The 72089-nt window shown below is 38.7% G+C and overlaps 1 protein-coding gene across 1 annotated transcript; it reads left to right on the top strand.

Moving 5' to 3' along the window:
- Window positions 1–20612: 20612 nt before the first annotated feature.
- Window positions 20613–65280, top strand: CMC1 (C-X9-C motif containing 1; the record flags this gene model as incomplete). The annotated part of the gene is made up of 4 exons (XM_081996484.1): window positions 20613–20835; window positions 32516–32608; window positions 63701–63791; window positions 65166–65280. 4 exons carry the CDS (start codon window positions 20613–20615, stop codon window positions 65278–65280), a joined length of 522 nt encoding a protein of 173 aa, XP_081852610.1.
- Between the last annotated feature and the right edge of the window lie 6809 nt (window positions 65281–72089).

Raw genomic sequence — 72089 nt, 5'->3', positions numbered from 1 at the left:
CAGTAAAATCTCTAAAATTGCAAAGTGCTGTTTGAAAACATTAAGGCAACAGAATTTCTCAGCAAAGCAGCAGTTAAGCAAACAAATACACAGTGAAAACAACATAGTTTTCACTATTTTTTTCCAGAAAACAGATGGATTTATTTGTTTTGCTGCTTTTAAAAAAAAAGTTAGCCTCAAAGCAGACTGCAACCAGAAAGTATTTCAAAGTATATGGCTTCCTATATCTCAAAGCTAAAGCCATATCAGGCCATCCTAACTGTAAGCATATTTGCACTGTGACAAGAACAGTGTACAAAGCATAATGGAACTTCTGCTATGACTGCAATATAAATAACTTTTGTATTAACCTGGATAAATGTTAAAGACTAAAGAGAGAATATTTTACATATATACAATGTAGAAAAGTGAAAAATTACATATTTGAGATAGGACTACAATTAGACATTCTTGCAGATCCACTGCTGCTTCCACAAGTGTTGGCAAGGTCTCTTGAGTTAGACAGGTAATGAATCTATTACAGATTATACACATATTCTACGAGTTTCATGTATTTACATGCATATTTTGGAGGAATCATTCTGACTACTGTGGCTGACTTCCTAAGCAAAGATGACTACTGTTTCCATTTGAACTGCAGGATATGCAGCAAGAAAAGAAATATTTTGATTAGAAAAGTGACCAATACTGAATCCATTACTTAGCTTCTTAAAAACTGGACCATGCTGCTCATTTTTATCTGTCTCGCTTCCATTTCTAGCTTCGGAATCTTGTAATGTATTTCTCTAATGGGTGCATACAGCATGAATCATCATACATTTTCTCCCAATATTCTACTGCATGCTGGTGAGGATCAATCCTCGTCTTAGTCTTCTTTTTCTGATAAGCTAAATATATTAAGGTATTTATAACTATCACTATAAAACAGACATTGTAAATGTCAAATGTGCATAGGACATTTAAAATTCCTTTCCAATTCTTAACATTAAAAAACACTGACAACAGAAATGGACACAAAACTATTCTGATTCTCCACCACACTTCCTTTTTGCTCCCTTCCTACCTTCGACCTGGCTTCCTGGTTTTTTTTCTCAGCAACGCCACAAGCAATGCCATGAACAAAAATGATGATATCCCTGTAATAACTCAGTATTTCTCTGTGTATACACATTATCCGCCTACTAGAATGGCTAACAGTGTTGCAGTGAATAGTTACATTCAAGAATTGTGGTAGATATCCAGCTAGTATATTTTAAAATTCATAATTAGGGCTAGAAGATTTAACCAAATGCACTTAAAAATACTTGGAAGGTCTTGCCCTTAGCTATTAGTCTTATTTTCAGTGCAATCAGGGAAATACAACTAAAGAAAATCCTTCCGTCCCAGACACCTGATAATATGTTAATATATTAAATCTATTGCTTGTGAACTTTTATTTTATTTAATTTCTGCCTGGAAATACTTTTACCAGACATAAGGCAGGAGAAGATTTCCCAGAAATCAGCTCAAATCTGATTAGAGGTCAAAATTTCCCCACAGATATTCATGCACAGTCTGGCTGTACAATGTATGCCTCATTCCGAAACAAAACTTTTTAGAAGATATTCGACCTCTTAATATGCTTTGACCTAAAAATTCAGAAACAACACTTGTGAATCAGTACGAGTATTATGAAGAGTTTCAAAATGGGCAGTAATTCTTAAAATCATATTGGTAAAAGCTTTTGAATAAACCATATTTTTAAAGTAATATTTGGTATCTTGGATACCACTATTTACATGACACAGATCAGTTTCAGATAAGGAAAAGCTCAAATGAAGAAGGAAAACAAGGAGGAAGAGAGAACTACTCTTCACTGACCAAATCACTTTCTCTTCATTTGCAGGAAAAGGGTAGTGAAAGTTTGAGCGCTGCAGGGGACTAGATAGGTAAAACGTTGTTTTCAACTTTTCTCATTGCTCTCCCAGGGCACAGCGCTCCTGGCTTCAAGGCAACATTAGCAGCGTTCAATCACAAGCCCAGCAAGAACACCCATTAGCTACACTCAAGGCAGTATTATTGAACCCTTTCTCTAAGTTCTACCTCAGTTTAAAATTATAGTTCTGATTACTTATCAAACAAAACATTTCCACTCCAGGAGTCCTGCCAGGAAGCCTGGAGAGGTCCTGCACGGAAGCACGGTACTTCCACACAGGTAGCCCGTATACTGAGGCTCCCTCTTCAGCTTTGTATCCTGACAGCTATGGCCCTGGGCTGCCTTGAGATTTGCCTCAAGTACTTCTCTACCATCTAGCTGCTCTTTAGCAGCTCTTCACCCCAACACTAGACAACAGCATCACACTGAACCTCTTCAGCAAGGTGCCATGAACAGGTCTTGGGATAATGGTCCATCTTTACACACTTGCAGAAAATGCTTCAGAGAAATCCTGAACCCTAAAATTACGATTTTCCCCTGATCTACCTGAACCCCAACTTTAGCCAAATTTAATGACAAGAAGTTCCCAAACAATTATTAAGCAAGTATTAAATTTAGACTTTTAGTTCAAGAATGGAAGCCCTGAACTCCAACTTATATCCTAAGCCTGGCTGCTCAGCTATTAAGACTCTAATCTTTGTATCTATAACCTCTATCTATTTTATATTTTGCTGTTAGTTTTGGGACACAAAAGCAAATACCTGAAGTGCTCCAGGACAGTACAGATAATTGCACCAGTGGTAACTATGGTCATATTTATATAGTGAAGACCATCTCTCACAACGTGTGCTTTTTAAACTGGAGGCTACATCCACCACCAGCAAGGCCAGAAACTGCTGAACTGAAATAAAGTAACAAGTACATTTATACAAAATTTGCTTTTATGGAATACAATATGAAACATAGGCTTAAGTATCCTCTTTGAATAACCTGAGACCCATTACTTTAATTTATTAGGCATTTGGAATTGCACAAAGGAAAAAAAAAAAAAGAAAGAGAAAAAAGAAAAAAAGGAGGTGATACTTCTTTCTGAGCTAACATAAAGTAAAGTTGTTAACGTCTAATTTTGAACTTTACCTTTGTGCGTTAGCAGATCTGAAGACAAAGCTTGACAAACAGGAGTATTTATCCAGACAAAAATAGCCACTCGGCTGTGCTTTAGTGCCATTTGCTGTCACACCAGCATGACAGCACTAAGTGTTTAGTTCAAATAAGTGGTTCCACGTCCTCTGATAATACAACATGGTTCCAGCATTCTGTTCAGTACAATTTCAGCTCCATCAGGGGTGGCACAAGACAGCTCAGTATTCCCAGAGATTTTCAAACTGTGGTGCATGTGTTCTATTATGCACTCAACCCGTCTGGTCCATTTGGACTGGATTCACCAGGGAATACAATTAGCTGGCCACTTTATTTACACAACCCAGCCTGCCAATTTGTCTGGAGCTTCAGTTATTTTTATTTTTCTCTTTCTTGCAGCTTCAAATTATGTCTGATGTCGTAACTATCTGTAGCACAGATTCGTCTTCCACCGGGCATTGGTGTGTAAGGCAACCAACTGTTGGGGACTCATCTTGGGACAGTTAGGATCTTCAAATTAGAAGTAGTAGTTATTTCCTCAACAAACTCAAGTACTTTGTTCTTTTAAATGAACCACTAGGTAAGACTTCTTCCTAATGTGCTGCCAAACAAATAATGGAGAATATGAAGGAACAGTAACAGAAGAGCAAACACATAGCAACAAATTCTGTTCCTTACTGCATGACTAATCAGTGGTCCCCAAGCAGGGCACTGTTGTTGTACTGAAGACTGGAATTTGACACAGGTTATTCAGTATTTTAGGAAAACAGGCAAATATTCAAAAAATGAGATATGAAATGATCTTATCCACAGGGCACAGAGCTTATGTAATTTCAGTAAGCCTCACAGAACCACCATTGTCACTACATTTTGGGTATACTTCCCAAAGTTCAGATAGCACGTACAACACAAATATTTCACATCAAGAAATAGGACCAGACATAACTAGATAAATAAAAAAAGTTACTCTCATTCAAATGCAAACACTGAAATGGTAAACCTATGGTATTGTGTGCTTATTCAAATTAGGAGTTCCATATCTTACTGATTTTATGATGCCAAATATTATTTTCTGCCAATGTCTTCACTATTCTTTTCTTCCTCTTTCTCTGCCTCTCTCTTCCTGTACCAAAGTAAAATCTCTCAGCCTCCTACATTTTTATCTTGAGGCAACACAAACCCAAAATGCTACGTACAATTAAAAGGAAACTTAGTAAGAAGAAAAATTGTGCCACCTTTCATCAGACACAGGTTTTTCCTGTACCGCTACTCAATACAAATAGCCTGTCTTACTTACAATTTTCCTAATTATCCTAATTATCTTTTTTTGCAAAAGCATGATACTTCTGGACAAGCCCGTAAAATATGTCCTAAGCTACCCTATTGCCAAAAGCTTTTTCCACAAGCTTTGATAATCAGCTTCATGTAACTTATTCATTTTTGTAACAATTTATAATTAAGCTTTGATAGGAAGCCCAGATACTTTGGCCATTTAACTGTAAAGAATTCAAATTACTAAAAATTAAAGTTATAATATACATTGCAAATGCAAAATAACTGATGAGATTACGTAACATCTCTCATAACTCTGAATGTTTCCATCACTTTAAATCTTTCAGTGAGTAATAATGAGTCAAACTGAAACTATCACTAACACAGGGTTAAACTAGAAAAAATATTAGTGCATTTATGCTGATAGACAGCCACAGTCTAAACTCACCAAACCGCATGAGATGTTCACTCTCCTTACCAATGCAGCATGTTCTTATTTACATTAAGAGGCTTGAGAGCAAAACCCAGACCTTTATCTGAGTACTTATGTCAAGTGTCCCTTATTTCTCAGGCCAGTCCACCATCCCCTGGAATTTTTTCCCCAAGCACTGCAGGTTACTAGCCCTCCTCTTAGGGAAGCAGAAAGTCCTAAACCCATTTCTCTCCATTCTGTAACTTCATATTGCTATTTGTTTGGTGGACTGACATAGCAATTACAACAAATACTCCTATTGTTCTTGATGCATGTTGGGTTTAGAGCATCTGTGAAGCTACAGGAGGAAAGGGGGACACACATTGTTGGGACAAATGTAGTGGTTTCCTGGTCATTCTGGCAGAGCGCACTGAGGTGCTGAACTGTGAAGGGGAGATCTTAAAAGCACCGACAACGTGCCATAGTCAAGCAACACATCCCTTTAATACTAGTTTTTGCTACTTCATCAATACACTGGCTTTGGCATGTTCTAGAGTTTTGATTAATTGCTGGAAAATGTTACAAATCCAGTGGGGGATACTAGATTTGGGTTTCAGAGGGGTTTTTGCAAAACAAAGTAAACATATCATTGCTTTCACAAAATAAGGCACTTCAGATATAACAGGAGCACTTCCAGGAGACCTTTAACAGTCTACAAAAACAACTGAATGCTAATGCTTGGCTCAGGACAGCATTTGTCTTTGCTTTCCCCTCCAAATGAGTAGAAGGCCTGATACACTGCCTTGCTGGAGTGGGATGGGTGGAAAAATGTGTGCTCCCACATCAAAAACCAGAACTGTCTGGTCATTGTAATTGTTGCTGGGGTATAGGTTCCACATGATTTCTTCAAAGTGGTTGGTAGTAGCCCTTTTAGTTATTCCAAGAGCTGTGTGACATCCTGGTGAACCTGTAAGTCATTTATTGTGCCGCTTTGTTCCTTGCTGAATATGCCTCCTCTATTCCCATCTCTCTTGTACTCTAGACTCACAATTTTAAGAAGATGACATAGGGCCATTTTTATTTCCTGCTGAAGGATGACAATCCCTTGGCAAATATGGAACAAGTGCGTCAGAAACATGACATAAAAAATGGGCAGCTATGGTTAAAAGACAATATAGCTTAAAAGCAAACTATGTTAAAAAACTTCACAGAATGTTCCAATTCAGATTTTTCAGAAAACTCTGAAATAGTCATAGAATGGTTTGGGTTGGAATGGACCTTACAAGATTATCTAGTTCCAACCCCCTTCCATGTGCAGGGACACCTTCCACTAGACCAGGTTGCTCAAAGTCTCATCCAGCCTGGCCTTGAACACTTCCAGTGATGGGGCATCCACAACTTCTCTGGCAACCTTTCCCACTGTCTCACCACCCTCATAATGAAGAAGTTCTTCCTTAGATCTAATCTAAACCTAGCCTCTTTCAGATTAAAGCTGTATCTGCCCTTAAGCCACTTGCCTCAGGACAGCTGCACAGATCAAGCACAGTGAGTGTTTAGGGACACTTTTCAACCCTGTGACTGTGAAAAGTAGACAACTGGGTACTGTAAGTCACAGGCATGAAGCAAATAAAGTTTGACCCTGCTTAAGAGGGAATGAAAGAATCCAAAGATGACAGCTGCTAAAGGCAGGCAGAGTTTAACCTGCTGTTGGACTTTTTAAAGCAATGATGTTGCCAAAGCTCCTTCCCACGCAGTCTAGAAAGGTGCCTTAATATGACAAAAGAATCAATTCAACCACATAAAGATGGCTTACAGAGTACCTGATTGGTAACTTTATCCCATTTCTACTGGAAAAAGTGAACTCTGGGACAAGGTAAACTGATAGAGCACAAGTGGACCAAGTTTGCTCCTATAGTCCAAAACCAGCCAATTCAAAGCCAAGCTCAGTAAGTCAGTAAGAATGTGTCCATTTCTCTCTCCATACCTGAATGTAATTGTTGAAGTAGTTTCTCTTCTGCCTGAACTTCAGATTGGAAATTCAACACACGGCACCTCATATGCAGACTTCAGACAAAAACCTTGTCAGATGAATGCCCAGTTCCTAAATTGCTCACAAGGATTTCTTTTTTTAATTTAAACTTACAGGTATTAGGTTTACTTTTTCCTGTTCAATACACTAATTTATGCTTAGAAGAAACAGTACGTGCCTGTCCCACCAAATGCATGCGCACATTTGGAAATGTTTGGGGTTGCTTAGGGTATTCTTAGTTTTGCTTATGTTTCCAAGGACAGAAGGTTAATTTAAGAAGTTATTTGAAAGGCAGTTATCTGGTTGCATGGTTTCTGCTGCAGCCTCCAGACAGTGGAAGTGAAGGGGCGGGGGGGAAAGAGTGTAATTAATAAACATAACCACTTTATTCTGTGGTTTGTATTCCTAAATTTCATGGGAAGGTTTGAGCAGTTTTAAGGGATCTGAATCTTCCAAGATCCTCTCCTCAAAGAGACTGCTGTTGGTCTGCACTTCTGAATGCTGCAAAATATCCAGTGCTACTTTACAGGGAGAAGACATTTTTCCCAGACAAAATGGCATTCAGTTTTATAAGCTTTTTCAATAAATTTTCCTGGTAATGTTAAAATAGCAACAGTTTTAATATGAAAAATATAAGATCTTTCCTTTCAAATGTGGGCCAGCATTAATTTTAACATTTACAATAAGATCTGGATAGAAATTCATGCTTCTCTAGCTAAAAGTTTCACAACATTTGTTAAAGTTTTCTGTATTTCAGACAGATTATCTAAATCTTAAATAAAACACCATTTAATTCCTACACACCTTAACAGTTTTACATATTTCTCCATGGACATTTCTATCATCATTCATCATAATTTTTGCAAGAAAATAACTCACCCTCTCTCAACATCAATTTTTTTCTCTAAGATGAGTAACACTAATATTAACATTCCAGGAATGAGCCTAACTGTTATAAAAAAGGAAAAGAAAAACTAAGTCCTTTGATGAGTTTTTGCTGGAAATGCCAGAAGAAAAAAAAAAACAAACAAAGCAATTATACAAATGAACTTTCTAAATATGTTTGAACAATGTTGAGGTTTGTTAGTTGACAACAGGAGAGCGTTTCTTATTCTCTGGTAATTTTAATGGTAGAATGACCTAGGTGTGCCCCCATACAACCCAAATACAAGATTCTTCATCACCAATACCAACACAAGAAGAGACCTAAAACTTGACATTGACACATGCAATATCTGGTAGTCAGAAATCAATAAGAGCAGTGACCTGCTTTCAAATGAAAAGCAGGAAGAATCTCTCCCAAAGGCCCAAATGTCTATATGGTCTTCCGACTAACCACCAAAATACAAGAAAAAGCTTCATATGTGACTATGGAATGGACAGAAGTAAAAAACCCACTTGTTTTAAGCAAGTATCATTCATGTTTATATACACTACAGTTTGTTGGTTTTTTTTTTACTGCAGAAGTTGGAAGAGGTCTGAAGTAAATAGAGGAGAGGGAAACGGAATGAGAAAGTGCTAAGAAGAGTTTATGGCAAAACCACCCTGCCAAAGCAGCACAGCACTTAGAGAATTACAATAGTCTTCTGACTGATAGTGTGTGAAAAGCTAGGAGGTATTTCTGATGTACGTCATACACAGTAAAAACTGAAGCGAGACCACAAAGCTCTTTCTCTTTTCTGAAATAGAGTATGAACTTAGGTCTGCAGAAATGGAACTGGTCTGTACATGTCGTCTTCTTGTGACGGTCTTGCAGATGCTTCCTAGAAAAACTGTTTTTTTACAGCAGCACAGCTTCTAACTCCAATGAGTTAGAAGTATGTTAGTGCTTGCTACTATCCTGTCATTGCAGACTCCAGCCCCTCCCTGAGTCCGACTGAACGCACCTCTTTAAAAAAACAACTACTCTGACAATATGTTCATTCTTTCTCAGGGTTTATTGTTAATTTCCAGAGCCTACTTGCTGTTGTTAACTGTAAGGAATATACTATAGTCAAACAGTGCCTGCAATGAAAAACTACCTTTTTCCCCGCCTCTGCTCGCTCTCTATTTCAGCAGCAGATTTTCTCCCTCATTAATGCAAGTAACTGTTGTGGAGGATTTTTTCTTCACAATAATACCAAAAGCATCTCTTGGTTTCCAGTATGATTGTTACAAACCAACAGTGATTCTGACTCCATATTTGACATTAGCTTTGCTCTTTAAAGCAAATTTGATAGTTTCTCAGCAGTAGCATCACATTTCTTTAATTCTTATTGACAGGTAGGTCAGTAGCCAGTGACTTTTTTTTTAATGACTGTATTCTTTTGTTCTCTTTGCAGTACCCACAAGGACTTGAATGACAGAAAGTTCATTTTTCTCCGAATGAACATCTGATTAGAGTAGCCCATGCTTTTACCCCCCTTTGGGAGACATGCTGTCAGCCAGCAAAGCCATGGTGGTCGTGGTAACTGTCACTGCATATCCAACAGCTGCTCCATCACACATTCCCTAACCTGGCAAGAACTGCGCTGCTGAGATTCTGCCGCTTTCCCCCACCCTGGCTCTGTGCTGCCATAGCCCCGTACCTCCAGCAGGCAGGCTGGCGAGCAGCTCCCGCTGCAGCTGCTTCTCACCCTCCTCTTGTTGGTTCCCCACCAGCAGGAGGTCTCCCTATGGTGCTTTCTATGGCCTCAACCCTGGAGACTGAGTGTCACCTCTGTCGAGGAACCAGAGCTCCTCAGCTGGAAGCCTGCAGGGGCCTGACCTGGTTGGTACATTTGCAGATGGTGGTACACTGTGGGGTTTTTGTTATACCAATGGAATGAAATTATGATGAAAAAATTATGCTGAAGTGGACATTTTGATTTCTTTAGGTTCAAACCAGAACATGGCTTGATGGATAGAAAGTCAATAAAATGGCCAACGTATGTTCCCCTGATATCAAAAGAATTACATCTGTGCAGTTGCCACTTTCTGGCTGAGCATTAGCTCAGGCAGAACTTGGGCTATGTCAGACAATTCAGTGCAAGCTCCATTCAATAGATGGATGTCCTAATCGTCATCCAGACAGTCATTTTAGTTTAATGTTAAAATGTTCAAAATGATCTTTTAATTATACGAAGCTAGGTACCGTATTATTTTCTTTGGAACAATCCTTTACATTTCTATCTTTGTTGAAGACAAAGATAATGGAGCTTAAATGGAGCTTAATGGAGCTTAAGCCGCCATTGCAACTGGTTACACATTCCTAGCGGTAATTTGCTTGCACTTATACCCGATGGTCCCAGTTAGGATTATATTCTAAGTCTCTTACATACGAGTATCTCCATCTTCCACAATGAAATCTATAACTGAAATCAATGTGAGACATTCATAAACACCATACTATTCTAGAAGCTTAAAGATATAGCAAACTGCTTCAATTTTTTTTAATTAACATATAGTCCTGCTTGTGTAAACCATACATGAGCTTAAAAAAATTAAATTCAAAATTTGCCCTAATTTTTTGACTAACAAGACTTAATTTCAAATCAATTCAAAGAGTATGAGAGCTGAATTACAAAGGTTTTTTTTTAATTTCAGTTACAGTATTAATAGCTAACATCACTGCTGTAAAAGTGCAAATAAATTTCAGTACTTCAAAATGTCCATGCGCATGCAGTATTTTTAATGACTTGAGATTACAGGTTATGGATTGCTTTTTATGTAAAACGCAAGTTAACGTGTAAATGGCTAAGCAAGAAGCAGATGAATATGAAGGGACTACAACAGTGCATCTGCAGAAACTCCAGTTAAGCCACACACCTGCTTTGCATAATACATCTGTCAATACTCACCAACCAAACCTTTATATTGAAAAAAGTACACAAAAACTTTCATGGACAACAAAGCATGGCAAGAAATAAAATTAATATGACAAATTTGGAGATGAACTGTGGTACAAACTGAATTATATTAATGAACTGGAAGATACTGGATGACAGCATAACTGGCTTACCAATGGGTTCGAAATTGGAACCATAAAAAGAATACCATTTGCCAGAGATTTGCAATGTACTGCTGCTTCTCCCACTAAAATTGACAAAAACTGATCCTTCTTATTATTACTATTATTATGCATTACAAAGGGCCAAGCTGTCAAACTTGTAATACAGAGCAAAACAATAATAAATGTTTTTCTATGCATGAAATAGCAATGGCAGAAATGATATAACATTAACTATACTTACAGTATATATTTCTGGAATGAAAAATCAAGAAGCATATCAAGACAGTGTAAGAAGCACTTCTTAAGAACCCAATAAAAACATACTAAAAAAAATAAAATAATGATTCTCTAAAGGTGCTATGATTTCTCCAGCTAACTTGGCTGTCTCTATTTTGCTAAGATTTCCCAGCTGAGGAAATAAATACAAAGCTATGCAAAATTCCACATCTTAAAATCTTCTTTTCTAAACAGGTAGAAAGGGCCCTCAGAACAAACAGGATGGTTATTTCTATAGATGCTAGCAACAGTCTATAGCACAGCTAAGTGAAAAAGACTTATTCTAAAATTAAAAATGCAGTGACTTTTTAGAACACAAGGGGTTAAAATCTTCCTGTAACTCAGAATCTGCTGTTCCATATCAGACAATGATGAAATTCAAACTTCAGCTTCCCCTTTCTACAGCTTGTCTCGACATGGGAATTGATTCATCACAGTCTGCAATCAACTTTTTAGTACTTAACTGAATACAAATTATGAAGGAGATTTACATGTTTGTGTCATAGAACACAATGCTCAGGAAAAAAAAGTTGATTTATTCTCTGCAGTGGATTTAGTTACATTTCCAAATTCCCATTCAAAGTAAAACACAGCAAGATTGGAAGGATGAGGGTTTTAATTGTTTTCTATACTTTTCTACTTCTCTATGCTAATTTCTATAATTGTTAATTTTTAAAATAATAATTTTTTATTTGTTTCAAGCATGTTGACTTAGAGAAGCATCAAATTTGCTCTCCCATAATTTTGTTGTAGAAGTTCTGGGAAATCTGAGAGACGTTATGAACCTTACTGAAAGTTCAGAGCACTGACTATTCTTTTCTCTAAAATGTGAATTAGTCAGTGAAATTAAATAAAAGGTGTTATAAAAAGTGGGGTAAAAAACCTCCAAGAAACAATGAATGCAAAATAGCCTGCCCAAAAATCCCTGCTTTTCTGAGTTGATTAACACTTAGCCCTAGTTATGTAAAAACATGACAGAAAGTTAAACCTTAGTTACTCTTTCTTTTACATATCACTGTTCAATCATGTCTTCTTTGGTGCTATGCTCCTTCCTAATTTGATAGGATAGGTAGGAAAGAGAATTAAATACCTGTATATATAATACATACACTACATTCCACATATATTACATAAGTATAATGATAACAGATATGCAGTAGATGTGTTTGTACCAAATATGACATTTGCAATGTCTTCTTGTTCTCTTTGCCCTTATTCAATTCTGCCCATTAGGTCGTTTCAGTTGTTTATACAATGAGATTTTTGGAACAGATATGCAGATAATGCCTGAAGAAACAGACCATAGTCCCTGATACCAATGTTAACAATGCAGAAAGATCAGACTAATGCTGGAGATGACAGGTAAATAATATAAACATTTATGTAAAGTCCATAATTCCAAATTGCAGCTTGTTAGGAAAAGTGGAGAAATATAGGACATACCTTAAACACTTATTTAACTGGAGAACAAAGAGATTAACTATGAAATCCTGAATCATAGTTTCTATATTCAACTCCCAGTTTTAGCTTGCCCTAATTTAAAATTGTTAACACTGTCACTGAAATTTCAGAACTGTCTAGCACTTCCAAGATCTTATCAGATTTGTTTTAGTAACTTTGCCAAGGGTTTCCATTGAGTATCCATTTTTCTGTCTAGCTTCATTACAGTACATATCCTCATATACTTTTCAGTTGTGAATAAAGGTTGAACAGGTGTTGTAAAGCAAAGGAGATGGTTAATTAAATGCTTTTCAGCAAAGAATTTGAATGTAGAAGTCATCAGGCTCTTATGACCTTCTAAACACAGCTGGAATCAATGGGATAAATCTTCTGAGTTTTCATTTGGATTCTGTGTATTACAACATGTCACATTAATCAGTCTGAAAAATATGTAAGGATTCTACAGGTGATACTATGGTTTGCCACATCAACAGCAACTAATGCTTGCTGCACCCCCACCGACCAGCCATGAGAACCGGAGCTGCACAAAATCTGTATTACTTAAGGATGTAAATACCCCAGTAAGGTAGATAATTAGGAACACACCAGAATCATATTGTGAGGAAATACATGTCGAGAGCTGAGTTTTCAAATCAGATCTCCCTTCCCTGCATTCAGTGCTCCCTTAACACTGAAATGAATGTCAGTAGATGAAAGTACAGCAGCTATAAAACCATACTCAGCAACACAAAAAAGAATGAGAAAGGGAGATGGGGATAGAAATCACATTTGTTGCCAGCTACAATGAGAATTTATTTCTTAGCTCAAAAATAGGTGATGTAGTAATTTCACTGCCTTCAACAATAAGGCTCCTGTACTTAAAACCAGAAAGAAGCATGTAAGACCTTTTTCCCCTTACTGAACTTCAGGTTATGGAGTTTTATGACTGCTAGTACTACTTCTTGATAACATTCATATCTCAGTAACTAAAACCACAGAATCAGTGCTGGTCAGTTGAGGCTCCTTAGCAGAGTAGTGTTAACTTCAAAGTCAGGTTGAATTTTCCAGACTGGTGAATATGGAGAAACCAAGTGTTCAGCATTATTATTGTTGCATCAGTCTTACACACCCAAAAACTAAAGGGAGGGGAAAAGCTTCTATGAAAAAAAAAACATGTGTTGATCATATCTGTCATGGTAGAAAAAGCACCTTCCTCTACTCACATCCTGTTTATCGGTCTTTAAGTGTCAAGTTTGAATTTGAAACAAGTGTAGTGAATATATTTAATTATTGTATGTTTTAAGGAACATAAATCCCAGTATCTCAGATTGCTTTTTATACTTTATGGAGGAGACAACCACAGACTTCTCAACAATGTAAACTAAGGAGGTATGCAAACATCATAGATAATTATATAACACTATCCTACTGTAAATTTGGGTACAGATAAGTATGATGATTTACCATAAGATAAATATTGAGAGTTTGATGCATGCAAGAAGCAGCCATCTGCTGATAGAAAGATTTTTTTAGACAGTATCAGGATCACATTTGGCAATGACATTTTTTTCTCATTCATTTCTGCATCCTTCTCTACATACATTAATAAGTAGCTTTTGTTTCATCACCTTTGTCTCATGCCCTGATGACTCAGACTGTAACATTTCCAATGATACCAATCCAAATGCAAAAGTATGGATTGTACTTAGGCCTAATTTCCTGAACTACGAGTAGTGTTACAATCTCATGTCATCTCAATTGACTTTAAATTGAAGAGCTTGATCTTCAGATCTCTACCACTGGTATTCTTGCACAAAGTCAGACAAACTGCTCAAGCTCTTTGTACTGTTGTTTCCCTATCTATAAGGCTTTTTGAGGTTAAGAGATGAAAAAAGCAACTACTGCAGTTGAACTTCAAGGCAGAATGGTGATCCTACATTACAGGGTGCTGTGTCCTACAAGAAGCAAGTATTTCGAGAACTAAAGAAACAGACAATGATTCTTAGGAGAATCAATCAGCAGTTAAGAGGATTTGTGTCTCTAAGCAGGGATTTACTACATAAAAAGACTACGTACAAACCAGACTAGTGCTCAAACAAGACTGACTGCATAGTGTGTTTCAGTTAATGGCCTAACTCTTGTTTCTTTTTCTATACTTGTAATAACTCCTGACACCAAGGATGGAGCTGTAACACCTGTCTACATTAAGGAATGGACTGGAAAGTACCTTAGAACTTCAGAGCCTGCTCCATAAAGACATTCTCTACTGTGGCATAAAAACCCCTAACAAATTAAAACTAGACCAGGGAGTGATTAGGAAGTGTCCAGGCTAGTACTAATGGAAGGACAGCAGGATGGCTCTAGTATCAGCTCACACGCCCAGAGGACTGCACCACGCAGTGGTCACTGTAGCCTAAGAGCCACGTTGAACATTGAACCATTTCCTTTTAAACATTTATCATCAGGGATTAGCCCTTCTCTGCATGGCATTTAAAAAAATGGGAAAGGATGAAGCAGAATGGCTAAGTAGCTTTTTAAAGAAAAACATACAGAAAAATTGTGACTGCATGCAGAGCCAGAAGGAGGGAAAACGAAAATCCAAAGCTTTGGTAATGGCTGAAATAAGTTTCCAAATAAAACCTTCAATGCAAGTGAGAGTCACCTTAAAATTGTTGCTGAATATATTCATTCACAATGACAAGAAACACTCTGACCATAGCCTGAAAATTGTTCTTGTAAGAAGGGTAAATCAAACAAAGTTTATAGACTGGTTTGTTTTGGTGGTGGACCTTCCCTTCCTTTTCCATTACTGAACTACTATTATTTGGAATTCTTGATGCTGGTCAAATCATCTACATCTAGTATATAGTTTATAATTTTGAGGTACACCTGAATCCACTGAGACAAATGAGGAAGTTTTAAGGAAAGAAAAGCCAGTTAAAAGCTTGTGCTGCTGTGCATGGACTTTGGAAAAGAAAGGGAACTGAAGTATTTTTCACTCTGCCCATCAGATCTAGCAGTGACTGGCAAAAGTAATTATTATTTGATGCAATTTTTCTAGTTGAGCAGATGGCCAGTTCCCTCGACACTACTTCAGTGACTTCTTGCTAGAAAGACAACAAACAAATTATGGTAGTCACCATGATCGGATGCTTCCAACTCCCCTGAAACATGAGTGGAAAGGCCTGGCCCACAAAGGGAAAGGTTTCATTCTTGGTGAAGTGGTAAGAGATAGGCCACAGGACTCGACATAGGCACTGCCACCATGGAGTTTGTCACCTAGCAATACACCAGCTGCAGTTCTACAGGAAGAGGGAAGCCAAGGCTACACAGTGCTAGTGTTTGCACTGTGAACAATACTGCAAAAGTCTCACATCAGGTATGTGAGACTTGACAGGCTGCAGGTTCAGAGGTCTGCAGGCTACTAGTATCTACTCATTGGAACAAGCAGAATTATAGATTAGTAAGATAGGACAGAAACAGTTCAACACGTCTAGTGTTTCCTCTTCCTACAACAGCAGATTCTGCTGTAAAGACCTCCGATCCTTAAACCTTTAGAAAACAGACATATGGATGGGTTTAATTTTACATGGGGGAATAACTATAAAATGTTGCAACTTGCACAACAGAAAGACACTACAAACTCCTCCTCCATCTTTTTTTTTTCCCCCCCTCTTCTGGAAGACATGTCTCCAGCCAGTGAAAATCTCAGATGCCAACTGCAAATAAGGCCCTGAACAACTTTATAGTGGCTTCTGTAAAAGTATGCTCCTTATAGAAGACAAGGAAATGTTTCTTTGATGTTAAATGTTAATTCTCATTTAAAGTTCCCCCACACCTCTCACCTGTGAGTGAATATATTTCACAAGGGTAAGCTTAGCAAAGAATCACAACCTTTTACTGGAAGTTGTATTTCATGAAACAAGATTAAAAATGTCAACAGCGAACATATTGAAGAGGCACCATTTGAAAATGCTTCTTTGAACTCATTTGACCAAGGCTATTGTTTGGAGTTTAAAGAAAAAAATCACACCTGTGTGCAGACAGATAGGCTCTCCTTATCTGGTAAGAACAAGGTGCGGAGACTTGTGCGATAGATAATTAATCTCTATTGCTATCTATAGTTTCATTGTTAACACTGTCTTGGTTGAAGTGTGAAAATATGTTCACACTTTTGAAAATGGGCAATTAACTAATCGAATGACAATATGAATCTTAGAAACACAGAAATTACTGCAATCCAACACTACTTATGACTAAGTTTTTATTTTTAATTTTATAAGAAAAACATGATCTCAAGCATCCTTCAAGAGTATAAGGGAGGCTACCAGATTTTCCCCACTGTAATTATCAGTGCAGAAAATTGTGACCACCATCACTGGTCTATTTTCACTAGAGCACCCAACATTTTACCCTCGGAATTAATTGCAGAGAAATTTTTTCTTGTGTAGCCAAGTTCCAAGAGACTGTGACAGATGACATAAGCAGCACTGAATAACCAGGGGCAGATACTATTAAGCAGTGGCCACTGTCCCATTAAGACCCTGTTAAGTAACAGTTGTGTGTATCAAGTACTACCGGTCTTACATCAATGCCCCAGGAGATGTCCAAATTAAGCAAGTTTTCTGGATAAGTATGCCAGTTAAACGAAGCATACAGTATTAACTTGTATCGAAGTGCTACAGAGCATAAGCCCCACACATTTCAGCATAACTTCACAGGGCTGCAGAACTTGTGCAAGATTCATATTAAAAAAGATTTTACTAAACACAAATTACATACCGCAGATGTCACTTCAAAACTCTCTCCTGGGATAAGATACAAGTTAGACCTCATGTTTAAGGGAGACCCACTTTGCACTTCTTTTTCTATCTTTTTTTTTCTTTTTTTAATGAAACCATCCCTTTATACCCTTGATGCTTCTACAGGTGGAGTTCACACAATAGGCACTTCCACATGAATGAAGGAAATCTATCTTTTCTCTCTATACAGTCTGATGATCTAATTTACATCTAGACTGCATATAAAAGCATGCAGAACATGTATTTACAAAGTGTTTAGCTTTTTTATCTCTACTACTAAAATTCTTGCTATGGCTCTTACACTTCACATTTCTAACACGGTAACCTCCTCCTTTCTGGTCATGAAAATTGTTTGGCTTACATTCATTCAAACTGCTATAAGAAAATAGTATTCTTGTGTCACTGAGTCGACCACTGTACCGCCTCCTGGGATCATTGCACTGACTCCAGAGTCAGACACAAGCTATTTATTTCAATTTAAAGCCCCTTGTGGACAGTTTCTGTCTTACTGCCTTTCTTACGTCATTCCTGCTCCACATAATGCCAGTCTCATTCAATTATCTGTCAAGATAACACTTTCTCTGATACTTTCTCATTTCCAATACTTTCTAATAGCCCCAAACAACGTAAGACTATTATCAGATCCACATCTGCATATTCTCTCACTCAAAAACTATTTCTGCCCCTCAACAACAAAATTTTTCTATTTTTTTCCTTTGCATTTGTTTTTATTTTCCCAAGCTGTCTCTTACTCCCTTGCAGTTCTCAGCATTCTTCATTCTTGTCTGTCAGACATGAAAATAAGACTTGCAGAAAAATCCCGTTTCTGCTTTCCAAGCCTGTTTGTTACTGGAAGAAGCAGCAGTAGAGGACAACTTCCCCGAGTTAGAGAGTTGTTGTATTTTTCTTTTTGTATTTACTGTCCTGATCAAAAACCAGAAATACTACTTCAAAGCAAAGTTCTGTCTAGCCTAGTATCCTGTCCCTGAAAACAAACAAATTAACACAACAATACACAGAGCTAACAATTTAAGTTCAAAGATCTTCATCTTAAATAAATCTTCGCAGTTCTGATTCTTCACAGGACATACATAAGTAAGAGTAGCCAAGAGTTTAAAAACAGCAAAAATACTAACTTTTTTTTTTTTCTTTAATCCAACTTACTGTTCTAAGCATACGTTCTCCTTTTTGGTTCTCATGCTGAAAGCTCTTTTTTGTATCATGTGTTTTCTCTCTGCATATATATAATAACAACTCTTTGCAGATTGGCTGGTATCTTTTTTTTTTTTTTTTAAACACACTTAATTCATTGCAGAAGTGGCATAGTCCAAAACTCCTTAATAAAACAAATATAAATAAATTGGTATGTTGCATTTTCACAGCCCCGTCCACTTAAAATTCTCAAATCAGTGTATAAACATTTACTGAAGTGGTATAGTTTAAAGTTACAGAAAACAACTCTAATATCCACATTTTACTCTAAGGAATGAGATCAAACTTGTGGATTTAAAAAAAAACATAAAGACACTTAATGGTCTATAACAGAAATGCTCTAGATCAGTAAGGCCAAAAGCATTCGTGTGGAAGATTTTGTCTACATCACGCTCTACTAATTTCTGTGAATGTATCAGCATGAAGATCTTGGCTCTTAGTGTGGCCTCAAGTTGAAACAATCCATTTTCAAATAAAAGGACTGAATTTTCATATGGGGAAAATAATGCCAATCTGGGAAAAAACTGTGGACTTGAAACTCATGCCTTTAATGAAAATTAGTCTTAAGAGTAAATAACATGGTAATGGTGATCAAAATTTCTTCCTACTGATTTTTGTATCTCTGCTTTGATCACCATTGGACTAGACTAGAAAGTTTAGTTGGTGTTTAGGGAAGACTCCTGGACTTCTCACTTCCCTGAGAATGTAATGTTTAAAGCTCACCTTTCCACTGAACAGGATGTATCAATGCAGGATAACAGAAGACATGCTATATTCAGAAGAGTTTTTGCAGCCTCGTGTCAGAGGCTACCGCATAAACTGACTGATTTTCCACATCACCTGTCAGTCTAAAATGTTAACGATAGGAAATAGGCTCTTTGAAATTCTGGATTGTATTTGTTAAATGAAGTCCTGAGCTCTTACTATATCTCCTTGTTTTTCACCTCTCTTTATTTCTGTGGAATCATGTTATCAAGTTTTTAAATGTATGGTAGTTTCTCACAGTTTTTTTATTCCATGTTTTGTTTCTGGAAGTGGTCAGCCTTGCCTCATTCCACTAACAACTAAAGAAAGACTGGTCAGTTAAATATACTACAGGCCCATAAAGAATAGATACCACCAGAATTACTCCTTTGCCGTTAAACTATACTTCACTTATGTCTCAACGCCTACTTACATAGACAGACCAAAATGACATGCAGATAAAACAGTAATTTTTAACAGCAGCAAACCCAAAAGGCACTTTGTATTCTTTCTATAGACCTGCAAATTCGTATAAAAGTTTTTCATGAGCAAGCACAGTTCTTCAAATTTTATCTTAAAACTTTGTTAAAAATTCTTCAAATTTTAGCTTAAAACCAGGCAGCTAGTAGCCCGCATTCATTCCTCTACAGCATATCAAAACCATGTTTGACCTTTTTATTGCTAGCATTTATCATGCAATGTTTTACATGGCAAGGTCCTTCTCTTACATATACAATGCTTGAAAAAAACAACAGGATGTTGACACAACATAAAATGGAGGTACTTGAAATCCTTTATGCTGAAATGCACAAATAGAGGTTAAAAAAAAAAGTACACTGTACATAACTGAGGTATGGAGTCACCCAACTGTACATTTTGCTAGGCTGGCCACAATGCCAACAGGAATTGCCCTAGTAAGTATTTTGCCCGAGTTTCCGATGGGACACTAAATTTCCCAGTTCCTCCATCACCTGAACGTGCTCCCAGAGGCTGTTCACAGAGACAAGAGAAAAGAGTCTCTTGCCCATACACTGGGAAGCCCTTTTTAAAAGGCACAGCCAAACTCATCGATAGAAGTGGCCACCCTTTGTAATTCTCGTCTTCCACTTCAAGCCCTTAGTGCAGAAGCGACGGACACCCCAAGGACCGCCTCGGCCGGAGGCTGCAACACCGCGGCCTGCAGGCCTGTCAGGGGCCGCACCCACACAGCAGCTCGCCTGCGGCTCCCGCGCCAGCTGGTGTTCTCTGTACCCGGACCTGCAGGAGCCCCTCAGTGACTTCCAGAGACTGAGCCCACCCACGTCCCCCAGCCCAATTCACCGCACCTCACGCAGACGGCGGGAGCGCGGCCAGAAGGCGGCGGCCGCTGCCGCCCCCCCGCCCAATCCACGCAACAGCGCATGCGCCCAGGCTCCCGCGCCCACTGCTCGCGGCGCAGCGCCGGCTTCCAACGCCTTTTGCCTTGCGCACGCCCGCTCCCGGTTTCTGGCCGGTGCAGGGAAGAGGGGGTGGGGTTCGTCTGCGCCGCGCCTGCGCGGCAAGGGGCGGGGCCTGGCTGCGCAGCTGTGCGCGGCTGCCGCCATAGCGTGGAGCCGCAGATGGAGCCTCCCCCTGGCGCCGCAGGTAGGGGCGGCCGCCGCCCGCGCGGGCGGGTGGCGCGCGGTGGTTCGCACGTGCAAGCGAGGGGGAAGGGAGCGGCGGCGGAGCAGCAGCCCCCCCTCCGTCCCTCGCTGCCGCCTCGGCCCGCCGGTGCCGCCGCCGCCGCCGCCGCCCGCCTCGCCAGAGCTTCCTGTGGGAAATCCCTGCCTCTTTCCGCTGCCCCCTCGCACCCCGCGGCGAGGAGACTGGGTCGTGCTGCGTTGCCGGCGGGTACCGGCAAGGGCCACCCTGAGGGGTTCGGCCTGCCCTCCGCCATCCTCGGCGGGCCCGCAGCGAGCTCCCGGCGTCCTCCGCTGCCGCGTCCTACCGCCCTCTTCCAGCCGCGGCCGTGACATCCAACGGCAAGATGCGGGGCGCGGCGCCCGGTCTCGCCTCAGCGGCGGCGCATGCCGCTCCGCGGCGTCGAGGTGCCGGCGGGCCTCGCTGCCGCCCGGCCCGCCGTAGTCTCCCTGCCTGGGAAACGAACGTAAAGGCAAAATACCAAGGTTATGTGGTCCTCGGCTTCGTGTTCCCATGGTCTGGTCCCAACAGGTACAGCCACATATCCGTAGAAGTGAATTTATGCCCATGTGCTTACACCCATATAGTATTCATTCATCTGCCCTGTTCCTGAGGGCAGGTACCTGCAGCTGCGTCTCTTGGTGTTCAAAGGCCATTCCCTGTCAGAACGAGTCCGGCAGCCAGGTCTTGGTATGCTTCAGCTAATGCACGGTGTCGAGGCACCTGTAGTTGCTGGTGAGCTGTTGTGGTTGTGCACCTTGGTCTGTGTGGCCTGTGGCTGCTTCTTCAAAAGCTGAAGGATGCAGGCCAAGACCAAGCTCTCAATTTCTGATAGAAACCTATCTGGGCCTGGCTTTCCAGGCCCTAGAAACAAGGTATTCCATCTGGTTTTGTTAATAGTATCATCTAAGCATTGATCTGTCCCTAAATTAACAGGAAAAATCTTACAACACTTACCACTGCATTTCAAGTGGTGGTTCATCTACAGCATAATTTTGCTTCCCAGTTGACCTTTGGAAAAAGTCTAGTTATTACACTAGCTCAGTTCAAGCTGTTGTGCCTTTAGAGTACAGCAAAAAAAGATGGCTCCAGACACTGAAGTTCCTTAGCGTTCTGCTTCCTTATTTAGGTCTACAATGACATTATGTGTCCCTCCTAATCCGTGTTGTAGTTGTATGTTAGCTGTGGTAGGACTACTGAGGATGTACTTTGGGTACATGCTATGTGACACTAATACTGAGATTTATCTGCTGAGCAGTGGCGTTGCTTACTGACACCTCTCTAAATCTGCTGCCTTGTTAGCCCGTGTCTTTTACTTACTCGTTCCGCCCCCCCCCCGCCGCACCCTGTGCCCCAGTCCCTGGCTGTTACAGCTCTGTTGAAAACCTCAGAACGTGAACTAAAAGCAGAGATGTCTAAGAGGTTGTAGAGAAACTGGAACAATAGCTGCAAGAGGTGTGAGCTGCCCTGTTCATATCAGTAAGGTGTTAACTCAGATACTCCGGTGCGGTAGTTTTTAACGTCATCATTGTTATCTGCTTCTTGGCTTACATATGATAAAAAAGGGGGAGAACCACAGTTTAGTAAATTGTTAACCGTGATGGCTGCTTCATTTTATGGTCACAAAAGACACAAATACTCTCATGGCTTTGCAGGCAGTAGGGAGTGAATATCAAGGAGTCCTCTGAAGTTCAGAATGTAGAACCTGTGAATTATGTTGTGATTTGTGTGGGATGAGCCTTTTGACAGCCACAGTTTGGGAAGGAACTGTAGCTGTGTCATTAGGTGATTGCATCCAGTAAATAAATTGGTAGATAAATCTGTTGACAGAATTTTATGTTACGGTATTTTGTTCTGTCTTTCTTCAGAATGAATGTGCTGCAGCCCAGCACTGAAGTTAATTTTTCTATGCAGCACCTCCAAAACTCTGTAGGGTGTTGTTTTAAGTAGTAGAGGTCATGGGTCATTAGAAAGCTTATTTTCTTTTTAATGTGCACTTGGTTATAGCTGTCATTTTCAGATGGTGATGTCTGAATCCCTACTCAAAGATTCACAAATGTGTAAGGAGAAAAGTAGGGTTATTGACAGTTGCTTAGATATACAATACAGGTTTTGGTACCTATCCTGGACATTTTTTGGGCTCTTAAAGGCAGAGGTCTTGAAGACTGATTTCATAATTTTCTTAAGCTACAGTCTGTTTCTTCTGTCATGTGGAAATCTAGGTTATTAAATATGGCAGCATTATATCAACGTAAGGAGAGAACTGGGCTTGCAGAATGTTTGTGTCTTGTTTCAAAGTGGCATGGGCAGTAAGATGGAGCTAGAAGAATATATTGAAAGGAATGAAAGTATAGCTTCAAAAGATAGAAAGGAAAAAATTATGCAAGATAATGCATTGTTGAATTTAAAGGGCAAAAATATACAAGTAAAAGGAAGAATAGTTTCAGCTTTTAATTAAACTTCTTTTAGATAATATTTCTGATTAAGAACATAAGTTACGACCATCAAGAAGGGAGTTGAATGAGAATGACCTTTTTGATATTCCTAGTGTCTTTGACCTGTGTTGGGAACATGAAGGGAGGAGATAAATTGTGATTTCCTGAAGTTGTTTGACACCGCATTTTAAAGAACTGTTCTGGGAAAAGAGCTAAAAAATGAAAAATATATTGGGATGCTCCAGTGAGTTTTATAGTACTGAATGGCTTGAAAGGATTCTTTGGAGTTTAAAATCCAGATTAACATCTGCAGTCCTTGTGTTGGTGTAACTAAAAGCCTTTCAGCCTTCTCTTTTGTGTCAGAACACCTCATGCTCTGCAACTTTTGAAAACCCTAGTGTGTTTTGATTATATCTGTGATGTTAGTTTATAAGATCTTCATTCATTTGTATTATATATACTGTCCATTAAATACATAGGTACAGAAATCAAAGGAAGGCATTATTTTTTCTTGTCTCTTTATCCTTACTTTCAGTTAAAAAAAAAAAAAAGAGAAGCAGGAAGAATGGTATTTGCTCCTGTTGTTCAAAAGCCGTGCTTTTAATTTGTGTGTGGTGTTTCTTATTTGGAATGAAAAGTGTAAATTTTATCTTGAAAGGTGTGGTTAAAGAGCTAAATATTCAAGCCATCAGGGAGTTTGGACAGATTTTTTCAAATTAAACTTTTATTTATGATTTAAATTGTTTTTCTTTATGCCTTATTACACAATTCTGAAAATTAGCAAAGAGGAGTATGTAATGCTGTAGCCACCGATTAGCATTACTGGGCATGGTGGAAAATCTTAGGTGGCTAGTATCTCCTTAGGTGTTAACTGGGGGGTTTCATTGGTTGTTAGATTTTCCTGCATCCCTTTGTCCTCCAGATGGTGGGTACTTTACTCTTTTTATGTAGTTTTTAGCTGTTACTCATCTCTCTACTCCAATTTTTGTGCAGTTCTTGAGGTCATGGCTTAGTTCTATCTTACGTGGTCTGTTTGGTTTATATACTTCAAATAGTTGGTGATTTTTGCAGGACCTTTCTCTATTTCTTACTCCAGGTGGAAGTAAGCAGTAAATTCTTGGACAACATTCACTGATAGTTAGAAAAGGCATAGAAGAAATAGGGATTGTACACTTGGGACCAGTGTACAAGGTGCTGAGAAGTTTGGGCTTCGCTTAAAACGTGTGGAACCCTTTGTGTAGGAACCTAAGTGTATCTGTGCTGTTACTATATTTTTGCCATCCCAGAAAAAAACAAAAATGTGTATTCGGTTGCTGAAATATTGCTGCATGGTGTCTTTGTTTAAGTGACAAAAAGTTGTGTTGAGGATTTTACATCAGTTACCGAGTGAAGCATTTGGAAGCTTTACGAAGTGGAATTAAGGCTGTCTGTGCTATTTTAGTTCTTGGCTGGTCCACAGCTGAGTTGTTACTGACTTTGTGTTTTATGCATTTTGCTGGAATCCTCATCTACAGTTGTCAGAAGGGACTTGAGGTGGGGTGAGATGTTCCCCTTTTAGGTAGCTCATACCCTGGGCTTTCCTAACTGGCAGGTCTGTCATGCTTGAGCAATAGTTCAGGTTAGGTGTTAAGGAACCTGCATTATTTTCAGTAGTAAATATTAAACTCTGATCTATAATTAATTCTTTGGGCCCTGTAACTGACTTTGCTGTGTGATCAAGGGTGTAAAAAAATCTCCTTGTGTCAAAAATCTTCACAAGCAACTTCAGGCTTGACTTTACTTATTACTCACTATGTGTATGAGGATTTGCAGTCCACATGTAGTTAACAAATAAGTGTGCTTTGTCAGTTCTGCTTTTACTTTTCTTTCTAGATATTACAGACTTGCTGTACAAAAGCCATTGTTCAGTTTTAGCGAACAGGCTTGTCGGTATTCTTGTAATCCAGTACTGCCATATTGCAAGAACACGAGCCCCAAAGCAAAATGTAAGATAACAAATTCAGCCGGTGAAAAAGGTGAAAATTGACTTTGAGGTGATGATAGAATGGTGAGAAGTTAAAGCTTTGGAAATTTTCCCTGGTGTTGTCATCCCTGTACTCCATCTTAATTTAAAATGATGTCAGTATTAGATAGAAAGGCCTCAAAATCTGTAACTTTTTACAGACAAATCTATTAATATACATCTAAAGAAAAAAAAGGTTGCTGTGTAGAGAAGCTGCACTGATCAGCCTCTTCTACTTTTAAATCAGGGTTTCAGGGTATCACGTATGTTGTTTCACTTGGATTATAACAATTCTGTCACTTCATGTCCTTCTGTATTTTACAACTTTAGTAGACAGCAAAGTACTTAAGACTCTAGTTTGTATGCAAACATGTATGTGCAAATAAAATTACCAAACTCAGTAGCATTTCAGGTCTGTGTGAAGATGTTTGGTCCTGGTCCATCACCAGTCAGTTTACACCTGGTGTTTTTGACTAATAAAATTCATTACCTTCCTTTAACAGGATCCTGAATGTGTTTGTGAGTCTGAAGTTACAAAACAGTATGCTGAAACTATTTGTCACTTTGGCCCCGTGAACCTCTTGGCAGTAAGGGTACAGGACCCCCCTCACAAGCTACAGGAATGGGTACTTAAAGTATTAATTACATTGATACATAAAATTACAAGTGTAGGAAAAAGCCTTAGATTTTAGAAACATATGTGTTTTTTCCTCCCATGACTTTAATGGGTCTATCTCTAAATTAATTTGTTCCAGTGTGAGACTTAGTGTTTTGGAATAGTGGTTTTAAGTAGTTGATAAAATATTCAATGATACAGACTTTTTTGATAACTGCTTTTATGATGCACATATGTGCAAATGAATTAGCATGAATTAGTGTAAGATTGGTAACTTATTTAATACAAAATGGATAAGCTAGGCAGAACAAAGAAGATGAAAATTTTGAGTCAAATGCATTCTTTTCCTGGAGGAGTAGTAAGCTGTTATCTTTGTCCATTCAAAACACTGTTACAAGTACACTAAAATAAATCTGAAATGGTTTTTGAAAAAATTTAACTTCTAGAGCCAATAGTTTGGTTTATGAAAGTTTGCCAATAAACATGCAATTAACACTGTGCTGCTACTTCTGTTCTTAGTAGAAGTGTACTTTTTCAGTGTAGTTTTATAATTAGTTCATAGGCAAGTGTTTTAAACCAAAACTTTGGGATGCAATGGAGTATATGCAGCACAGAAATAATTTTTACCAAGTGATACGAAAATAACTCAATCCCCAAAATTAATGCACTTAGGTAACTTAGCTATAAATTTGTTACTTGTTCTCCATCCCTTCTTCACTTTAAGTGTTGTTTATACTATAGATCTGCATATGGAAAAAATGAGAGTATGTCTGATAAACTGAAGTTTAGTAGGCTCATCACAGATGAAGGCAAGACTTTCCTGTCCAGGAAAAGAACTGTGATACAATTCTTTAGAGTGGAGATTTTCTTTAAATGTGGTATAAATTTTCTTGTTTTTCTTCTCTTTCATGTAATAACTCTGTTATTTCTGCTGCTGAAATTTTCATTAATACTTCTGAAGTTCTATTTCTTAGCTTAAAAAAGAAAGGCATCTTAGCAATCTGTCTACTGACAAGTGCTTATCTTTGATGGCCCCAAAATAATGAAAGTGATTGTTTTAAACTGTTTATGTTTTGAAGGGTGTTATGGTTTTTAACTTGGATTCCTGAACCTTGTCTGAACTTCCTACAGCATTTTTGGTAGTCAAATAACATAACTGATGTCTAAAAGTTGATATAACTGGGACTTCAAGAAAAACATGAGGTATAACAGTTGCTAATGTTTCTCTGTTCTTCATATATACTGTGATTCTGACTGAAATAGCAATGATATTTAAAGTTGTATAATGAGAAATGCATGTTTCAAAAACTTACTGGAATCTCTTGACGTGCTTTCCTCTTGGAGGCAGAAGGTATGAGGCTTCTGTAAATATCTGGGTAGACAAGCTTTCAACTTTTTCTCAACTTTTCTGGATAGTCTGTGTCCCTGCTACCTGAAGTCATGAGTGATGAAAGCAGAGCTGTAAACTACCAGGAGGACATAGTGACAAAAGGGTGAATAAGTCCATTACCAACTGTGTTGAAAGAAGAGGGGTGATGATACAACTTTTCTCAGGACACTCTTCTATGAAAACTTTTGTCTTGGTGTCCCCTTTTTGTAATAGTCTTTAATTAATATGACAAGTCGCTATAGTCCCTTTCGTTATTAGGACTGTAAAGCATCTTTGTGTTTCGTTCTCCTCTTGTCCGCTTAAAGGTCTGCTTGCTATAGCATGGGTCTACACCATGGTCCTCTTTTTCTCAAAGCCTTCCTGGATCCTTTGGTCAGAGGCTAGGAAGCCAGGAGAGTATTCATCATCTGTTTTTCCAACTTCCATATGAAGTGAATTTGATGTGTATACCATGCTGTTCTAGTGGTTGTGATGCTCTCATTCCTATTGATGCATTTATTTCCAGATTTTTTTTTTTGGTCATTTTTACAAAAATAATGAACACAGTTAAACCGAATGGCTGTGGTCCTTGGCCTTCCACGGCAATAAATAGCTTTGCAGCTGAGTGTTTTGATCAACGACAGAGAACTATTACAATTGTAGTCTTGTGCCCTACATATTGTATGCAACCAGAGAATAGTTTCAAACGTTCAGATTTGCCAAAACCTACATGTTTTATTTGTAAAAAAAAAAAAAAGAAAAAAAAAAAGATCTTAAATGTGTTGTTAGTGTTTTGCTGAATAGGGATATCTCAGAGTTTAGTAATCTCTCTCTCGTTCCTTTAATTCTTTACCCTGGGCTGAGGTGGTATCGAAAACAATTTCTCTTTCACAGAGGTATTCCCTTTTCTGTAGTTTTCTCCCCTTCTGTTTGGTTTTTTTTTTTTTGTCAACTGCAAGCTTATAACCTCTGTACCTGTTCTTTATCCACTCCTTTGTTCCTTGTCCCTATGAGGAGCGCCAGCATTCTGGAATGTCCTGATCTCTGTCTTTAGGAAAGTTTCACCACACAGGTTCCTTGGCTGTAGCCTTATTCACATTTTTAAGGAGCTAGTGACTTAGATGCTGCAACACCTGCAAGCCTACGTTTGGTTTTAATTCTGGTTTAACTTCTGTCTATTTCTTTTAACAAAATAGTTTTTACAGTCAATTGAATTTAGTCTGCTTTTTGTAACCTTTACTCAATTAGCTTGTGTTTATCCCTCTGTGCCTTGTAATGTTTGATGCTACCAGGAAATTTCAACAGAATGTAAGGTAAAGGTAGAATCAGAGTATTAAGTTACCCTAACAAATGTGCCCAAGTTTTGGCTGGCAGGAGGAGATGGAAAAGCTGCTGCTAACGTTTGTCTAGTCCTCTGGAAGCTGAGAGGTAACGTGTTCTTGTTGGTTCACTTTGCTGCCAAAGGCCATGATCATCTCAAACATCCTACCCGGAAGACTAGGCAAAGTGTGTGGAGGATGTGGGTGGAAACCAAAGGTATCAACTTTCAAATGCGGAAGGTAAACTGTAGGAAAACGTTTTTCTTGCTTGTTTGGGGATAATTTTATTAATGTTTTGAAGATAAAACAGTAGAAGGTCTGTTGTAACGCAGATTCTTGTGTAGGGACTCATCTGCAGCAAATCTGGTATAAGAATTAGAATTATCTTAGTGCAGAATAGTGAACTTTCAAAAGAGGAAAAAAGCACTTATTATTCCAGAGAGTTTAATATAGTTGAAAGGCAAAAGGAATTGATGGTTTCACATCATGGCTGTCTCATGTTTTTTGATGAAGTCTTGCTTCTGAGGTGTTGTTTCTTTGAAAGTTCTTTCCATATATGTTACTGCAGAGCTGATTAGGTTGGATTGTTGATGATCTCCTTGCAAGTGCTTATACAATGGTATCAGAAGTGCAGTTACTCTGCATGTAAACGTATTTTTCTAGCTGGTATCCGGTATTGTAATATTTGTGCCTTATTTTTCTTAAGTATTTTGTATAAATGCTAGACATACCAACTTCAGTAAAATGTTTTAAGATCCTTGAAGGAAAATCCGTGTAATGCAATGGATAGTTTAGAATCAAGGAAGAATAGTAAAATACTTAAGATGTTACAACTGGAACTCATGAGTGGATATAGTACTGCCCAAACTGAACATCTGCATTTGAGCTATTTGGAGGGATGGTTGCACCCAGATGCCTAAAACTACCTCCTAGACATTATAAGATGATTTTAATTGCTTGTGCTTTTCATGGTTTAAAAACTGATACTTACCAACAAACACTCTTTCAAAAACTGTAGATGAGATTATAGGTGGTCTTTATTCCTGTATCCTTTATACTGTTGAGTAATTACCTTTGAATTCCTGTTGCAGCTTTCTTCTGACACTTTGTACTGGATGCTTCCCTGTGTCCTGATGTGGCCTCACCTTCCTGTATTTTCAGCCTCCGCAGGTGTAACAACATGGGACTAAAAAGAGGGAGTTTGCCTGGAGCATAGCTCTGTCATGGTTCTGGTTGAGCTGGTGTTAACACCAGTACAGCTACCTCTTGCTGTCTGTCATATGCCCCTTTCCTTTTGAATAATCAAACAGAAAATTGGGTGCTTAAAACTAAGATAAAACCCCGAAATATTTTTTGACTGTTCTGGTCTAACAGGGAGGCTTTTTTTTTTTTTTTTTTTGGCTTTTTTAAATTTTCTTTTCTTCTCCTGGAGGATGCCCTTGTGCTGTTTCCTTTCTAGGCTTCAGCTGTGTTCCTGTCCACTTTTCCTTTTTGTCAGTAGTGGGTGGCTGATCCTTGCCTTGGAGCCCTGTGGTTTGTTGCTGTGAGAACCGTGGGTGCTTCTAGCCACCTCTGCCAGCAGGGGAAGCCCAGCTGCCCTTCCATGCCCTAAAGACTTCTGTGCTATCTGCCACATTTCCATGTATGCTGGGGTATAAAAGTTAAATGAAGTAATTATTAGAGCTTTGATAAGTAGATCTAGTTACTCCAAAGTTTAAACAGTCTGACAAGCACTTTTTTTGCATGTATTTGAATTAGCTTTCTGTCTTGAACTGGTTGCTGACTGTGTGGTTATGTGAGTAATAGTGCTGGTGCAGTGGGAGTGAATGAGGGCAATGGGGGACTGTTAAAACTTCCGTTTGGTGGCAGCTAGCAACCCACTTGCTTATCTGTATCCACATTCATAGATCAGCTTAGTTTCTGCCTGCTCTGAGCACTAGTATAACAAATATAAATTGAAAAAAAAAAGGTGGGGAAGCTTAGGCTATAATTTGAGCCAGTGGTGCTCATGACTGTTCTTGTCCTAGTCTCAAAACAGTTCCTTCTCATAGGCCATTTATGCAGCTAAATAGTGACCCAGATTGAAGACTATCTAGCTGAGAAATTGCCTGACAAGAAATGTATTTACCTTTAAACCAAATTAACTTCCCCTTTCAGTTCACCACAGGGCTGCAGAGCACATCTGTGTGGGCAGAGGGAAAAGAGCATCACAGGGATCAGGAGAGGGCAGGACTGCCGCAGTGCCAGCTTGCTTTGACTGAAGTTAGCAGAGCTGAGGCACGTAGCTTGGTGGTGCTGTTTCCTGCCATGTCATTCAGCTGAACTGATTTGTCCTTTCTAAAAAACATGCTTAAAAGTTTTATGACAGCTTTGTGTTGTCTGTAACGTAATAAATGCTCGATACAGTAATTGCACTGAAATTCTGCAGAAAGTTAAAGTGAAGGTTATTTAATTGTAATTATTTTATCCCAGTCATGAAAATCAGAGCATAGAAGCAAATCTAGGTTGTGAGCTATTTGTATTTTTGTTGTATTTACAGAAGACACTTTGTTTTGTTTCTTTTGCTGTAGAAATCCCAAGTAAGAAATTTTTGAGGAGAAACGTAAATCTTCAGTTCAGATTCTGTATATTGCTCATTGTAATCCTGGTTTGTTGCCAGATTCCCCTAGTAATACCACATATTCAATACTGTGTAATCTCATAACATAACCTCATAGCGTTACTAAACTTTAAAAGATGATGACTTAAAAATGGCTAGAGAAATATTAGTCTCTGTTGCCTTTTGATATAGAAGTAACTGAAGATGCTCTGAAAAATAGATAATGTTTGAAAGTGGTAGGTAGCTTCAGTTCTGCTTCCGTCCTTAATTTCAATACATTGTCCTTTTAATTTCTTTCATTTCATCTAGATTTTTTAATAAGCAATTTTAAAATTAAATGATTGTCACTCAAAACAACAGTGTGTCTGACAGTAGAGTTTTCATAGTGTAAGCATCACATCTGATGCTATTCTGAAGCATAATATCAACATCAAAGGATGAATAAATAGTGTGTTTGAGGAGGAAGACCAAGTTGGGCTATACATGTTCTGAACAAATGTCATTTAGAGGGTTTTTAACTCAGTAGCTAAGAAGTAAAAAGCTGTGATTGATAAATTCTCATCCCTTTGTTTTGAAGAAAGTGGATTTGGAAATGCATTTTTTTCTAAATGGTCTGTGTTGTTTAACTATTCAGAATCATTAGGTCTACTCAGAGTACTGAATTCTGTTTTGAGACAACTGGCAAATGGCAACTGTACTTTTAAGTGCAGAATTCAGGCAGTAGCATTAGTTCTTGTTAAGTTGTATTTCTCAGTGAAAAACCTCCTACATCCTCCACTGAAGAGGCTTCTTTTCAGTTCTTTAAAAAAAAAAAGTCTTCCACCTAGCAATACAAGTTAGAGCACAATAGGTTGTGCTCTGATATGCACTATATATCTCAACTTTATGACAGTGAGTAAAAAAGCCAGTTTGTACAGATAATGTTATAGAAAAATACTAGTATCCTGAAATAAAAGTAATTCTCAACCTTTGTGCAGTCTGTATGCAGACTTTCTATTTAGTAAAGCAGAAATTAGAATATGCTGCCAGAATTTTCTCCATTATTTTTGGTTCATTGTGCACATTGAGCAGAACAGAAATATTCAGGATAATGCTCATATTTGTATCTGAGCCATTTTAAATCTTGGACTTTCCTGCTTTTTTTATCTGTATGGTCCTTCCATGGTACTTTCTGTTGCTAGTTTGTGACCATTTTAGTATACTAGTGTATGTTATATAAACAATGATATGTTATTTCTGTAGATTGACTTTCCCTGATGTATAGATAAGAAAAATCTTTTGGGTTTTTTTTTTCACTCTTGCAGAAGATTCTAAGCTGAGACATGTAGAAAAAGATGTTTTGATTCCACAAATAATGAGGGACCGAGCCAAGGAGCTGTGTTCAGATAAAGTGCAAGGTAAGAGTCAAGTGTTCATTGGGAGATCAGATGTATTCACTTTTGTGCCCTGAATATAATCCTTGTTTTTGAAGACGAATAGTCAGAGAATTAATATGTATGATCTGCATCTTTTCTGTTCACTGTGAAACCAGTAGTAAAGCATATAAATCTGCCGTGTTGACTTTGGCTGCTTGGTGATGTGGACTATTTTCCAAAATGACTTGTTCTTGAGGGCTGCAGAATTTAGTATGATAATATAAAAGTTTCCACATCTTCGTCTAGACTTTGTGATGACAGAGCGACACAAGAGTTACTGTATTCCTGTATGTAGTATTTAATACTTACATAAATCGAATTGCCTCATGTGAGCCTTCAGTTAGGGCTTCCCTCATTAAGATAAATTTAATTGAATTTGTCTTAACTAACTGCATCCTTTCCCTGACCCAATATTTTAATGGTACATGCACCTAACACACACATGTTTTTAGACAGACATTGAAATAGGATGATGCAGTCCACTTTTGCATGTTTTCATTTTGTTTTGAAGAGTACTGGACAACAACTTTTTAAAGTTGAGTGTCGCTGCTTCTTCTGAACACCCAACTGTTCATAGATTCCTGGAAGAAATCTGTAACTTTTTGAAGTACAATAAAGATAGAGCTACTTATGCACAGGTTAGCTGAGAATGTTGCTGTAAGAGGCATGTAAGAATACAAAAATACCCAAATATTAGGCCACAAAATGATTCTGTACAAATGGCATGCTTTCAGTAGAGGGCACTTGCCTCTTGTCATCTAGATCTGTGCTCTCTAAACTTTTTTGATTGCGCATCTCATCAGTAAAAAATTTCTGAGCACACAATCCCAATATATGTATATTTATTTATAAGTTATATACATGTACCACTGTGCTAGTATATCATCTACATTAGAAAATACAAAAATAGAAATTAAAAAAAGATTAGATAAAGATGAAATAAACAGTACTTTAAAATTATTTTTACATTATTAATGGTATAAAACCCTTTTTGCTCTAAAATATTACTATTAATAACAATATTTTTAATGAGAGCTATGTGATTGAATAGGTTTCATTATTTTTTTTTAAATCTTTGTTTAACTCTTTGGGGTACAGCAATTCAAAGGTCTTCCTTGAAGTTCAGTTTATTTCAATACTGGGTTGTAATGGGTGTCATAGCTGAAAAAGGTACTTCACAAAGATGCATAGATCCCACTGGAAGAAGTGCATTGTTGCATGTGGGTCATTGAAAGAAAGTGTCAGTTAAATACATTTTGAGAGCATGCTATTTATATAATTTTGTTCAGGGATAGACCAAAGAGGGGTGAGTGTGTGTGTTTTTGTCCTCTGAACTTTCTCTGTGTAAGATGAGGACTTTGATTTCAGCATGTTAATTTTCTGTGGCAGCAACCAATATTGGAGATTCTTGAGGTGTGAATTGTGGACCATTACCTTGCAGCTTCTCCATGACTTTGCCTCCATAAATTTTAAAGGAAGATTCTGTCTTTTTTTCTTTCTGTGGTGTTAGGCGACACTATAGGTTTTTTTCTTCTCCTGAATAGAGTTCAGTTGTGTATCTTTAGGAAAATGAGGTTTGTGCATGCATCTGTCTCCCCCTCATTCCTTTGTCACTTGTAAGCCAGCTTTGATAAAATTGTGTGGAATTTAGAGGTGGAAACTGAATATTTCTGATGCAATTTTTATGATCAAATAGACAATCAAAACCCACATTGATATCACTAAATAAAGGTGGTAGCATAAGTTCAGCTATTTTGTTATACACCTTTTAACCTGGACGGGAGTGGAGAGACCAAATCACAGGAAATGAAGTTTAAGCAGTTTTGTGAACAGGAGAATTTATCATCTCTTAAATCCATTGTGAAATTATTCCTGGAATAAATTTGTCTTGTTAGTACACAGGGATAGGTGTTAATCAGAGTAAATAGGCTATGGTTTTTATGCTGTAAACAATTATAAGCTATGAACATAAGCTGTGTAATTAAGTAACCAAAACTCCTGTGATTTGAGTGCTACATAGTGCACACATGTGCATGAAATTGTGCTGTTTATACTAAGTGGCATAGCCACTCAGTTAACTTGCTCTTGGTGTAGGATTTTTCTGCTTTATGTTAATTTTCTTTGAACAACTCCTATTAATACACCTTTGTTTCATTTTGTCTTTAGTCAGTTGTGGTAAATGCATTGGTAATATAAGAAATACAGGAAAGAAAGCTATTCTACAAGTATGGGCCTTTACAATTTACTTGGTCATGCTAGGTTCATATGTGTCCCAATGGGGAGCCCCTATACATTCAATAGTGCTCTGCGTGAGCACGGGGGTCCATCTGTATACAGTCCGTTACCTTAGCCTGCAGCTATACCACCTAGAGCTGTGTGCTTATCAGAGCTAATAATGCAAGTAGTGACAGCCTGTCCAGCACGTGTTGAAGAGCCATGCAGGGAAAAGAAACCCCAAGGGTTAAAAACTAAATAAAAATTAGAGGTTTTGTTAACTCAAGAGGTGATCCTGCTACCCTAGCGTGGCTAAATGGGTGACCCATTGCTGTGCTCGAGTGTTAGCGTACCAGGGTAACTTAGGGATGAAATAACCATGAAAATGTGTCCATTTGATAATTTTAAAGAACAATTAAGTATTGTGTCTGGTCATATTTCATTTTACCTAGAATATTTAATTTTACTTTGAACTTTTTTCAAATGGTTCCAGTATAGTTCTTGTGTGTGCTACATGTTTCTGAACAATTTTGTACATCTTAGTTGCAGAATAATTTCTGCCTGTTTAAGATTTTCAAGCACCTTTTCAGTGAAAATGGATATATTTGTAGTTTTATTAAAAGGTTAAACATGCTTTCTTTAAAATGCTAGTCAATTTTCCATAAGTATTATGGAAATGTGCTTTATTGTGTTAGTATCCATGCACTGTGTGTATGTGAAATTGTGGGCTATTGTAGGAGTATCAAAAGTGTTGTAAAAACCAAGCAAACAAAAAAATCCAACAACATTATGATGCATTATTGATATTAAAATAGAATACTTTCATTGTATTTGTACAAACTGTAGCATGAGTTTGTCTGAAATAATATTAAATCAATGTGTCCTTAGCATATAAAAATATGTGCTTTCAATCTGAAGTAGCTAGAAGGAGCATTGCCTCATCCATTGCTTTTATGAAATAATTTCTTAAGCAAACTGTTTTCCTTTAAAATTGTCAAGTTTTTGGCTTTTAATTTCCAGTTATAAAATTTATTCTTGAGTAAACTTCCTTAAAGCAAAATCACAGCAAATTTCAGGAACCTGAAATTAGCATTTTCTTATCACAAGGGTTATCTTTAGCTTAACAAATCTTCCGTAGTTTCATCTGGTTGTGCTGTGCCTTCCATGACTCCTCTGTGCTCTTAAACAAGAAACACACTAAAAAGCCTGCAAGAGCTTTGGTTGATCTTGATCACGTCTACATAAATGTTTGTTCCATTTCTTAAGAGCACTTACTCTGCTGTTCAGAGTTACCAATTCTGAAATTTTTAACGTGATGGGTTTAGATAGAGAAGAACAGTTGAGGACAGAAGTACACAAACAGGTGTACTTTCAGGATTGGACACTCAGTTCAGTTTGATTTTTGGGTTACTTGGCAAAACAGAAACAGCTGACTAGCTTTGACAGGCTGTGGGTTTGGACTCTGAAGAAGTTGACTTAAGCTGAGATCCCAAAAAGATAGTGCTGGATCATTGAGTCATTCGTGAAACCATAATTTTGTATTATATTTTTTGTATATGTTTTGTGAATTTGTATTTATAAAGCAATTCTCCTTACTTTCCAAAACCCCAAAATCCTTTTTTTGCTGGGAGAAAAACAATTTTGCTCCAGAGATAAAGGGTTTTAGTTCTAGACTTTTTTCTTCTAAATTTTGTTGTGTACTACTGATATGTGGTCTGGATTTGGGCCTTTAAAGGTCACCAAGAGTGACTTGCAGATGTCTTCTGTAATTGTGACTCATTTGTAAGGCTCGTGGGTTCACATAGGAAACTGAGCTACATGCTTTTCAGGGTGAATAGAGGGTAGATAGTTCAGATCACTCTGGATCTGCCATTAGGAAGGCAGTGGTGTAAGGGAAACAATTTGGATGATTGAAGACCTGATCCTGCCTGTGACTCTGCAAATAAGAATGTGCCCTCTTCTCATTTGAAGATTGTTGTGGGAGATACCCATCTGGCCAAAACAGTAAGTTTTTCTGTTTGTTTGAGGGTTTTTTTTTTTGTGTGTGTAGTTTTTTGGTTTGGTTTTTTTGTTTGTTTTTTTAATGGGAGGGAGACAAATGGGGGTTGTTTCCACCTGCGCTGGGTTAAGGACCCTTCCCTAGAGCAAACTGTTACGTTGGTTCTGTTGACCACAGGAAGTGTGTAATTAGGGCAACTGGATTTACGTTGCTGAAAAAACTCGTAAAATACTTGGCAAGGCTTTAAAAAATGGTTTGGAAAGTGTGGCTGGAAAAGGACATTTCTAAGCAGCCACCCTCCTCCCATTCTCCAGTTTCCCCATTAGCCCTCTCCTCCTCAGGGCTCATGTTGATACTTAGTGGAAATGATGGGATGCAACACTACTTCAGGCTTCTCTACAGTAGAGCATGACCAGTGTCAACCAGAGTTTTGATAATGTGCAGTTACTCAACAGTCCTGTCACTGACATTATCTCTGTCCCCGTAGGGGCCACCTGCTCTAGACCATGACCCTTACACCTGACACATCAAGGCCCATAAAACCAAATAAATTTCTGATTGAACTACATGTGATGCTGTACATTTAAATGCCCAAGTACACCTTTAGATATTCCTTCTTCAAAAAAGGAGTCATGTTATATATGCTTTCTTACCAGAAATGCAGGTAATGAAATGTGTGAAATACTTAGTACATTTCAGCTTGATGTTCCTCAATGGTGTTGCTCACTTTCCTTTGAACTGCAGGCCAAGTTCTGTTAATTGATGCAAACCCTTGCCAAATGCTGGGGGCAGGATTAACCTGTTGGTACCTGCACTCAATGGTTCTGAGGTTGACAGTGGCAGGTGCTAAGACTGATAGTAGTGGGAAATTACATGGCAGCACACATTAAAAAATTTTGATGATTCTTATTTACTTTAAGTTACAAATTAAAACTAAAATTACTATTTATAAGGGAACTTTGCTCATCTGCTTTGCTTCATTGTGAAAATATAGTCCTTATAAATTTTTTTAAAATTCACGTATTTCAGGAGTATCTGGGAACAAACACAGTGATCTTCTGATTGACCAAAGCAAAAAGATGAAGTAGCTGATAAAAATCAATGAGTTAACATGACAACTCCTGGTAACTTCTTTAATTGAGCTGCTGTGACCAGAAATTGCTTAAATGTGCTTGTATACATATTGTTCAGAGTTTGATGCAAAGCCTGAGAGGTTACATGGGAGGAATCATAGATTTTATGACTGGAATAGCCTCTCTTATGAGGATGAATAAAGAATGCTGCCTTATTACCTGCAACTATTTTTGTGAGAGGAAGGTTAATGTAATTTGAGAATGTATGTTCAATCCAGCGACAAAACTGCAGGGAGAGAAGGGGAGAAAAATATTATTCTCTGTTGCTGTATTTATTATCTGAATATTAAAGGACATTCTAGTCATATTGAATGTGACCCCATTACCCTATAAGAAACTATTGAGATTACTGTTGTACGTGTTGTGCAGTTGTCAGTTATTGAAATTATTTTAGATGTTTTGATAGTGTACAGCTATATTTAGTGCTGGTAATAAAATTAGTATGTGTTTTTCCCTGGCTAGTATTTCTCAAGCGTAAGATGCTGAATTTTTATACGATATTCTTGCTTGCGCATAATAGCTTTTATTTTAGAAAAAATTATTCAGCTCTATATATTTCCAATGAACATTTACTCTCATCACATTTAACTGTGAATGAATACAATCTCTAGAGGGATTATGGTATATTGAGCTTTACTCCAACAAACTGGGCCAAGAGAACAGCTATATGTAAATTACAATTTGAAGAAATGAGATCCTAGATCTCATGGTCTTTTTTTTTAATGATACATGCAGCATTAACTACCCTAAGCTAATTTAGGGGATTTTTTTGAAAAGAAATATAAAAGCATATTGTGTTGCTTGGTGATGGAAATTTAAGTATTCTAACTAGTGTTAGGACTTAGAAGAAAATGTTCAGGGAGGGAACTTACCCTATTTGATTATTTTTTTTTTCTTTCCTCCTCCATGTCATTTCAACCCAGCTGATGACAAGAAATGGGTCAGACTGATAGCTCTACCACTGCAACTTAGTTGTGTGGCGTTTTTTTATTTTTTTTTTTATTAGGGAATGGAACAGCTTTTACAGGGACAAAGAGAAATGAAATCACTTTCAATGAAAGAAAGAGGCCTCATTATAGCCCCCAACAGCAGTTATTGACAGCTACACTTCCTATTAACAAGGAGCATTTAAGAGTTTGGCTGTTGGATCTTTGGACTTGATCTAATTTGCTAGCATTAATTAGTTTCTTTTGAGCACAGACACTTGGTGCTCACAGCTATAGATTTGGAGGACTAATTAGGACAGAAAATTGAACAGAATGGGGTAAGGCATTAACCTTCAACCATTACCAGCTGGGGCTCTGATAAAGACCACAGAGTCCAAATGCTCCTATTCATGCAAAGAGTACTCTAATGAATATCAATTTCAGCCAGGTTGCTATATCCTACAAGCACTGTCTTAATTTTGATTCTCTTACCTGGTAGAGGTTTTTATGTATAGATATTAAAGTGATATTGGTAGTTCAGAGCTCATAGATGACAACCTCGATAGGTTACCTATGTTTTGTCCAGTCTTTCAAATTGGTTTTCTCAAGTTAGAGATTTTTATGGTCAAGTTCTCCTCCCAGTAAAAGTGGGGAGGCTAGGGTGGTTATTGTTGCAGCCTCTTACTACCAGGTTTGTATCTTTCCCTAGATGTTGTATATTGTATTTGCTGATTCTCATAGTTTTCTTTCCCAGTTGACATGTTTTGATTCTTCTGTGTCAGTCATTCTTACTGCTAGCAAGTGAGGCCATACTTGGGATTCTGTAGGGTTTTTTTGTATCTGTTTATTGATGGTGGTCATAACCTAGCAGATACCATGTATGACAGTATTGCAGTATTGTATTACTGTGGCATAGTTGCACATAGCAATGCATTGTTAATGGCAGTACATATGACTTATGGTAACTGTTATTTTAAATGCATGTCCTTAATGTTGTATTCAGTAGTTGCTTTGCAGTTTTGGATTATAAACCCCTCCTAGATACTACATTCAACAGTAACATAGTTAGCACTTTGTGTAAATAAATTTAATACTTTTAAGACGTCATGCTGTATTTCCTTTGTGTGTATATAAATATTTATATTGTATATAAATTATGAATATTACCCTGGGGTTACTTTCACACAGAAAATGGGTTATTTTTCAACTGTTGAAGTCAGAATGTTTTGTGTAGATACCGTTAGGTTCAGCAGTGGAAAACAGAATTTAGTTTGGTCAAAAAGTAGCTACTGTGTATTCAGAAATACAATAAATAGTGAGCTTTCAGGTAAGCCTACAAGCAGTGTATTGACCTTGTAAGGAACGTATGATATTCTGAGTAAGGTAGTAGGGGAAAACTTCTGTCCATCATTCTTCAGAAAACGCATGAAGTTGGCAAGTGTATTTGCCAAAGAAAATTGCTCATCCAAATCACAAAAATTGAAATTATTAATTCCAGTTGAGCTAAATGGGAGTCAGAATAGTAGTTGCAGGTTCATCTAATATGCGTTGATTTTATGAGGCAGTGCATTATAAGAGTTGTAGTTTTGATCCCCATTATTTCATGTAGACTGGAGAGCTATACCTGTTGTACATATCTTTGTGTGCACTATTACGAGTCAGCAGAGCCAGTCAAAAAAATAAAAGGGTAGGAATCACAGGCCTTATCAGGCAATAGGGGAATGTAAGTTAAAGTTGAAATACAGTTTGGCAAACAAACACACTTCCCACAAGATGTGGTGGTCTGAGTGTTGTTCATGCTTTTTGATGTTCTGGAAATACCAGTGTGTGTTTAATGAAATCTCAAATTTTCATTCTGTTTTGGGATGAAAACATTTTAAACTTCTTTTTCTGTATGGAACGGTTGTTCTGAAGATTGCTTAGCTTAAATTGAGAGAGTTGTTCCTCCAGCACTTATTCTTTGATATGGAAGTTGGTGGATCCTACGGTAACAACACTGACAATGCACAACTTTTAAAGTAGAAACAATGTTCTCAGTTGCTGAGTAAAACCGCATTCTTGGACATTATTGTTCAGGTCCTTTTAACAACAGCAAAATCCCCCTCTTCCCCACTGCCAAATTCAGTTTTGTGGCTGTTATAATTGTTTTTCAGTAGTCATCTCTGTGGTGCTGCATAGAAAGAGAATATGGAGATCTGTGCTCTGAGAAGCGTTCTGCTTATAGGTCTAATGCTTGAAAAGAGAGTAAAGGCTACAGTAATAAAACGTCATAAAACACTTGTGCTCTATTGTCATCCCTCTGAATTTTATTTTTAACAGTTTATCACCCTCAAGAAGAAAGGAACCTTGCAGAAAAGAGCACCAGGAATATGTGCTGCCTAAGATCAGGATAGATACCTTTACATGAAGTGTAAGGATATGATAGAAGGCAAGTGACGTATTTTGCATGAGGAATCAAGAGCTGCAGAGCTGGTCAGAGAATGTGAAAGGGGATGAACAAAGAATATTAGAGCTGTACAGAACATTGGAGGTATGGACGAGGCTTTAAATTTATGATCAGGGAGCGAGAAAAACAATTCAGCTGCTGTATTCTAGATTTGAGAGGGATAATAGTAAAAGATTTGAAAGGAATCATGTAAGGGATGGAAGGTAATCATTCTGGTGGGATAATGAGTAGGAAAGGAACTTATATTAGGAATTTTGAAGAAGATAGTGTAGAAGAGCAGTGCATGAAAATTTCCCTTGGAGGGAGAGAACAGATTCTCTTGATATCCACTGTATTGGGAAGGAGTTGTAATAGTTGTAGGGAATTTTGGACTTCAATTATGGTATTAAGGGATCTGCCTTCTTACCTTTTTCCTAAAATGAGTTTAAAGAAAGTGTTCTTTAAGTCTGAAATGCCTTTTTTCACTTCCAGTAGTCAAGTTCAGGATTTCCTTGTATGCATTTTTATCACATACAGTGTCTTGCACTTTATAGCCTTCTTTCTTCCTGTCTGTGATCCAGAATCTCTCATGGAAGTATCTAGTCATTCTTCTTTTTCCTCCTCTTAAATATAAACTAAATATTCCCTCCAAGCCTCCAGATCAATAACATATTTTAAGGATATTTAAATAGTCCTTTTTGAAACACTAAATCACACAGTCTGCTTATGTGTGTAAATTCATTATTACACTTGCATGCCAGGCTTGATAACAGATCTTGCTTTGTTTCTTGATGACAGAAATACCCTTTGCTGTAATGGGATGCTCATGAAGTTGGTGAAAAAGCACTGCAAAGGTGTGGCTTAAGATATAATCTTACCCTGTGGCTGTAGGCTGTCAATCTAACCTTCGAAAAGTTATTTATGGAGACACAGTTGATGTTGGCAAAAAGGACTTCTGAATGCTATTGTTTAGTATGTGGGAAATGTATAGGAAGTGTATAATGTGGAAGTACATAGGAGAGAGTTGAAAGCAGGACTTACTGATGCAATCTAGACTGGTCTAACTGCTGTAATAGCATTAGCTTCAATTCTATAAAGAGATTGTCAAACCTGAGTGCTCTAGAAAATTGCCTCCATATTGGAGGACACATTTATCAAGTCTAAGAGGAATGCAGGGCTGGAAAAGACTTTCAGAAGATACTTTAGGCCATCGTCTTCTCTTGTGGGTGTATCTAGTATGCCTGTGTTTGTCCCTTAATCTGATTAATGTTGCAGCTTCTATAGACAAGCTGTTCCAATGTGTAGTTATCTTTCACTGTTCAAAGAATGTCTTTTGGTTTTCTAAGTTTGGGGTTTTTTGAATGTCTAAACTAACTTTTCTTTGTATATCAAGCTATTTATGTTATGAGACATTAGGCAGATTCCTGGTAATGGTCTGAATAAAAACAGCACTTTGTATGGAAGAAATAGCACAACCCATTTTATTGAAAAAAGGCAAAAAGCTGAAAAAGAAAAGGGGCAATAAAAGGCTCCTTCAGTAACCATCCTGGAAAACTCTTTCTACCACTGAGTCCCTGAGATTGCTAAGGGAAAGTGTTGGACCCAGAGATTCCAGAGTTGTTTTTAGGAGCATGGTGAATTGAAAACAAAACAACCCCGAAAACCTTAATGTCACCAAGTAAAAAATTGCTTTTAAATTTACAGGGAGAGCTAGTGCTTTCAGGTTGAAGAAAATGATATCTAGTAAATAAGAGTGACCACAGCCTGCAACTTCAAATATTATACTTCGTTGCCCATTGCTTTTTTTTTTTTCTGCCTTTGGGGTGGTAATTTTCTGCAGTGAATCTGACAGCTCCATCAAAATAATTCATAAGGCCAATGATGAAAAGTATTCTATTTTTTTTCATGTAAATAATCTTTGTCATTCCTCATCTCCCCTGATTTCTTCCTCTTGTTTCTTTGCTTTGTGTTTTCTGAGTGTTTTTTTAATGCTCCTTCTTAATGTATATAAACTTTCTAACCTACAGTGTGCCTTCTGTTCCTTCTTTAAGAAGCATAACAAAAGTATAGTCTAAACATTGCTGAAGAAATGGAGCTCCTAAATATGGAGAACCCATGTGTTGCAGGTTTTGCACAAGCATTAATTTGTCCAGGATACACGTCCTGGGTATGGCTATAGAATAGTAACCTGGAAAAGATAGTGCCTGGCTTATGTGTCATCCCATTTCCTACCCCAGCAATGCAGCTTGCACGAAGTTTGGGTGTGCAGGAAATGTCCCTTCTATTTCTTTCCAGATTGCAGAGCACCTCAGTGAGGGATGTATTTGAAAGCAAAAGTCAACACGGTTGACTGAGTGAGACCCAGTACAGCAGGGCAAGCACATAGACTGTGAGGGATTCAAATGGGCATTTTCCTTCTGCCTGCCAGGAAGTTCAGGATAAAATCCTGCCAGGCCATGATGTTTACGTTCTTATAGCACTGTTCTGTGTTATTACCTTAATGTAAGCTTTGACATGTATCTAGTTAATGGACAGAAACTTACCATTACTTTCCACAGAATATGGAAAAGAAAAATCTGAAAGACTATATACTGTTTGGGGTTATATAACCAAAGATTTAATTGCTAATTAATGAGTAATTAACTAATTAATCTTTAACAGGTTACTAAAAGAGCTCAGAGATTCTGTAGTGTCTTCAGTGACTTCTGTCCAATGCCCTATGTTTAAAATATTTTATATTATCTACATCTAATGATACTTTATTACTATTGAGTAGTAGTACTAATGGTTCTTCAGGTATCTCTTTGTAATAGAGGTGTCCTCATCTTGGACTTTTGAAAACTATTCCTCATTTAATGAGTTGGAAAATAAAAAGCATATACAGGTATATATGATGGATTTTTTTTTATTTTATACATTTAAAACAGCTTGAGAAAGTTTTAAGTCATTGGTGGGGAGTGAGAATAGTGTGGAAAAGAATCCTCTTGCTTCAGCATGGCCATTGTGTAAGTTCATGGTGATATGCTTCACTGTGAAATGTCAGCAATTTTAAAACAGAATATTGTTTGGGGAACCTGTCCTCTTCACTCTGCCATCAGATTCACGTAAATACTAGTTACTGACTGTGCATGAGCTTTTGAGAAACATTCATTGTTGGGCAGAGAATACTAACGTAAATTACAACCCCAAAAAATAATTTTTGCCCTTCTGTAGAAGGAAGATATTTAACAGAGTTGGCAACTTTTGCTTTAGCTGCATTCTCCCAACAGACTAGTGAATCAGATGAATGATTCTGGTATCATCTTTTCCTCTTCTGCTCTTGCTGTTTAAATATCAATTCAGGAAAACATAGCATGTGATTAATTTTTTGGGAATCCAATTTAAATACGCTAGTTCCATTCTCTTCCAGATAACTACTTACATATTCAAATATGCATTTATGTACCTGAATTTAATTAGTTTCTCATTACCACTATTGTTAATGAAAGGTAGGATTCCGTGTTGGATTTTTAAATGCAAAAGTGTATTACTGTCTCTGTGGAGAACTGCTGGATTGGCATGATTACAAAATGAAGTTCTCTTCTAAATGATAACTAGTTTCGCTTAGGAAACTGATGCAACATTTCACAGGCAATTCTATTAGTACAACCTAATTCTGATTTCATAGTCTTATCCAAGGCTTGTAGTTCACAAAAGTATTTTAGCTCTGAGGTATAAGCAGCGGTCTCAGTGCAGTGCTGTTTGTTCCAGACCTGACATTACTTTTTCTCCATTGCTCTAGTGTTTGAATTCCAATAACCTGACTTGCCTGAAACCTAATTCAGCCACTCTAATAAGGAGGAGAAAAAAAATCACCTCTGTGTGTTAAAAGTACTTAAAGGTAATTTAGTGTTTGCATTACCATATTTCAGATCCATCTAGATGCATTTCACGTAAGGGGTAAATTGTAACAGTCTATAATTGCTTTGTTTAAAGCAGGTGTAATTCCCTGGTTTCTAATGTAATATAGTAAATGTCTTAAGTTTGATTACAAGGTTGGTATGCTAAAGTTGAGGTGCTACCATGTGCTGTGGGCATCCATATAAATAGGTAGAGTAGCAACCAGTCTTTTGTGTGTCCAAACCCTAACTGTTTGCCCAGTAACTTTTTACTTGGTCAGGTTTTGTACTAACAGTTCTCCAGTAGTTGGGTCTCTAAGCTTTGTCTGAACTTGTGGCAAAAAGTTAGAATGATAACTTAAAGCTTGTTATGTCTATCTAGACTTCTGTAAAGCCCTTGACATGGTCCCCTACAACATCCTTCTCTCTAAACTGGAGAGATAGAGATTTGATGGGTGCACTGTTGGGTGGATGAGGAGTTGGTTGGATGGTCGCATCCAGAGGATAGTAGTCAATGGCTTGACGTCCAGATGGAGATCAGTGATGAGTGGTGTCCCTCAGGGGTCCATAATGGGATCAGTACTGTTTAATATCTTCATCAATGACATTGCACCCTTAGCAAGTTTGCAGACAACACCAAGCTGAGTGGTGCAGTTGATACACTTGAGGGACAGGATGCCATCCAGAGGGACCTGGACAAGCTCGAGGAATGGGTCTGTGTGAACTTCATGAGGTTCAACAAGGCCAAGGGCAGGGTCCTTCTTGCACCTGGGTTGGAGAAACCCCTGGTATCAGTACAGGCTGGGGTATGAAGGGATTGAGAACAGCGCTGTCGAGAAGCACTTGGTACTGGGGGATGAAAAGCTGGACACGAGCCAACAATGTGCACTCCCAGCCCAGAAGGCCAACCACATCCTGGTCTGCATCAGAAGTAGCCTGGCCAGCAGGTCGAGGGGGCTGATTCTGCCCCTCTACTCTGCTCTGGTGAGACTCCACCTGGAGTACTGCATCCAGTTCTGGAGCCCTCAGCACAGGAAAGACACGGACCTACTGGGGAGCGTCCAGAGGAGGCTACAAAAATGATCAGAGGGATGGAACACCTCTTCTATGAGGACAGGCTGAGAGAGTTGGGGTTGTTCAGGCTGGAGAAGAGAAGGCTCCAAGGAGACTTTATTGCAGCCTTCCAGTAGTTAGAGGGGGCTTACAAGAAAGATGGGGACAGACTTTTTTTTTCAGCAGGGCCTGAAGTGATAGCACAAGGGGTAATGGTTTTAAACTGAAAGAGGGTGGATTTTGGCTAGATATAAGGAAGAAATTTTTCACCATGAGGGTGGTTAAACACTGGCACAGGTTGCCCAGAGAGGTGGTAGATGCCCCATCCCTGGAAACATTCTGTGATATTTCAAGCAGTCAGAGGGGATGAATCTGATAAGAAACAGTGTCTAGCCCTCTTCTCCCTTCTGCAGTCTTTCAGAGCTCCAGTGGGGCAGCAGTTACGTCATACTGTTCTGCAGTGTTCAGAGAGGAGAGCCTTGTGAGTGGAGCACTAGCCTTGGAGACTTGTGTCAGCTGGCTCCTGCAACTCCCCCGTTATGATTTTTTTTAAGTCATGTGGGATGGGAGACATTTTAGCCCGTTTCTAGTCATCCGAAAGTTATGTCTAGTCTAAACCTGTCACCCTGTTTAAATCTCTTAGGTGGGACTTAACCATTCTGGAAATACCTTGTGTGCCTTCTCTCTGTTTTGTGTCAAGGCAACAAGAAGGAGAGCAAGGTTCTTCCAGTGTTAGCTTTAGGTGAGACATGTAAATTTTAGGTGGCTAAAATTAGGTAAAGTGAATTCCACTGGTAGTAATTTTTAGTCTCTGTTCATACATGTAAATGAGGATAAGACCCTGTATGGAAGAGAACTATCATGGCCAGTGCATATGTGGCATTGCATTGGTATGCATGAAGCAAGGATGGCTATGCTATGAATTTTTATTAGGGTACTTGGTCTCCTGCAAAAGCCTTGTAGAAACGCTTGTGAGCTTTGCTAAGGATTAATTTGAGCTGTTTTTTTCCTCCCTGTCTCAGGTTGCTTCCACATAGCTTGATTGTCCCATTGATTTGTTAGTGTCTCCTCCAATGTTAAACATCAGTGTGTCTGCAGCTTCTGTGCCGATGTGGACTGGCAGGATAGTAAGGGCCTTTCAGCTCCCACCAAGATTTGGTGGAAAGCAGGGGAAAGGCAGTTGATGGCTGCTCCTTCATTACAAACAAGGTTCAACTGGACACAGGAGTTACCAATTTTAAAATTTAAGGAGAACATGTGGAATCAAACGAATGTTTCTGACTTTTATGGCCCAAATTACTTTCCTTTTTTTCTTTCACCACGAGCAGCAGTCCCAGACTCTAGTTGAAGACTGAAGAAGAAATTAAACTATTTTCCAGAACTAGAGTAATTTGACACCTTATTTCCTGTTTCACCACTTTTTACTTTTTTGTCACCAAATACTTATATAAGGCTGAAATCATAGTATGTAGGGGAAAACAGGCAAATAATCCCATCCGTATAAACTTAAATTCATAAATCTGAGACTTGCAACCAGCCTGCTGTACAAGAAAACAGATGCCATGCAATAAATTAATACTAAGCTGAATAATACACAAGATGTATTGTTAAAGGTTTTTAATGCAAAGAAAGTGATTTCAGACTTTCATATGCTTGTTTTCTGTCTTTGTTTAAATGAGGCCTTTGCATGTGTTTTCTGTATTGTTCTCTTTTGCACACATTTGAGCTTTGTTGGGTTGAAAACTCAGTCTCTGGTTGGGCAGTGGTGATTAACTTACACTAAATAGGCAGCAGTAATGTGATTTGAGAATGAAAAGGATTCATTTCTTTTAAATGAGGGGAAAAAACCCAAGGTTGAAGGAAGTAGTTTACATAATCTGTAAACTAGTTAAGGAGCTGAATATTTATGCAGGTTGAAATTGAAGCTTAGTTGCCCTCTAGGGGTTTTACATTAATACAGCATATGCTAGCTTTTGGGTGGGATTTTTTTTTTTTTCTTTCAGAATAAAGGTGAGAGAAGTCTTTGGAAAAACTTACATACTGACAAATCTGTGGTGGTGGAGGCATGTGTGCATCTGCATTCAGTGACTAAAGCTCATTTCGTTCAGAACGCAGAAAATAGAGAAAAGATTTTTAGCCGGATTATGATCTTATAATTTCAGTGTACCGAGGGAGAAGGTGCTCACAGTCATCCCGTCGTAGCACTGAGGGGTCCCAACCAGCAAAGGTCCTTACACAGAAGTCAGGATACACTGCAAAGAGCTTTCAGACCTAAGTAGACATGGAAGACAAAAGGTTACACAGGATTGTAATGGTGGTGCTGAGAAGGCCACGGTAATGGCAGCATTAAGACCCTCAGTTCCTGCTTGTGTCCTAGCCACTGAATACTGCTTTGAATTCTTAGTGTCCTCCACTGCCACTGGCTAACGCGTAGGGGACTTCTGTCACATCTTGCCTTAGTGCAGCTTGAGCCCTGTTTATGGATGCCGCGACTGAAACTTCTGTTAGAAGCTTCTGTTTCCCCTTTCTGTTGTCACTGTTATGGATTTTGTCCCCTCCCTTAGAGAGCAGTTGACAAAAACTGAGTAGTTCTTGCCCATTAAGCTTTACACTGAAGAACAGTTCCTCTTTTTGGAGGGACTTCTATAGCTGACAAAGAGCTCCTGGTGTGTTTTGTTTTGCTTTGTGGATTTGTCAAAGGCTTGTTTGTAAATCCTCTGTCTACAAGTATTTAATTTTACTTTCTTCAAAATTATAACTTTTGCTATGAAGAAATGGCCTCATCTCTTAATTTCTGTATAGAATCAGGTCTATTGCTACAATCTGTTATATACATACAATGCTTTGGCCTTGTACTGTTTGGTTTTGACAGCCAGTAGCATCACAGAAGTATCTGCTGTACAACTGGGCATGACATCACACCTTCAGCCTGGTGCTTCCTTGTCAAAACCAGTGACTTTATCAGCAGAGCGGCGTGTCATCTGTTCTGCTGCCTTCTGCGCTCTGACGCTTGATGGCTATGCCCAGTCTGCCTGGGCAGTAAATGATTCCTGGAAGCTGTGCACTGTACCAAAAGACATGATAGGTTAGAGGGGAGGGTGAGTTGGTTGTTTTTAGGAATATTTTCCTCCCTTCTGTGATCAGTTTCCCTCCGTGAGTAGAAACACATGAGCTGACTGGTATCTTTATGCAAACTTTTGGTCCAGAACAGAACTGCTCTATAAGTAAGGTTGTAATAAGCTGCTGGTCTTGTGTTATTCTGAATAGCCTTGGCCTCATCTGTTCAGTTCAGTGTCTCTGAAAAGTTTGAAGACCGTGTATTACTAGCTTGGGGAGGTTGTGTGGCATGGGGGAGCTCCTGATCAAGGGGAGCATCATAATCACCCTTGTCCTGCAGGGCAGCATGCAGTGCTCACAGCTCATGGAGAGTTTTCGGGTACCTGAACAAAATACTGAGGAGTTGTACTTTGTCATTTGAAAAAGCTTTTGTGCAACAGTTTCAAAGATACAGGAAGAGTATGGTGGCTGGATTATTTGTTGCAGCAGGACACGGGTGAGTGGTTTTAAACTAAAAGAGGGTAGATTTTGACTAGATACAAGGAGGAGATTTTTCACAATGAGGGTGGTGAAACACTGGCACAGGTTGCCCAGAGAGGTGGTAGATGCCCCATCCCTGGCAACATTCAAGGCCAGGTTGGATGGGGCTCTGAGCCATGTGGGCTGGTTGAAGATGTCCCTGCTCATTGCAGGGGGGTTGGACTAGATGACCTTTAAAGGTCCCTTCCAACCCAAATTAGTCTATGATTCTAGTCTGTGATTCATCCTTTTTAGATACCTGGTTATTGCTGTTGTGTTTAAAGCTGTTTACAGAAGATGGAAGATAAATGTTACACAAATTCCCCAGAATCACAGAATCACTAAGGTTGGAAAGGACCTTCAAGATCATCAAGCCCAACCATTAACCCAATGCCACCATGTCCCCTAAACCATGTCCTGAAGCGCCGCATCCACACATTTTTTGAACACTTCCAGTGATGGTGACTCCACCACCTCCCTGGGCAGCCTGTTCCAATGCTTGACCACCCTCTCAGTGAAGAAATTTTTCCTAATACCCAGTCTAAACCTCCCCTGGTGCAATTTGAGGCCCTTTCCTCTCGTCTTATCACTAGTTACTTGGGAGAAGAGACCAACACCCACCTCGCCACAACCCCCTTTCAGGTAGTTGTAGAGAGCGATAAGGTCTCCCCTCAGCTTTCTCTTCTCCAGGCTGAACAACCCCAGTTCCCTCAGCCACTCATGAGACTTGTGCTCCAGACCCCTCACCAGCTTCGTTGCCCTTCTCTGGACACGCTCCAGCACCTCAACATCCATCTTGTAGTGAGGGGCCCAAAACTGAACACAGCATTCAAGGTGTGGCCTCACCAGTGCTGAGTACAGGGGCACAATCACTTCCCTACCCCTGCTGGCCACACTATTTCTGATACAGGCCAGTATGCTGTTAGCCTTCTTGGCCACCTGGGCATACTGCTGGCTCATGTTCAGCCAGCTGTCAACCAGCACCCCCAGGTCCTTTTCCTCCAGGCAGCTCTCCAGCCACTCCTCTCCAAGCCTGTAGCATTGCATGGGGTTGTTGTGACCCAAGTGCAGGACCCGGCACTTGGCCTTATTAAACCTCATACAGTTGATTTCCAGATCTTGCTAAGCTTTGGTAGTGTGCTTTCTTGTCATACCATTAAAACTTAATCTCTTCAGAATCATGAAATGAATAGAGAAGTCTGAAATTCTGACTGCTTACATAGTCAATGATGCACTTTCTTTTGAAAAAGTAATTATACGTATTTTATCACACTGTGGCCACCATTGCAAAGGGTTAAGGTACTCTTCGGTATACTGTTCAGAATATAGAGACAGCACAATTTTTTTTTTTTTCCCTGAAAAATTGTGTTTCTGGTTCTGTCTTCCTTACAAACACTGAATAGTACAATTCTTCCCACACCTCCACACTGACATACACTGAAGTCTAGTAATTTTTTAAAAAAGAGAGAGACTAAACATCTACTGCAAACTATGGTAAGTACATGGTAGCCTGTTTTGGAGATGTTGGAATGATGGTTGGGAAGGAATATAGGATGAATTGTGACCTGTAAGGGAAAACCACTTTCTCTTATTCTCTTTCACTTATTAACACATAAGTGTGTTAATCTTTAATATTGTATCCTTGTTGGAGTACCCAGAAGGTCTGAAATGTGGACCGATTCTGTATGCCCTATCCCACCCCCACCCTCTAACTGGAACCCTGAAATCAGTTTCACTTTTGCTTAGAGGGTATTTTGTTTCGTTCATGGGGAGGAAAACTAATAATAATTTTTAAAAAACTTCTTGGATTTTATTGTAATTGTAATAATATTGTAAATTTGAGTTAAAATCATAGTTTTGGAAATACAGTAAATTGAACTGAAAGGAAAAAAAAAATATCCCCGAAACTGCACGCTGTGAATTAGAGCTGGTGTCATGGTGGAATAGATGCGTAATTGCCTCCTGAAGAGTTACATAAATGACCTGCTCTATCTCCACCATGTGGTAGAAGGACATTACTGCTATTTCAGCCACTCAGTGAATCTGTGTCTTTTATAAATAGGTTAATTTTTTTAAACTTTGGAGTTCAGCTCAGGAGTCAGTCACTACGGGACAGAGGGAGGGGGATGTTGTTTCTTTTAATCATCTGTTATGCTAACTTCTCAGCTGTCTCTGAGTGGCTCAGCAGCTCCCGAAGGAGGTAGAAGGGTAAGCAGCAGCGAGGCTACTCTCTGCAGCTCAAGTTGGATGCACTTGTTTATCTAGAAGCAGGCAGTGACAGACAGTAGCCATGGGGGAACTTGGATTTGTTCCAGTTCTGCCTCTTCCAGCGCCTGGTATGGTAACGCTTGATGTCAGGGATACTTACTGCAGAGTGGGAGAAAAATTAGATCAGGTCAGTCTTAAAGGAAGCAGTTGTTTAAAAACAATGGAGTTTAACTAGGTGGCTGTGCTCACTGGGCGTGCTTTACCTGGAACATTACATAGAATGCAGTGCTTGTACCTGACAAGAACATTCCTAAAGCAAGTGTAGACAAATAGTAGACAAATCATGATTTACCCAAGTAAACTGTTCAACACCAATGCATTTGCTTTGCTTTAAAAGGCTTGTTGGTTTTTGGGTTTGTTTTTTTTTTTTTTTGTAATTTCAATGGGAAGAAAAGGAGGTTTGCTTTTCTTGACAAATCTGCCTGAATAGCCCAGCAGATTGTCATCTTTGAGCACTTAAATCTTCCTTGCCTGACAAAGTACAGTCACTGCAAAGCCTTATACATAATGGTTGTGCCCTTGCTATTTCTTCCCTGTCTTCTGAGGACATAACCCTCTTTTTGTACTGCTGTGCTCTGGGTTTCTTGCTCAGTCAGAGGTAGGAGGACTTGTCTCTTAGCTCTTAAAGACCTGGGTTGCTGGAACTTTGTAAATGTGACTGTACTGTATTTCTGTGTGTTTGGGGTAAAATACACACACGTGTTGTGTGTCTGTGTGTATTATATACACACATTTATAAATACATGTGTATATACGCACGTACAAAAAATGCTGACAAATCTGGAAATCCAGGATGGGAGATCAGATCAGGTCAGGTCAAGCTTGTGCCCACTACACTAAAGCTAAGTAGTAGATATTTCTCTGCATCATCTATGCCAAAGCTGTTTTTGCTTTTGAAGTCCAAGTTCTGTTGAAATTCTAGTGACTAAAGGCATATTGCTAATAAATTGCATCTACCACAGCATTTTGTCAGCATTCAGCAATAGTCAGGAAGGTACTATCTGACATTTTAAGGTGTACGTTTAAAAAATATCTTCTGGCTCTGTGATTACTTAGGAAAACATTTTCCCTAGTTAAGTTTCATGTGTGCATTCAAAATTCTTATAAAACTGAAAATTGACTTTAATCTTTCCACCCCTTGTACCCCAAAAGTAGTTTTGATCAGATCTCATGTGTGTAGTATTGATACAGAAAGGTAGAACGAAGAGAGCTGGCCTGTCCTTGTCCAAGCGACAGAACTAAGAGCTGCTGAAAACACTGTGAGATTGCATGTGCATATTTTTTCCGGAACTCTGTTTTTTAACTCTGATTACTTTAATCTGGCATATTTATCTGTTATCTGTGTTATGTATTTGTCTGTTTTTTGTTAGTTGTACTGATTGGGTAGGCCTGAATTACTGTGTTTGGCTGTGTTCCTCAGTCTTTTTTTTTTTTTTCAATTAAACAATTTTTCTCTTTCTTAAACTTGCTGCTTCTCAGTTTCATTCACTGTCTCTTAGTGCTCGTTATGAAATTAGAAAAAAAGGGTTCAACAATCTGCTGTGATCAAGTGTGGGTTAGTTGGGACAGACAGAAGTACTTCCCTGGTGTTGCCTGGGGTTTCTGGATATATCTCTGACAAACATCCACAATTCTCAGTCTGAATGGGAGCAAATTTTAGACTGCAGAGCATGTTTAGTGGGTCCGGTGAGAGAGGTTCCCCCAGCGTGAGCATCTGCATCATATGGGAATGGGACTGTGTATTCATCATTCATGGCTTTCTTGGATTTATTCATCATTCCTTGACTCTAGTTTCTTAAAAGCATCTTTTTTTTTTTCCAGAAGTTTGGTCCTTAATGTTTGTTGGGTTTGAAAACAACAGGAACCCTGTTAATGTTTCTGTAATAAAAAGGAGATCAACAGCTGAACATGACTTGTGTTTTGAATTAAGTGGTGTTGGAGAATCACTACATGCCTTACATGTATTTTCAGAATTTGTGTGGTATTGAGGTTTCTAAAAAAACTCAACAGACAATACAAACAAAAAAACCCAATAATTTTTTGATAACTTCTGAAACAGGAAGTTTAAATAAGCCATTGATTTCCTATATTCCTTTGAAAAGCCCTTTCTAAGCCTTAATTTCAGGAAAGAAATGCTGTCCTCAGGTGTGAGCTGTTGACCAAAACCAGAAACTTGTAATATCTATGCATTTAAGAGACCAAAACTTTAAAGACTGTTGCTTCCAAGTGAAAGTAGATGGCATTTACAGAGCAAGTAACTGTATTGTTCTGAAAAAAAAAAACCCCAACAACATAAAAAAACAACCCCCAAACATTTTTGCTCTGCGCGGAGTGCCTTTCCTCCCTACTGCTTTGGCCTGTTCTACATCCAGCCAACGGTTACTTTGAGACCACTTAATTTTTGGAGCAGGATTTTGACAACTTACTAATGAAAAAGGCATCCATGGTATGACACAAATAACCACAATTGCAATAGTTGGGACTTCAGCAGAACTTAAACAAGCCAAGGCGAATAGATGTTCAAGGCATTCAGGGTAGCATATGCCTTTTCTGGTATTGGGGTGGTTTCTTCCTCTTTCTTCCTCCTCTTCTCTTAGTTTAGACCCACTGTGCAGGTGATCGTAAGGGTTTTGAAAGGCAAGTGAGAACTCTATGCTTCAAGGTATAAGTCAAGCTTACATTTAATAGGGGTTAGGAAGAAACTTCACTTGAGAAAACATTTTTCCATAATGAAGACTTTGGCAAGTTTTTCTAAAGCAGCTATTACTGGCTTCTGAGAAAGATGGTATGCAGGACAAATGGGCCTTTTGTCTGATTCAGTATGTTATTTTCTCATCTCTAATTGTAACTGTCCCCTAAAGCAGTCTTCAGATTTGTTTCTAGGATATTGATAACATGTATGCTTTACCCCAAGGCAATGTGTTAAGAGAAACAGTTTCTAGTTTTTTGGGAAATACTCTTCCTCTGCAAATCGCAGTTGTGCTATCTGCCTTCCTGACAATTCTCTGCTGCTATATGTTCACCTCTCAATCACCAGACGAGTGACTTTTCAGCATTTCATACTAGAGTGCAAGAGATGCTGTAGTCTACTGGAGCATCCTCTGTTTGCATTGTATACAAAGCTGGTTTTCTGTGCTGAGAGCACCCTGGGAATAATTGGGCAGGAGGAGACATCTTTAAGATGGTGAATGTCCCTTCCCTAAAATTCCTGGATTCCTGGAATCATCTCTCCTCCAGAGTCCTGTGTTGTGTGCTGCTACATACTGATCATCTGCCCCAGGACAGATGCCCCCAGCAGTATGTTGGACCTACAAAAACTGAAATGGAGTAGCTTTTTGGGGGGGTGGTGATGGGTAGGAAATTGGAAAGTATATGATTATTTTTATGTTATAGCAAGTGAATATTTGTGGAGACAAAGTATTTGATCTGATAACAGAGGTTCACTTGAAAGAATCAAGGTTATTTTATGTCAATTTTCTCTTTGCCCTATATAAGATGCATTTAATTATTTCATGCTATCTCCTTCTATTCAAATTAATCTGTCTTATATATATTGTTGCTCAAATTAGAATAATTCTTTAATCAGCTGTTATGCATGCCATAGTAGACTAGAATAGGAAAGCTACTCCTGGCATATTGATGATGCATGTATTTTATTTGTTATTGTAATTTAAAAGTAAAATCAGAAATATTGATTTCTACTTGACTGGAGAGATGATTTAGTTTGAATATCAGACTGATCTTAATCAGGTGAGAATTAATTGAGTTGGAGGTATTAGATATTCAGTGATGTTAACTGAACCATGATCAATCTACAGAGAAGCTTTCTTTTGTACTGTGTTAGAAATACCAAATAGCTCATACTCTACAATGTAAAACAATCTTTTCATGTTCATCCTACTCCTTCCTCTGGCTCATTAAATGCACCAGTAATTGGTTCTGTGCATACTGAGTAATCTTCAAAGTAACAAGGTAATAAATCACAATTTAATATAAAATTAAAAGCATAACAACTTTGCCATAAAATGTTGCTGATAATGTTTTTTATAATTTTAATGTTCTTGTACACATTTTACAAACATAGATTTTAAAATATTGTCCTTGTTTACATTTTAGAGGGAACTGTTTCCTCTTCCTTCCACCATCGCCCCCCCAAATCCCCATTGTTACTTGGGCATCTTCTCCACCCAGTGGTAGAGCTCAAGGAATGACCCAAACATTGGAGAAACCTGTTTTCTTTTTTGTGTAAAGAAAAAACCCTACCCCAGGAATAGAACATAATTCTGGTCTGGATCATGATACAAGCTTTTTTTATTTTAAGAGTGTGATAGCAGTCTCATAAGTGTTGAGAAAATATAAATGGTGAGATAACACCTCTGTAGGACTTTCTCTTAAGTAGTAAAATTGTAAAGTCTTTAAATAAACTGGAGCCAGACCTGAGAGGATCAATTTATCTTGATAATGGGAAATATTTAATTTGTTTTGTGTACAAGAACATCTGCAAAATAGATAGGTAATCATGATTTATAAAACCGCAGTTCTAATATTAAATGAATTGCACAACACTGCAGTGTGCAACTCCTATGAGTCGATAGGAAAGTGCCAGTTATTGTTATAATCTGAATCTGCAAAGAATGAACTTTCAGAAATAGCCTTCATACTACATACAATTCACACACTGAAAATAATGATGATGATCCCTTGGCATTGTTATAGCAATAGTTTCCGTGCAGCTGGTTGTCTGGAGATAAGTCCCAAACACTTCTTGTTCTTCTCTTGCTTTGCACATGGAAAAAATTCCATGTTTGCAGAAAGAAATAATTATGTATCTAATATTTTTAAGTATTCAAAGTTCTAAAAAAAATTACTTCAAAAAATTCCCTACAAATATAATCTGCTTGCTGGTTGTTCCCCTTTATTAAATCACACAAAAAACCCCCCTTTCTGATTATTTTTAATGCTTGAGGCAGGGTGTTAACAGTTTTTTCCATGAAGTCTTTCCTTTACATATATGTAACTGAAACTTTTGCAGTCCAACACGCAGATTTTGCCATTTCGAGTGCAGCACAGTGAAGAGACCAGCCTACCTCTACTTGGAGGTGGAGGGGTGTTGTCGGCTACATGAAGAGCAATTGCGTCCTAAATATGGTGCCTTGTTTTTGTTGTCCACTGTTTATAGGTCTGCAGACATGGGCATTAAGAATGTTAAATTTAACCTTGTCTGGTTTAATGCTGTGGAAGGAAATTATCTTTATGCAGCAGAGCTGTGGCTCTGTGTTATTCCAGATGCTGGTTTGTCCCTTTGAGTAAAAATCTTACAACTTTTTGTTTTCATCTTATAGGAGCAAATATTTCTTGAACGTATGAATATGTTCTAAGATGAAAATGGGCAGTACCCTGGCTTTTTATTTTCTTTTTTTTTTAAATTAGGAAGTGTATGTACTAGGACATGTGTTGGTGGACCCCCACCAACTTTGTTGTAACTGACTTTCTGGTAATGTATCTGATCTCTTAAAGTTTGAAAATCAACACTTTAATGTGCTGACTATTGCACATGCCTCTCTGGCTGCATGGATAGATAGGGAAATCATTTATCTGGTCTTTATTCTGAGAGAAGTGAACTGTTACCCAGTTTTACTTCGGTTTCCATCTGCTTCCCATATTATCTTGTAGTAAAGTTATAAAACAGAGTTTGGGGAAAAAGCTATTAAAAATACTAAAGAAAAACATTCTTCTTAGATGCTGACTGTTTTCCAGCAAAGGTTTAGGTGGACTGTAAAGGTCTTTGTAAATAATGTTCTTTACTGTGTCAACTGTCTAGCTCATTATCAAAGAAGCCTTAATAAAAGAGTGCTCTGTAACTTAAAGCAGTTCTTAATCAGCCATCAAAGATACTAAATAATAGTCAGATATTAAAAATAATTCTTGATACCTCCAACATTATTTGTATAGTTCTGTATCTGAACAGAATTATACAAAGACTCAGAATTTTTTAATTAAAAAACACATACATATCCAGACAGCTTTAGAAATAATTTTAGAAGGCTTTTAAAAGCTTTTTCTTCTGTGACCTTACATGTGCCAGGATCTACAAAAGCAGCTGTTTTTCCCCTTGTTCTCCGTGTCCTGCTTTCTCAAGTAAGTTAGTTGAGATGGGGAGACCCAGTGAAATACTGTTCTTGGATCCTGGGCAGTTGGAGATCTGGAGGTGCCGGGGACCAAACTCAGCAGCTTCCCCAAGCTGCTCAGGGCCCGAGATCCTGTCTGCTGAAGAGTCAGTCCATGGAAGGACTGACCTCGGCCACAAAGCCCTCATGTCCATCTCTGAAAATCATAGGAGCTAAGCGGTCTTCCCACTGTAGGCAGGTCACCACTGTAGGCTAGCATGCCATAGGTGGCAGGTGAGAACTAGCAAAACTGATTTGCTCTGTATTCAAATACGGTTGTTCAGCTGCTGTTCCGTTGAACTGACCTTTGTCTTGGCAAAGATACTGCTTGGCTTTACATACTTGGTTGAGTTAGAGAAGATACTAAATTGCAAACTTGCTTTAAGCAGTTAAAATCTCTCTATGTGGCTGTAATGGCCAAGAAATAATGAGACTTAACATTCTCAGACCTGTGCCCAAAACTCATTTTGGATTTGCCTTACAACAGAATTGCAAAGCTTTCTGTGTGAGAGAGAAGAAGAAGATGAAATCTGGCCTCAAATCAGTGATGAACTGTTCCGTGAACTATTTCTGCGCTTTATCCTTGAGAAGAGTTCTTTGCTCAGTGTGCATCCCCTTAGACACAGCCTGTGGCATACAGAAGAGCCCGTGGGGCTAACCTATGTCAGATACGATGTCATGAACTGTAACTGCTGCAGGTGAAAGAGGGGTCCATAGCCAGTTTCCATGGTAACTGGTGGTCACCTGCAGCTCTTTGACGCAGTACTGGATCTGTCCTTATCTGTGCATAGGGCATTCAGTGACGGACATATGTAGCTGTCCTGGAAAAGCCTCATCAAGGTTCATTTTGTAGAGAGCAAGCTTTTTCCTCCCCTGTCTAACAAGGCATTTTCACTTGTGTTGAGCTCTGTTCCTCATTTTATTTAGCTTGTATTTGTCATTATTGGGGATAACTTTTATTGTTTGAAACATTTCTTTCTGTTTCGTTACAATCTGCACTGAATTTGCAGACACCCAAATTTGCATCTAGTTTCACTGCTGCCTGTGGTTCTATTTCGGTAGCTTGCTGCTGTCAAGGAGAAGGAAAACCTTTCTGAAAGTCATAAAGTCATGGAAAGCTGTTTGGTAAAGTCATAAAGATTGGATGATGTGCAGGATTTCTAAAAGATCAATTTGCTCTGAAGAGCAATTGTTCTTTGTATCATGTGCAGTATCAGGAAGCAGGTTTGTTTGAACGTGAGAGCGGGTTCCCTAGCATTCTGATCATTGCTTGTAGCTGCTAAAGTGTTAAACTAAAATGGATTTGTAATCAGATCCTGTGTATCTGCTCCTTTTGTGGTATCTTGCTATGCATCCTGAAGCTTTGGTCTACTGCTTAAGTGAGGAATGAGTGGTGGTTATCAAGATTACGGAGATGGAGATTAATTCTTGGTTTAAGATTATATCTGGAACTATTGTGCACTATTTGTGAGATTATTCTCCAGACCAGTAGTTCTAACACCCTTTGTGCTGCTCAACTTTGAGATGTTTTGTTTCATGAAAGAGTTGTGAGCAAGACAGAGCATAATTAAAAATAAAACAACATTCTCCACACTTCTGTAGGGTTTCTGGTAAACGTTTATAACTAAACCTATCTTGTACCACAGTCCTTACGTGACTGTCAAAGGATTTTAAAGTGCTGAAAGTAAGAGGAGAGAGGGATAATCAAGTTTTTTGTGCTCATATGAAGATGCCTAATATGCTTTAACCTGCTCCTTTTTCCCCCTCTGTAGTTAAGCATCAGCAACATTAAAGCTAGATAGCTGGAAGCGGTTTTATCGCTTTGCAACAGTGCCTGGCCATGTACTGCAAGCGGGACCTTCTGAAGCCAGGGAATGCTTGCAATTGCAGTTCAGGTTTTGTTCATGTTCTTTGAACAATCCCTGGTTTCAGCCGGGATAGAGTTAATTTTCTTCATAGAAGCTAGTGTGAGGCTATGTTTTGGATTGGGGATGGGAAAATGTTGATAACATGCTGATGTTTTGAATTGTTGCTAAGCAGTCAAGGACTGTGTGGCTTTTGATGGTGGTCTGCTAGCAAGAAGGCTGGGGGTGCACGAGAAGCTGGGAGGGGACACAGTCAGGACAGCTGACCCAAGCTGGACAAAGGGGTATCCTATACCATACAACGTCACGCTCAGTATATAAAGCTGGGGCGAAGAAGAAGGAAGGGGTGGGAGGACATTGGGAGTGATGGCGTCTGTCTTCCCAAGAAACCATTAACGCGTGATGGAGCCCTTCCTGGAGATGCCCGAACACCTGCCTGCCTATGGGAAGTGGTGAATGAATTCCTTGCTTTGCTCTGCTTGTGTGCGTGGCTTCTGCTTTAAACTGTCTTTATCTCAACCCCTGAGTTTTCTCACTTTTACTCTTCTGATTCTCTCCCCCGTCCCACTGTGGGGGAGTGAGTGAGTGGCTGCGTGGTGCTTAGTTGCTGGCTGGGGTTAAACCACAACAGTTCACTGGGACATCACACCTTGAACCAATCAAGAGTGGTGAGCTAACAAGTGAGAGGGACCTCCTGTTGTCTTCAGTGTTTTTTTTTACTTCACAGCTTCCAGAAGGAATGATTGCTACAAAAAAACTTGCACAGCACTTAAGGAGGTGCCTGTAGAGAGTAGAAATCAAACTGGTCACTAGACAAACCATAAGCTTTCAAAGGCTTCTTATGTTTTTCCTAGAAAAACAAAGGATGTTTTTAGAAATGTGATTTTTTGGAGATGTTGATGTAGGGACATTCAATGTAAACAGTCCAGGAAACAAGAGAAGAAACATCAGATTCACCTTTAAAAGCTGAAGCAACGTTTTGATAATCTAATAACACACTTTACTATATTGTTCTGAGTTTACACTGCTGCGTAGACTTCAGCTATTCAGGAGTATTCGCAAAGTTGTGCTTGTGTACTTGAATGGTTTTAGGTCTAAACTAAAACACATACCAAACAAGATCTTAGATTGATCTTGATGTTAATAGATACCTTTGAGCACAGGTTACAGTGTCTTCCCAACTAGTAATAACTGGTTAATTTAAACCCATTTTTTGCATACTTTCATTTGGTACATTTTCAAGTGGCGTATGGTGACGTTACCAGTGTACAATGTTAAGTGCTGTGCTGAAGCACTTTTTCAGTGTTCATCAATATGTTTGATGTAGATAACACATCAATTCTTTGCAAAGTTTTGCAAAGATGTATGTAAGTTTGGCAGTGTAAGGACGTTTAAGACTGTCATGAACACTTTCAGCAAATGCTAATTTTTTTATAAGTTATTGTATCAAAATCCTAATTAATGTAGCCAGGGGCAAGCAGATTAGCCTCACCTAGGGGCTGCTTGCAGCTGTTGGATCACTTTCTCCTTTAAGTCTTGCTAAGTAGTGTCCAGGATACTAGAAGGTAGGTTTTGTTCCAGTGAGGTCCGCGATTGCTTAATGCCCATTTCAGCGCCCATCCACTGTGAGCAAAGGACAGGACTGCTGCTTTTATAGGCGCAAATCTTTGTTTTCTTGTTGATGTAAGTTTTGGTGTAATGGAAGTTATATAAGTACAGGATCATCAGTTAGGCAAATCTGAAACGTCAGCTAAATGTCTTGAAAACATACAAGGACAGGTAGAGGAGTACACTGCAGTTCGTATGTTTAACAGTCGTGCCCATATTTTCACATGGTCAATAACTTGCATGTGCTTGAGGTGCCTTTTTGATGCCCAGCATGACTGCAGAAGGTATACCTATACAATAAGCGTAAAGAATGGAAGTGATACAAAAATTGCTATTTCTGTAAATACTAAGTATCTGATCGTTGTGTACAAAATGTGGAAGGTTCTAGTGTAAGTGAAGTGCGAGGTTTTGGACAAAACAGAGTAAGAGCAATGCATTGAACATTATATATACATATGATAATGTGCATATACCGACTATATGAACATACTCAATGTACATACACATTGAGTATAGATGCTGAGAATTTACCCTTTGTATGATGTAGCGTCATTAAGTTTTGATGTTACTGGGTTAGCTGTTTTGCTAAAGATGTTCAAGAATATAACAATTTTTGCATGCCCTGAATTTGTTGGATATTAAATCACTTCCAGGAAAAGAAGTGGATAGAACTCTGGGAGGGGACACAGTAGCTCTGACCTTGTTCTTGACCTGGCTACTGGTTGATCTCAGACAATTAGCTTTATCTATCTCTCTTTTTTCACCTGTTGAACACAGATGATTACTAACTTAGACCGATTATAACAAAAGAGTTTGAAATCTCCTGATAGGAATAACAGATAATTCTTACCTAGTTTTATTATTTAGTGAAACATCTTTACTGGGTGCTGGTAACAATGAGATATAATTTTAGTTACTCCCAGATAAAAACATATCCTTAACGATGCCTTTTATTCCCCTCCAGCCCCCAAAGCTACTTCTGTTTCAGTATCTCTGACTTGTTTTTAAGTCTCAAGACCCTTGAGACAGACTGGGCATTTTCACTTCATTGAGCAAACAGATACAAGATCATTTCTCTTGGGAAGAGACAGACCATTGTCTCTCCTACCTTCTATATTCCCTTATTCTTAAATGCCAGAGATAATGATCCCAGAAAGGTAGATGACAATCAGTATTTTTGTGGGCAATGCTCTTTACTAGCCATTTGGACTTTGAAAAAACTCCGGATTAAAGAACAGCTACAGGCCACTACACAACGCTGAGAAGATAGAGAAGGTAGCAGTCCTCCTTGGACCACTGCAGTGCCATGGAGTACAACCTGGCACTCCCAGCTGATAAACGGCTTGTTTTCTCCTTGCACTCCCAGGAGGAGAGATTTTTGGGAACTCCAGAAGAGAACCTGACCTCACAGTTGCTTATCTCCAATCCCAAGGGAAGGAGGTGATTGCCAGTGGCATTTCTTTGAGACTGTAGTTGCTGTCAATGTCACTGCCCTCTTAATTTGTAGATGCAGATGTGCTTCAGTAACTTCAAAAGCTTTCATTGTAGAGGAAACACTAACAACCCTGGCTTGCATAATTTTTCGTGCTTCCTTTTATTTTGCTGTGGTAGTGAGTATGAAAAGCAGGCATAAGAATCATGGATTTGCTGCGAGAATAACTTCAGAAATTTGTTGGTATTAGCAACAGTATGTTGGTATTAGCAACAGTTGGTATGTGTGTGAATGTGTTATATGACATGAGGGGAGAATCCCAATTAAAATCTTGCTGTTAAACAAGTGACAAAGACCTCACAAATGGTATGAGACTCTAGGCCAACTCTGGTTACATTAATAATAAATCAGATCTGGTCTATGAGGTTTTGTTATATGCAATAGCATACACATAGGAAGATTTTTTTACCAATTGTCATTTTTTTAAATGTAATTTAGTTAACTGTAATAAATTTTTCTTTTTTTCACAGCATTTACTAAATGCTGTCAAGAAACTGGTCTTCTTATGGTGGTGAAGTGTCGGCAAGAGAACACAGCACTGAAAGACTGTCTGGTTGGCTAGTAAGTCCCTCATGAGTTTTTGGGTTTTTTTGGTTGTGTGGCCTATACTGATCTAAAAAATGAGTAGAACTCTTAAATCTTCTCAGAAGGGTTTTGCAAGGTTAGTGACATTGATGTATTTTCTTAAAATTATATCCTTGCTTTAGAAAAAAATGTGCTGGTCGGGCCCTAGCTGACAAATTTTATTTCCTTAATAACGCTGTCCTATGGCAATGAAGATTCTGTTCTTGATTTAAATGGTGGCAGGTCTAAATTTTCAGCCCAGACAACGTATAGCTCTATATTAACTATGTTGAATTACATATGTGGGGATGGGAGCGAGCAGTAGAAATGCCATCATACCCTGCTAGTGAGACAGGGTGAGTTGGTTTTGATTTTGTTTCTTGAACTGTTTTTTTAAGATTTAGTCTTTGTCCTGTTGTGAACAGCAATAGCAGCAGCAGTGGGACATTGTTAGATATTAGAGAGGTCAACTTGATGCTGTGTTGGATTGAAACGTCTCCTTTGGAAGTCCTAATTTATCCCCAGTGCCATCAGGCTGAAGTGTTAAATTCTTCAGTTTCCCAGGATAAGGGTTGGGGAATTTTTGTGTTTAACTGGGTAGAGAAGGGGGATGGTTTGGTTTTTTGCCTGTTAAACCGGAGATTAAGATTCAACGCCTTTAAACTAGTGACAATTATTCTCAGGTACTTGGGAACTGATGAAAAAAAATGTGCAGCCAGGCAAGAGTTCAGGCCTGACTGCAGTGAGAATTTGCTGGAGTTACTCAGTTTTATTTGTCTGTACCTCCATGCATCAAATTTTGCCTTTGTAAAAAACAAAACAAAACACCACCACCCAAACGAAATACACACTACTAAAAAAAAAAAAGTGTAGTGCTTGAATAATTATAATTAAAATCAAAATTATGAGAAAAATGGATTGAATTTAATGATCATGGACCTACATGTTTACTGTTCAAGACATACTCTTGAGTCTGTTCCCCATGGTTGCTTGTGTGCATAAATGTAAGTGTACTCCAGCAGCTTCCCATGCCGAGGAAGCTAACTGCACACAGTAACAAAGGAGTCAGCTGAACCGAAATACCAAATGTCTTTCGCTTTTTCTACCTTTCCCTCTTCATGCTTTCACTGTAGAGGCTTGGAAAGGCCTGTGCCTCAAGAGAGAGCAATATCATGCAGACCAACTCAGTATTTAGAGTTTACAATGAAAGATAACTTTAATCCTTATGTACGTTATACAAAAAGGTATTTTATTATTGAAGGCAGGCAAATTTTCTTTGGATGTGAAAGGAAGATCAGTTATGAGAGTTATTCACACAGTATCTATTCCGTAGTCCAAGATAAAAAATGGTATTATGTCTTTGTCTTGTAGCTATTCTGATCCATTATTCTATGAAGAATGCAAAACAGAATATTTGAAGCAAAGAGAAGAATACAGAGCAACTGGAATTAAGAAAAAAAGACAGAAGTTTACTTCAAATGTGTAGTTAAAACTTAAAATGAACTTTTCAAATTTTATATCCAACTTTGATTTGAGTTGATTTAAACAGACTTAAATCACCTGTACCCCTCTGTGTGGAATTTAACTGAAATACACAAAATGAGATGAATGGAGAATAAAATAATCTCGGAATTTAAAAGTAATTTTTTTTTTCTGTAATTAAAGGTATAAAGCATGCTGTCACAGTTTGCAAGAGAATGATTCAAGTTGTATTAAAAGATCATGAATTTGGTTTTACGTTAAAATTGGTGTGTTTTTCATCTGAAGCTGAGGGTGTATGGAGATGCCCTTGATGCTCTTACTAGCAGAGAATGGTGGCAAATGCAGAAGAGAACAGCTTCTTGGACCAATTTCATTTATCTTTTTCATGAAAATGTCGAGTCATATGAGAGCCTGCTAGTACTCTTTTCCTATAATGTGACTCATTTTTAAGTAAGTCTGTGTTGTCAGAAGAGATGGATTGTCCATGCCCGTGCGGGGCCCAGACTGACCCATGCGACTCCAGAGGAGAAAGTCACCTGAGCTAGACCTTGACTGGGAGAAGACATGCTGAAGGCAATGTCATTGAGAGCAGTGTCTTCCCTGCTTTCCTCTGTCAGAATGAAGATGATTGTATAAGCTTCCGCACTTCAGGAGTGACCAAGTAAGTGACCCCACTTGCAAAATTGTTACAGGTAGAGGTGAGTAAGTGCTCAACTATAGAATTGTATGTAAGATGCAGGTCACTTCTTGCAGAAACTAAGTGTAAGCAAGTCTCTATTTAAAAAGGGGTGTGCAAGGGATCTTTTGTATACTGGTACTTGAAGCTGCTTAATTGTTGAATGCTTAAATGCATAAATGGCTTCACTGGAGACAGTCTGTAAAACTTCACTGTTTGGGGGTATCTTGTGCAATGTTTTGAAAGAAAAACATTCTTTACAAGAAAGGAAAGGCTGCACTTAGAACTCATATGGTAACTTTGATGCCCTGATTTCACAAAAAAAAGATTTTTTCTTAAGTAGTAGGATTTGTTACTTTTCCATCCGAACCTGCAAAATTTGACTTATTTTAGTTTCACCACAAAACCAGTACTGCTCTAAAGCTATTCAAGTAGGAAATTAAAATCAAACTTGGAGACATGTGTATGTGAAGTACTTCAGTTAATGTTGCAGGTCAGTCCTTGCCCCTTATTCTGTGCCTTTTACTGGATTAATCAATAATAGTGTTGCTTCTGCTATAACACAGCAGATTGGTTGGAGAACAAGGGAATACCTGTAGATGAAAAACTGAAATGATGTGTTGCATTCTGCCTTGTTAGGCAAACTTAAGTGGCACTAAAACTAACCACCTTAAAATAGCTTCTGTGGACTAAAAATTCCTACACATGTACTTGCTCTTGTAACAAAAAAACCAAAAAAAATTCTAAATCGGTTAGTGGAAAATTAGTTGTTTCTCTGTATGTATTTAAAAAGAGAAAACTTAAGGTAGATGGTGAAATGTTTTTCATGACAGCAACTGTTCTGTTATCCCACTATGAAAATCTGCTACATTTTCAACCTCTGGAAAGCAAGCCTGGGTGTTTTTAATTTTTTTCAGAAGCAGTTCCAAAGGGGATTTGGGGCTGGAGTGAGCATTCTCTCAGAGGCAAGTGTGGTGTGCTGCCAGTGGTACGTGCCTGCACTGAGGGCTCACCTGGGTCTTACTCAGGTTCACACCACAGCTGGGGAATACAGACAACAGCACCAGTGGTGGGTTTCTGCCTTTCTGGCTCAGTGGAAAGTACGTTCAGCAGGTGATGGGGAACCCCAGTGCCTTGACTAGTACTGCTGATAAGGAATTTAACCTGGAGGTATTGCTCCCCCAACATGCTATACATGCTTTATGTGAAGAACTACAACAGCTCACTTCTGCACCCATAACCAGGCTCTACTGTCAAGCCTGAAATTGCATGTACTGAATTATTCTGTCAACTGTTCATTTCTCTTTACCTACACTGCTCTGTGTGTGTATGTAAGGAAGAGCTGGGTTATTGCAGCTCCTCTGTTTACCATGGCTTTGCCCTTGGTTCTGGTGCCGGCTGCCTCTGTAATACACCCATGGCCTTAATGTTTCCTAGTTTTGAATTCTTAATTTCACACCTTTCACTTTCTTAATGTCTGGTGCAGTAAACTGTATTTTAATTGCATTTACATCTTTTATTTAAAGTTTAAATGAAAGAATGAGTACTATAAAGTGACAAACACATACTAGTAAATTGCTTTCAGTTTTGGTTTTTGTCCTCAGCTGCAACTTCCTTCTATTTGGGTTAAGGGGAAGCAGCCCCAGATTCTAATCAATGTAAGAAAACGGCAATAGTACTGACAAAGCCTTCAGCTCCGCTTCAGCAGTGAACTGGAAGCTTTTTTGCAACATGGTGATTTTTTTTTTTTTTTTAAAAAGCACTTCTATTTTGTCAGAAGTTACACGTGAATGACAAGAGGGTATAGCTCCGGAAGCTTCTCTTCCTCCCAATGCCACAAAACATGTAACTGCCTGTACTTGCAGAGAGTAGCCAGCTGTAGGCGATGAGGAAGGGAGCCAACATTGGTGCAGGTATGCAGTACTTCATCTAGCCATCTCCATCTAAACTAGGGATTGCAACTCTAATGGTCCCTAGATATTTCTTCGTAATTTTTTTTCCATTTTGAAATCAGCTCTGTGGGATTCTTGCACGTTATTATTCTGTGTAGGAATAGACAACTGGTGGAATTAAGCTACGTGTGTCTCCAGTGATTTCAAGTTAGCCTATTAATACAAAAAGGCTACAGAAGTGCAGAGGCAGGGACTAACTCAAGTAGGTCAGAGACAAAGTCTGAAGCATGGCAATGCCACTATAGCCCATCATAGCCAATATTTACATAAGTGCCTGATGCTTTCTAACACCTGACCCTCTTAAAAATTAGGTGGCATTACCAAGTGTTTGCAGTTCCAATTTTAAGACTGTTACAACTAGAAGCTTTCACAAAATTGTGCAGCTTTCACCGTAACCGTACAAGTAGCCTGCACCCCCTGCCTACCTCCTTTAAAGGGAACCATCTGCTCAGCCAGCTTAAAACCATCCGCTGTGTGGCACTGTTGATCAACGCTGATGGAATAAAGTCCTGAAGCTGGAAGACCCACTTGTCACCTAGCACCCTCACACAGTGCAGCAAGGAGCCTGCCACAGTTTCTGCAGCCAAGAGGCCTATCTTTGCCTCTTCGTAGCGCTTGGGCAGACTTGGCAGGCACCCAAGGCACCCACATTTTTCACTTGAGACTAACTACACTCTTTCAGTGTACTAAAGCTCTCTTCAAGCCCCCTACAAATGTGAAATCTAAGAGGAGGAAAAGGGTCTCATATACTTACTTTAAAAGTTTGCCTTCCTAGAGTAAAATGGAATCTGAGGAAAGATGAGTGGCATTCTCTAATGCACAGGGTTTTCAGAGAGGAGTGGAACTACCTACCACTGCAGTCTGAGTCCTCACCCAGCAATTAATCTGTAAGCCAGAAACCTATTTTGCCTCATATTTAGTACAGCCATACCGCTCCTCAAGTAATTCGTGCAAGCTTGTGTTCTTGGTTTATTCTGCTGGCCCAAAAATGGTCAAATAAAGTTGAAATGTGAGTGTTCCATCTAGTTAAAAATCAGTTCATAAGCACCTGGTTATTTCTTTCAAGTATATTATCAAGGTTATTTATTTCAAACATCAGTGCCTTGATGTTTGAACCACTTTGTCTCTTCCATCTTGAAATGCAAGGAAATTAGTTCTGCTGCTCACTGATCTCAGTTCATATCACCCATTTACTACTGAGAACAATTTTTTTTTAAAGTAAAATAAACAGTTCAATTGCTTATCAGACTTGTGAATTTGCAAATCAATTAAAATTGGGGTTTATCTTTAGTGCTGATAATATGAAAATGAAATACTTTTGTCCACTGTTGTATATTCACACAATTGCAAGTAGCACGCCACCCCCCCTACAGAAAAGGGCAAAAGCCTGACCCTTAAAAAACCAAAGCAATACAACAATCCCCTCAAAACCCACATGCCTTTATGTATTCAAACTACACCAAGCAACGGGGAAACACCTTACCGCTCTGCGACTGCTGTTCTTCATAGGGCCTGTCTGAAGATCAGACGAAAACGCAGGCGCATCAGTCGGGTACCGGAGCTTTTCACTCTTCCTTTACCAGACCACGGCATTATTAAAAATACAGGTGTCTGCACACAGGAGGCTGAAAGTCCACTGCAAGTCGTTTTATGAAATAAAATTAAATCTGCTTTGCATCATCACCCTAGTTCATATTATACTTACATGGGCCTGTATTAAATTATTTGGAATGGGTATTGTCTTTTGTAACTTCACCATGTCTAGTGCTGCTGTCCTCTCTTCCCAGCTGTAAAAATTTGACAGTGCATCACAGCTAGGTTGGGAGTTTGCTTTCTTCAGTAGGGCTAGTTCACCTCAGAGGAAAATGAATCAGTTGTAAACTCACAAAACTGGCAGGGAGACTTGAAATGACCAGACTAGAAATATTTAAAATTAACCAAACAAACAGTGGAAGTTGTTTATATATGAGTTATTAGAAGGTTAGTCCAACTCTCCAAATATCCAAATACAAATTCATCAGCTTGCCATATGCTCACTTAAATGTGCAAAGCAACAACCTCCTACTGCCCCAAAAGCTGCCTTCCATTTCTATTAAATGGGATTAGTGCTTTCTTTAATTAAAAATAGTCAAATCTGTGGGTTAGGTAAAGTTTTGAAAATGTTCAAAGTTTTCATTCAAGTGGGTTTTTTTGTGTGTGTGTCATTTCACATACTTAAATTTGAGGACTTGCTTTATGCATCTGTATGATTTTATATAACAAATATACATGTGGGCACACAAAACACCAGAACCCCTTTACTACAGCTATTTCTGCATGTAATTTGCTGTCACTGGGATGAAAAGCTTTCACTTCTGAAAATGGAAAAAGCACTGTAAGCCGCTAGCAGCATGGATTTAAATGGCTTTTCCATCTTGAGTCAAAATTTGATTGTACACTTCAGACCAACAGATGCTTCACAAGCCAGCTAGCTCCCCAGTGACTTCACATCTGGGGACTTCCTTCTCAAAACGTTATGGTTTGGCCACAGCAATGAGTGATTGGATTGGAAATGCTGCCTACAGCAAGCTCTCCCTCACCCTGCTCTCCTCTCTCAGGATCTCTGAAGTCCCTCTCAGCAAACGTCACTGCTGCCTTCTCCAGCACTGCAAGCACAGATGATAAACCGAGAGTCTCCCAAGCCTGGAAATTCTCGGGCACTGCACAGAGAAGCTTCATTTTAAGTTTCCCTGTCACACAGGTCAGGCTGACCAGGAACCTTCTGACACAAGTAGTCAAACAACAGGGCCGTTCCCCAGCTTAAGGTTACTAAGGCCTTCAGGTTTCAACATCCAAGAGAATACTTTTCGCAGAATACACTGAAGCAGTCTATAGAGGATGTTTGGGGGTTTTTCACCCTGAATGGAGGAGGATGAACCTCAAACTTAATTGTTTGTATTTGGAATCACCTTTATACACAGTCAAGAAATTAAAACTTGGGTAAAAAATTTTGTGCCAAATACTGAAAGGAGATTTGTAAGTGAAACCCATTTCAAACAAAAATAAATTTATTTAAAAATCTTACACAGTAGAATTCCTTCATTGCACAAATCAAAGTATTAACCATGTTGATGTCTACTGGATAATACATTATTTAATAAGAAACCTCTGTGATGTTGAGGTGGGGAACCCCAAAAAGTAAGCTACGTTAGAACTAGATACCATATTGCTTATGCAGCCACATGAGAAATGTTTTCTGCTGCTTTGTTATTACACAGGTAGTTGGCTCTATCAGCTGAAGCCTAGTAACTTGGATTTGTTTTATGCATATTGGGGTTTGTTCTATTACTTTCCAAGAGATTGTACTCCCCTGAGTCAGCTGTGTTCATTGGTCAGAATAAATTCCAGCATCTGACACCATTTCCATTAATCACAGACAAGCCAGTATATGTGAGCAAGATAATAGAAAGGTAAAAACAATATCTGGTGAACAGGAAACATTATTTATGTATGCTGTTCACTAATACAGTAGAAGGTATCTGGAAGGCATTTTTTCAACTTTGATAGCCAAACTGAAAGGGGATGGAGGCAGGTAACATATGAAGTACTTCCTCCACAGGGAAGAAAGTGGCTGGAACCACACAGGTCATGTAGCACCTTGGTAACACTTTTCCAGCCTATCAATACTGCGGCTGTGCTACAGTCATAGCTTCCCTGTGTATTTGCAAGCAATTTTAAGATCATTTGCTACTAAACAGCTATGAAATTAATTTTTATTACACTGATCTTAAGCTGGACCTGTGAAATTGAATACTTCACCCACCCACACATCTGTAAATAACATATTTAGTATTATCTTGCCACCTGTTACAAGTTAGGTATCATGGATCTAAAATACAAAGCATTTTTCTTCAACTTATTGAGCAGTCAAGGCATTTCACTTAACCCTGTTGTATTAAGCCAGATATGAAGCAGAACAGTTTAAAAAAAAAAAGGCATAAATTGTATTTGTCTAAAAACGGTTTTTGGCCTTAAAAGGAAAAAAAAAAAATAGTACTTAGACACCCATAATCTATAAAGCAGGCAGTTGCAATTCAAACAACTCTAGTTCTTAGTGGCATACTAAAGATACCACAAAAATACTCCTTATGTATATCAACAATGCTACAATACCTAGTCCGGTTAAATTAAGGCTTTGTTTCTTTA

The sequence above is a fragment of the Phaethon aethereus genome, assembly GCF_964289735.1.
Source record: "Phaethon aethereus genome assembly, chromosome: 2".
Taxonomy (NCBI): Eukaryota; Metazoa; Chordata; class Aves; order Phaethontiformes; family Phaethontidae; genus Phaethon; species Phaethon aethereus.
This window is presented reverse-complemented; position numbering and strand designations above follow the sequence as displayed.